We start from the raw sequence: 70,839 nt of genomic DNA on the forward strand, positions 1-70,839 counted from the left end.
ACAAACAATACACATATGCTTTCAATTGTGTAATTTAAGTGATCTAGGTAGCTGTTTTGGAAGTTCAGTTCATGCTAGAAATGTGTTTTGGAGTTTGTACGTGTTTTGTCTCTAGGGGCCACCGCATATATTTATATATAAACATATATAAATAAAACCACTTTTTTTTACATTAGTTATTCCTTTTGTGCATAATTTTATATTATTGTTAATAATTAATTAATTAAAGCAACAAAACAACCTGAAGAGCAGGTTCGGAGCTGAAAGAGCCGGCTCTTTTTAGTGAGTCGAACCGAAAGAGCCGGTTCTCTAAAAAGAGCCGGAAATCCCATCACTATTCACTAGCGCTTTGCTTGGCCCAGAAACATGGCGCCTCAACCAAAAATCCTGGCCACGCCCCCTCTTGTGACATCACTCTCCAAAAGCCCTATCCGGTTGTTAAGTGATGACGTGACGAATCCTACTTCCTAAAGTAGTCTGCGTTTAATATGGCTTTTGTGTTGTTAACATGTTTAATGTTATGTATTTTCTAGTGATGTGCGGATCGGTCCTGAAATATCGATTCCTCCGATACCAATCATTTATGTTCTAGAATCAATTCTCACATTAATATATCAATATTTTAGTTATTTAGGGTAAGTTTGTAGTTTATCATTAACAGGAACACAGTGGAAAGAAACTATAATATTCGATTGTCTACATTCAAAGGAAGTACTTCCTCTTCAGCCAGTCATTTGCGAAATAGGCTGTCTGTCTCGCAGCCCCTTGGCGTGTGCACTCACAACAATGGCTGAGCGTAATTGGAGTCATGTGCGAACCTATTTTACCTCCACAAAAACTGAGACGTGGTTTGCGATACATGTGGCAAAAATGTGAGGTGTTGTGGCCACACTAGGGAGACATTCAAAAAGGTTGTTGTGTGGGGGGGGATAAATACATTTTACAGTGTTTATTTATCGGATAAAATACGTTTAATGTCTGGAAACAGCGGGGGTGTCCAAATTCAGAAGCTGCTTCCACCTGAGGACCCAGCCTTGTCTAAAGAAAGCCGGGTATACGGCACGAGCTCCCTCGGTGGAGTGAAACTGCCGTCTGCTCCTTGCTATCTAAAATATAACCGGGCGCTGGTGCAAACTCTCGACCGTCTCACACTTCTGTTTAATCAGTTTTCTGTTTGACGTTTATTCAGCTGTGTGAAAACCCCAGAGGAACCCTCCTGAGGGTTTAATAAAGTTAAATTTAATTTAATCTAATCTAATAACTTTAATCTCAGCCAAACTGATTTACTCACGAACAAATAAAATACTGAAAAAGCCAAACAATAACATTTTAAGTTATCTAAGTGACTTATATATCATGTTTAACCCGAGTAGCGGGTAGCTATATTTAGCGAGTTTTCAGACCCCCTAGCGACTTTTTTTCCAAGAAAAGTCACTAAAAAAAAGACGTGAAAGCGCATATCGCTTTTACTCTCAACAAGCAGCGGGTGCTGTAACGCAGTCAGTTCTTCTTTTACTCTTATGCTGTGTGGTGGATCAGGTTTAAAACTACTTATAAACACACACACACAAAGTAACTCCACCAGAGTGCCTATTTCGGGTCACTTTGTTGTGGATTTTTTATTTTTTGCAGATTTTTAATTTGTTGCGCTTTGCACTTCCAAGCCACCGTAACGTACACCAGACCCTTGTGGTTTCTAAATGTGTATAGCACAGTGGAAGGAGCAGGGGAGGACATGGAGGAAGGCTGTTTTAGTGTGGGAAATTAAATTTGGGTTTAGGAAACTGGGAAGAAAAAACGACTTGAATTGAAAAGTGTCTGGACCACTGCAAAGAGGAGAGGTACACAAAAATTACACAAACAGAAAAATTCACTTAGTAGGTTAAGAAGTGATACATAAACTAGTGAACTAGTATTATTTTGGGGGAAGGATGATTGAATCATAGCAGGGGTGAACAGAATGTTGCAGGGGGTCAGATGAGTGGAGACTAATAGATTATTGAGTTTCTTGTTTCTGATGTGTGAGGGAGGTCTTATCATGGTACACATCTGGTTACATGGGAAGAAACTCATCATCTAATAGAATATTGCTGTTGTGTGAGGTGTGTGACTGGTGGATGAAGGTTTTGGGGATTTACTTGGCTGATGCATTTTCTTTTGGTACCACTTTGAACCTGCCAATTAGTTTTGTTTTGATCTGAGATTTTTTGTTTGGCAATTTTCTCTTTTTCAAGCAGGCCTGCGAGATCAGAATCGAAAGTGCTACACAACATGTTGAACGATCGCAAGTGAGCTTCTCCAAAATTAAAATGGGCTCGGGAGAAAGCCACTTATTTGGGACAATCAGAAAACAAGTTGTTGTGTTTACAAGTTTCTATAATAAAGGAAGCAAATTAGTACATGCTGTTACCCTGTCAGACCAGGGGTGCCGCTAATGAGGCTGGGTAAGAAAGAGGGGAGAAGAAGAAAGTAGAGAGAGGTAACAAGATGGAGTGCCGCTGTAAAGCCTGAAATAAAGTGTTGAACCCAGACGTCGCCTCCGCTGCCTGATTACAAACTCAACAAATTGGCCACGAAGATGAGCGCTTCAGTGCCGAGCCCACCGCCCTTTTTGCAACATGCGGGTGAGCCGCCAATACCGTTTATGACGTGGCGCAAATGAGATCTTTGAGAACTACATGCTAGTGATAAATGCTACGGGAGATGCATGGCCGGAGGCGAGACGACGAGCCGTCTTATTACATTGCTTGGGACCAGAGGGACAACGACTGTTCTACACACTGCCGAATCAAGGTACAACGTTTGCTGACGCCATGACTGCGCTTGAAAACCACTTTGTCCCTAAAGTGAATGTAGTGGCATGCAGGCACACATTCAGACAGCGAGTTCAGCGGGCTGATGAAACTGTGACCCAGTATGTTGCTGCCCTCAGAGCGTTAGCTGTGCCATGTGGTTTTGGAATAATGGAGGGTGAAATGATTCGGGATCAACTTGTTGCTAATGCTAATCTCAGTGTTGTTAAAGATAAATTGCTGCTGGAGGAAGACCTTACATTGGACAAGGCAGTTACTATTGCGTGTCAATTGGAGGCTGCGGTCAAGAATGCTACGCTCCTCTCTGCTGCGCCCACGGCCCAGACTGCTGCAGTACAAGCTGTGGAGGTGAAGGACGCACGTCTTCGGGGAAAAAGAGGAGCGCGACCAGCTCAAGCTTGGGGACCTACATCTAAAGAATGGCACAAAAAGGCAAGTGATAAAGAGCAACAGCGTCATTGTTTCAGATGTGGATCTGAGAAACACCTGGCTAATGATAAAAACTGTCCAGCAGCAAAAATAAAATGTGATAAATGCAACAAAAAAGGGCACTTCGCCAGAGTTTGTAAATCAGCTGTAGCAGTGGTCAGGGAAGTAGTTATTCCTGAGTTTACAGTTTTATGTGTTGATGATCACAAACTGATGACTGCAGCATGTGATAAGATTACATGCAAAATGAACATTGAAACACCACAGGGAAACTCTCAGGTTCTGGAGTTAATTGTGGATACAGGAGCTTCAGTATCTATCCTTCCAGAAGCCATCTACAAAGAACATTTTGCACCCTGTGCTTTGACTGAACCGAAAGTTAATCTTGTCACTTATGCAAAAGGTGACTTGCCTGTCATTGGCTGCCTGCAGGCTTCAGTGAGGGTTGCAAACAATGACAGAAAAGTGCCAGGATCATTCTTCATAGTTAAAGATGGATCACCTTTGCTGGGGTTGGACTTAATTAAAGCACTTAACATTGATATCATTGCTGGAAAAGTCATCGACAAAGGAGAGGATCCTGCAAGAGGATCACCAGCCAGTAAACAAACATGCATGGTGAATAACATTGATTCTTCTTCTTCGCATCATCTCGGAGCTGTTAAAGGGTTCATCCACAAAGTTCAAGTGAACAAGACAGTACAGCCGGTCCGCCAAAAACTGCGGCGTCTACCACTCAGCATACGTGAGGAGGTGTCAGCTGAATTGAAACGTCTACTCCAAGCAGGCATCATCGAACCAGTGGATGCAGCTGAATGGGTGAGTCCTCTAGTGGTTGGAAGAAAAAGTAAGGGAGACTTAAGACTTTGTGTGGATCTGCGTGAACCTAACAAGAGTGTGATCATGGACTGTTACCCTCTTCCTCACATGGAGGATTTGTTCGCACAGCTGGCTGGGGCTACACATTTTAGCCAGATTGATTTAAGTTCAGCTTATCACCAACTGCCTCTTCACCCTGATAGCCAAAGCCTCACAGCATTCATAACCCATGAAGGTCTCTTCCAGTTTACCCGAGTCCCATTTGGACTTGCTTCAGCCCCTTCTGCCTTCCAAAAGATGATGCAAACAGTCCTAAAAGACCAGACAGGATTACAGAACTACTTGGATGACATAATAGTGTATGGACATTCCAGAGAAGAACATGATGAACGGTTGCAGGCTGTCCTCCAACGCCTGAAGGATGTCGGTCTGCAGATCAACTTCAACAAAAGTTCATTTGGACAGACATCTATTCCGTTCTTGGGACACATCATTTCCAAGGCTGGCCTGAGTCCTAGCCCAGACCACCTGACTGCCATTGCCAAAGCCCCTGCACCAAAGGACATGGCTGCTCTTCGTTCCTTCTTAGGCTTGACTTCGTGGTTCAGCAAATTCCTAGCGAACTATGCAACTGTGGTTGAACCACTCCGTGAGCTACTTCGGACAAGTCAGACGGCTGAACTTCAATGGGCTGATACAGCAAATGAAAGCTTCAACAAACTGAAGGAAATGCTACTAAAAAGCCCAGCACTGGCAATCTTCAACCCAAATCTGCCAACGTTCATCACCACTGATGCGTCAGATTATGGTCTTGGAGCTGTTCTGACCCAGATGAACTCGAACAATGAGGAACGTGTTGTTGCTTTTGGTTCCCGCACCCTGTCCCCAGCCGAGAGGAAATATTCAACAATTGAAAAAGAAGCCCTCGCCTGCGTATGGGCCGTCGAAAGATGGAGGACGTACATATGGGGACGCAGGTTTACTCTGAGAACTGATCACCAGGCCCTCACCACCCTGTTAAGTACTAAGGGGATGAACAGAGCTGGCATGAGGATAGCACGTTGGTCAGCCAGACTGATGTGTTTCCAGTATGACTTAGAGTACCGTCCAGGAAGCCAAAATGTTATAGCTGACTGTATGTCCCGTGTTCCCCTGCATACCACAAACACAAGTGAAGACTCTGAAGAGGACTTAATCACAGAGATTGCTGAAATTTCTCCTCAATTAACAGCGCTTCCACTGGCTGACTTCAAAGCAGAATGTGAAGACTGTCCTGAATTAACAAAACTAAGACAGATCGTTCTTTCGGGCTGGCCGAAAGTAAGCAAATCCTTACCAGATGATGTCAAACCCTACTTCCTGGTCCGACATGAACTGGCAGCAGAGTCACCGCTGATATTTAGAGGAACACGGCTGATCGTTCCCAAATCTCTGCGAGGGAAAATGGTGCACCTAGCCCATGAAGGACATCAAGGCATGGTCCGAACCAAACAACGCCTGAGAGATCTATATTGGTGGCCAAACATGGATGAGCTGGTCCACGAAATATTGTCCACATGCACAACCTGCCAATCATGTGATAAGACAGCAGCTGTTTCACCTGCACCGTTACAACCCATCAAATTCCCAGAGGGTCCGTTTCAACATGTTGCTGTCGACATTGTTGGTCCGTTTGAACAAGGAACCTATGACTGTAGGTTTGCCATCACACTAGTTGACTATTTCAGTAAATGGCCTGAAGTTGCATTCACACCAAACGCCTCAACTGCGACAGTGATTGCATTCCTGATTTCTATTTTCGCCCGTGAAGGAAACCCTTATGAAATTACGACTGATAGTGGTCCGCAGTTCACCTCAGATGCCTTTGCTGAGTTTCTCGCTGAAAGGGGCATAATACACATCAGGACAAGCGTCTATCATCCTCAAGCAAATGGATGTGTGGAGCGCTTTAATAGAGTACTGAAGGACTCCATACAGACAGCACAAGCTACTCAGCGACCATGGAAAACTGTGGTTACAGAACTGCTTCAAAATTATCGAGCGACTCCCCATGCTACAACCGGTGAGTCTCCTTTCCAGCTCCTCAGAGGAAGAGCCATGCGGACTAAACTCAACATCCTGCCACCACCAAAGGATGCTGGACAATATGACCTCATCAGATCCAAAGTGACATTGGCACAGAAAAGAAGTGCACTTTATACAGACAGAAAGAGAGGTGCTAAACCTACTAAAGTGACTGTGGGTGCTTCAGTGAGAGTACGAAAGCCATTCCATGTGGGAAAAGGAGAGCCACAATACACCAAGCCGCTGGAGGTACAGCAGCAGACGGGTGAGAGTTCTTTCATCCTGAGCGATGGGAGAAGATGGAATGCAGCGCGTCTCTCACTTGTCCCAGAGAACTCAAAACACACACAAAGAGCTGATACAGAGGCGGAAAACATCAGCTCAGCACAGACAGCTACACGTCCCACCCTGCAGAGGGACAGACAACCACCAAGATGGACAAAAGACTTTGTTATGAAATAGTTCAGAGGTAAAAAGAAAGGTGAAATATGCAGATGTGAGAAATGACTGTGAATGGAAAGTGCATTTGAGTTTCATTACCTATCTTTAATTCCAGCTGTGACTTCTGATAAGCTGAGAAGAAGGCACATGGTTGTTCCTTTTGATTCAGGGTTGATCCGGGGCACGTTTACTTTGCCATTACAGTTCTTTTATCAGGATATATATAATACTGTTCTGAAGTTACTAATTGCCTCAAAAGTAACAGGCTGTTGAATGTTCATGTTGTGCTGCAAGGGAGAGAGTATTATTTGAGAAAAGGGGGCGATGTTGTGTTTACAAGTTTCTATAATAAAGGAAGCAAATTAGTACATGCTGTTACCCTGTCAGACCAGGGGTGCTGCTAATGAGGCTGGGTAAGAAAGAGGGGAGAAGAAGAAAGTAGAGAGAGGTAACAAGATGGAGTGCCGCTGTAAAGCCTGAAATAAAGTGTTGAACCCAGACGTCGCCTCCGCTGCCTGATTACAAACTCAACACAAGTCCCTGTCAAAAAGGATTCAGCGAGGTAATCCAGTCTAAATTCCTTTTAAGAGACAATGCACAACTTTATTGTGCATGTCTAATTGACATAAGCTGATATAGGGCAAAAGAGGGTTTTCCAGGGAAGCTTTCATTTTTAAATTGCTGGGACCGTGACATGAGAGATATGGAAGAAGAGACTGAGGTACAGATGCAGACCATGACCAGGAGACAGGGCTTCAAGAGGACCAGTGAGAAGCAGGGACCATCTCCAGGACAACTGACAAACGACAGTGGGCTGCACCACTGGGCTTCCAGGAGATTGTCATGAGATTGTGAACAGCAAAATCTTAAAATAAAGTGAAAGAGATTCGACGTTGAGGAAGACAACTAAGGTGTACGACGTGCTCTGCCTTAAATCGTCTGCGGCGTTGAAACAGAAACTGAGGGGTGAAGAAGAGCAGGCCAAGCCCCAAAAGAGACACCGCAAAGGGACATCAGCGTTGGAATTATGACTCTGTAAATGGCACAGACACCAGGAGCCATGACCGTGACTGGGAATGACCACCTAATGCTGTTTCACTTTGCCATGCAAAGTACTTTGACACTCTGGAGAAGGCCTTTCCTCTGTATCATTGTTGTTGTTATTTGCACGTGAGAGCTTAGATTGCGGGGAAGATTAAAGATGAACAAAGGGTGGTGAGAGAACAGTGAAGGATACACAGTGTGAAACTCCTTTAAGTGTACAATAATGTTGATGTGATATACAGAATATCAGGAAAGAAATTCTGGTATTAATGTGATTCTTTGATTTAAGAATCAAAGGGTGGGACTGTATAAGAATTTCTTTTACTTATGTATTAATCACATTATTTTATTGTATGATACCTTGGTGCCACTGGATTTTAACATGTCTCACACTCATACGGTAAGACAAATGGTGGGGGTCTAGTAGGGAAGTTGGGGGAAGTAGACAGCTCTACAGGAAGAATCTTTTGTCTCTTTGAGGACTCTGGGAAGTAGCAAGGGAGTGTGAACCTTAAGGTGTGAAACAGCTGTGTACTGCCTTTTGTTCCTGGAGAAGGTATTTAACTGAGAGCCATGCTAGGCTCAGGGAGACTCTGCTGACCGTCTGTCCCGCGGTCATGCAGGGACTTCATCAAGCTTGGTTGTCTGTTCTTTGTCTGTTTTGATTAAAGAATGTTAGCTACCGCTCGTCTGCAGGCTTTATTTAAATGGAAAACTTCCACAATAGGCAAAAAAAAGCTTTTTGCAAAAAAAAAAGATTTCGAGCAGAAGTGCATTTTAAAATAAAAACATATTGCATTTATTTACAATTAAAGACACACAGAGCAGAAAGTGTGTTACTGTTTTACATCCACAGACACACAAGAAAAGAAGCAGGCAACATGAGGTCAAGTTATGGCAATTTTATTTGTGTATTTCAGTACATGTATTGTTTTTTTTTAAAAAACAAACAAACATCCCAAGAAGAAGGATGGGGTGAAAGAAAGGTGGAGAGGGAAGGAGGAAGAAATTATTGATCTCCTCAAACGTGATGCTGCTGGGTCAGTTCTTTCTCAGCAGTCTGCTCCAGAATCCCCTCCTGTCCTCGGCTTTCTTTTCTTTTTCTTTTGCCTTCAGTTCTTTTAAGGTTTTGTTGAGCTGCTCCTCGGCATCTTTAAATTTTTCTTTCAGCTGCTGTTTGGCCAGTTTCACTTTCTGTTTGAGGAGCTCTTTAGCTTCCTTTTTGTGCTTTTGTATTTCTTTAAGTGCGTCTTTGCAGTCTTTCTTGGTCACCGCAGAGCCAGTCATTTCTTTCTTGAATACCTTCACCTCAATTTTCTCTACTGCAAGTTGCACTTTCATCAGTTCCTTCTTCATGTTTTGAGTGTAACTCTTTGTATTTTCCATTTCTTTCTTTGCTTCCTGTATTTTCATTTTCTCTTCCTCCAACACTTTTCTAGCTTCCAACAATTCTTTCTTCATATTTTCAATTTCATTTTCTGCCTCATGTTTACGTTTTTTTCTCCTCTTCAAGTTGTTGCTTTGCATGCAGTAATTCCTTCCTTAGTATTTCAGCTTCAGCCATTACATATGCAGCTTCTTGTGTTGCCAACTGCATTTTCCTTTTTTCCTCTTCAAAGGCTTCCTGCACCTCCTGTAATTCCTGTATCACATTTCCTGCCTCCTTCTTTGCAGTTTGATATTTATTTTTGGCTTCTTGTGCTGTGGTTTTCTCTTCCTCCAATGCTTTTTGAGCTTCCAACAGTTCTTTCTTCATGTTTTCATTCTCATTTTCTGCCTGTTGTTTTCCCATTTTCTCTCCTTTAAGTTTTAGACCCACATGCAGTAATTCCTGCAATACTACTTCAGTTTCAAACTTTAAATTTTTAGCTTCTCCTCTTGATTTTTCTGTCTCTTCTTTTAATTTGACATTTTCAGCCTGTATCATTTGAAATTCTTCTTGCAGGTTAATCAGCTGTACTGTATTGTATGGTGAAGCACTTGCCGATCCTCTTCTCGTTCTCCCTTGATTCATTTTGGCCTTTTAAACAAAGGAACCAGCGTATTGTAGAGGAGTGAAGTGAAGTTTTCTATGTTTTTTTCGTCAACTGTCGTTTGTCCTGCACAGAGATGCTGCTGTAGATGTGTCTCTAGCTGTGTCTGGATACAATGAAAAATGCTGTAACTAAGTGCTTGTGTTGCACAGTTCTACTAAACATTCCATTTCATGCATGCTCCGCCTACATGATCAGGAATGTCAGGTGCTGCATCACCAAATGCTGCTCCCATTGCCTAGCAATAACAGCTGTTTACTTTTTGGGGTCTGGTTCATTATTTAATAAAGAAAACATGTCCAAGTATTGGGTGCTGAGGCTCAGCACATATTCTAGCCTCCTGTGTGGGTGGGCAGCTAGAAATCACTGGTGGGCAACATGAGTGAGGAGAAAACTGGAGCAGCCAAGCAGGGACCTGCAGGTTGCTGGTTTGAGTCTCTGTTCAGATGCTGGTGTCTCCTCTCTCTGAGATGTCTGCAAACAGTCCCAGATAAAACAATACGGATAATAAACAAACATGTGACTAAAATAACAATTATGACTCTGATGTGTTTCATGTGTAGCAGGATGGCCTCTTACTTTTCTTTAAGCAGGCGTGCTGGGGTCCTCCTAAGGAAAGTTTGAAACTTCATTTCCTTCATGCTGGTGAACTTTTTACCAAATATTTTCATCAAAGCTTCTCCATCACTGACAGGGATTGTTTGGATCTTCACACTCATCTCCACGAACCCTAAAAAAAGAGTCTCACTTTGCTCATATAATGCCAGGAGTGTCTCCATATTCCACAAAATCTATGCAAACATGTAACAGTATCCCATATTCATATAAATATTATTGATATTATAACAAAAGCTGTCACCAACACAATTGTCCCAAGTGCCTTTTTCAAACAGGATTTTCAACCAGAGGATTTCCCTTTCCGGTCGTTAAGTGATGACGTGAGTGAATCCTACTTCCGGGCCTAAAGTAGTCTACGTTTAATATGGCTTTTGTGTTGTTAACATGTTTAATGTTTTGTATTTTCTTCTATTTAATCTCAAAAAGCTCCTAAAACAGTCAGTGATCACTGTTGACCTCCCTCGGCTTTTATTACTGCTAATCATTTATTTAAGCTCAGTTTTTAAAACCTTACGATGTAACTACAGCCCAGCCCATGCAGCAGTATATGAATAACTAACCTCGGATTATCTCAGTTGTTCTCCTGGCTGAAGTTTGGTCCTTTTACAGCATCCTGCCATGCGATTGCATTTGTTCCTGACCACCGAGAACACTCACGTTAACTTTTATCGAGTGGAAAAAAAGTTAGCTTGTTTATATTATGCTAACATAGCTGTGTCGCTAGCGGTCACGTAGCACATCATTATATACCAGCTAGCCAAACTTCAGTAACCCTACAAATGTCACTGCTGTTTAGTTTTCTGTCTTCATTTATGTTGGAAGTGATAACAGAGCTGTACGTTTTAATTTGTTTCCAAAACCCCGCAGTCAGGACATGCTATATTGTATTTAGATAGAAGCTAACGAGCTAACTTCCTGCTAACTTCTAACTCCGTTAAATGTCATAAATTACGTTTTCATGGATGCCTGGATGTTAAACTCAATTGTTACACCTGGTAGAGCAGCCACACTGATCATTTTATTAAAGATGAAAGACTTTAGACTGTTTTTCAACTCTCAGTAATGCCATAGTGATCGTTTGATATATGGACCTGCAGCGGAGTTTAGGCCCAGACACGGCTAGTGACGTCAGACTTAACGACTGGATAGCTTAATTTTTTAAATATTTTGTACACAATAACAGAATAATTTCAGAAAAATACAAAATGAGTGGTGTCAATATTATTTGCCCCACAAAAAAGGTTGAATATAAAAAAATATTGCAAATATTGCACAGTTGAAAAAAACAAAGCACTACAGCTCAGTTGTTCCCGCCCTCCTTTGTCCTCCTGTTTCCCCTACCTCTCCCCTCCAAAGAGGAGTTTGATGGCGTGTGAAACAAAGGAGTTTTTAAGCCTGTTGGTTCTTGTCTTTGGGAGAAGCAACCTGTCGCTTAACAGGCTCCTCTGATTATTTACCACCATGTGCGGAGGATGCCCAGCATTGTCCATAATGTCCAGCAGTTTCTTTAATGTCCTTTTCTCTGCCACTGTCACCAGCTTCATGCCAACCACAGAGCCAGCCTTCCTGATTCGTTTTTCCAGCCTGGATGAGTCCTTCTGTGCTGTGCTGCTCCTGAGGAAGTACAATCTGCTTTGGGATGAATGTTAGTTTTGAAATTGGTCTATAACTGCTAAGCAGAGAAGCGTCAAGTTTAGGGGGTTTTAACAGTGGGTGAATGACAGCATTCTTATAATAATCAGGGACCTGACCAGAAACCAATGAAACATTGATAATTGTAAGCACATAGGGACCAATAGACTGAAAGACATTTTTAAACAAAGATCCAGGTAAAATATCAAGAGGGCAGGAGGATTATTTCATCGAATCAACTATAATTTGACCAGCCCAGGTAAGGCACTGGTAAAAAAAAACTTCATAAAATAACAGGCCTAAGTGAATTTGGAGCAGACAAAGGGTACACAGAAGGAGAGATATTGTTCCTCACATTGCTAACTTTTTCAACAAAGACAGAAAAAGAGTTTTCACAATCTTCATTCGATGAAATTGGGACAGCAGATGGCGCAGGAGCAACAATATCACTAATGGTGTCAAATAGTACCTTGGGGTTACCTCTGCTCTTTGAGACTAGGTCTGAGAAATAGGCAGCCCTCACATCTCGAACTGAAGTGTTAAAAGAAACTAAAAGGTCCTTTAAATGAAAGAGATGAACATATAAACGAGTTTTCCTCCACAAATGCTCAACTTTATGACAGGAACGCTTTAAACAACAAATGCTGTCATTTATCCAGGGGGACATCTTTGAAACAGGAGCTAGTTTGGTTTTGACAGGACCAACATTGTCTAAGATAGAAAGACAATGATTATTAAAAAAAATGTTAATAGATCAACATCATTAAAGAAAGGTAAAGCAAAATTAAAAACATCAGAAAATTTAGCAGCAATAGAGGAATTTAGGATGCGAGAGCTAACCACATATCGAACAGGAGAGAGGGACAGATGTAAAGACAAGTTAAAAAGAATACAACAATGGTCCGAAATAAAAATGTCCTCAGAACTAATAAAATCAATGGTTAAACCTAAAGTAAAAGCAAGGTCCAGTGTGTGTCCTTTGGTGTGTGTGGGGCCAGACACATGCTGTGTAAAATGAAAAGAATCCATGACCTCTGTGAAAGAGGTCAGAGTTATCATCAATGTGTATATTAAAATCCCAGACTATAACCAGTATGGACAGCTTCAAGATGGAGGATAAAAAGTCACTGAACTGAACTGACCATTACTGAGCTACAGTGAAACCAGCTTTCAAACACCGCAGCGAGACCTCCTCCTCGACCGGACATCCAAGGCTGGCTGATGAAGGAGTACCCGCCTGGGCAAAGTTCAATGAGGGATGAGTAGTCACCATCGCGCTGTCCCAAAAACGTACCACTGGTGACGTCTGACGAAGATCCATACACCGGCAGCGGAAGATGGAAAATACCGTCGCAGGAGGATAAGGTATCCAGACCATCCATAGAGGATCGAATAGATTGGAGCATCAGGCGATCATAGACTAAGGGAGCCAACACATCAGTGACAAAAAAGGAGAACAGAAAGGCCGGAAAAAAAAAACAGCACTAGAGCAGAGCAAGACAAACTGCAGCCGGCAGCGGCAAAGCCAAACACAGGCACCATCATACCGGAAGCTGCTAAACTCTAACCATCTGGTACACTAGCTGCACAGTGGCTCAGAGGAAAGCACTCCAGAGGGTCATTAACACTGCCTAAAGGATCATTGGGTGCCCTCTCCCCACGCTGGAAGATCTACACAGTAACCGCTGTCTTAAAAAAGCCCAGAACATTATAAAAGATACCTCACATCCTGGCCACTCCCTATTTGAACTGTTGGCCTGGCCAGATGGTACAGAGCAATCAGTGTAAGGACAAATAGACTCAAACACAGCTTTTACCGTCTTGATGCATTCTCAATCATCCAGGAAAATAAATCTCCAAAACTTGATTCTGTTCATCTGGACGTAGCGTATTCTGGGAGAAACGTTTCGTCACTCATCCAAGTGACTTCTTCAGTCTCAGCTGACTGCAGGATTCCCTAGTCTTATAAACAGTACATTTGCATAATGACTGAAACCGGCCCACTGAAGGAACAACGGGCTGTGAGGTCAGTTCCTTAATCATAATTATGCAAATTCTCATGACCATTGATCAACAACCACTGACCAAAACCCACTGATCAAAGACCACTGATCAATGGCCATGAGTACCATTCACAGAGAGTTGGGGAATGGCTGCAATCACAGCATTGTAAGATGGCGAAAGATGTACCCTTAGGCCCCCTCCTCAATTCAGAGATGGTCTTTCCCTTTTCACGTAAATGGCCTCCTTGACTCCACACTCAAACCAGTGTTCTTCCCTGTCCAGGATGTGTCCAGGTCATGAGAATTTGCATAATTATGATTAAGGAACTGACCTCACAGCCCATTGTTCCTTCAGTGGACTGGTTTCAGTCATTATGCAAATGTACTGTTTATAAGATTGGGGAATCCTGCAGTCAGCTGAGACTGAAGAAGTCACTTGGATGAGTGACGAAACGTTTCTCCCAGAATACGCTACGTCCAGATGAACAGAATCAACTTTTGGAGACAGTTTTTACCCAACTGCAATAACATGTCTTAATGCTGCTACAAAATAATAGTCATTACGCTGCTCTTGAAATGATCTATGCACTGACTGAGGTATGTGTGTGTGAATGTATGTGAACATCTGTTTATACTGTTAGTGAAATGAATGAGGTGTATGATGTCTTTGTGCATGTGGGCTCAGGCCATTGTCTAGGTATATTATTCTTATTAGCTTATTCTTAAGAAGAATTCCAGAATAAATCAGATGAAGTGGTAGAGATTTCCCCAGGAATAGGTAGTGGTGACTGGAGTGAACATGGGTGATGAGGAGGTGCTGAGTAGGTTGAGTGTTATGGAGAGAAATGGCTGTGGTGAGTCTGTACATCAAAAAGAGGTAGGAGCACTGGGTGATGTTCAGTACTGTGCAAAAGTTTTAGGCAGGTGAGGAAAAAATGCTGTAAACAAAGAATGCTTTCAAAAATGGAAGTGTTAATCATTTATATTCATCAATCAATGATTGAAACGTTTTTTCACAAAACTTGTTTTGATGTTTCACTTCAGCTTTAGTTGTGTATAATAACCTAGGTCAGATAATTCCATTAAAAAATGTTCCAAAACGAAGTCAATGAATATATTTTGTTTTTATTGCATATTTTAAACCAAAATGATTTTTAAAAAATGAGATGAGAGATAGCCTTTATTTGTCAGTTGCAGGTCTTTTGCCCACAACCGAGATAACAGACCTTGCCGACCGTACATACATGACGTGAAGGACGTCAAACGGGCCCTGAAGGTACACATTAAAGAAGGTTACAGGGTACAGTTGCTGTATTTGTGATATTGAGTTTAAAGAATTCATTCATTGGGTCACACATCGATACATTCAGTTTGTTTTTCAGTTCAATCCTGAATGTAAACTGTCCAAAGATGACCCACACTACAACAGCAGTCCTTCAGACAGCGACAAAGTGCACATTCTGGTTTTTGTTGTTGATGCCAGCACTATACCTAACATGAAGCAAGAGGACATGGCACTAATCGAGGACATCAGAGATGAAGCAGATGAAATGGGTAAGAGCACCTTAAACAGAATCAAGATTATCAGTGTTTTTAGTGACACCAGTGGAAGTGAAGTGATCTGCAGTCACTGAGCAATTCAATTCAATTCAATTCAATTTTATTTATATAGCGCCAAATCACAACAAAAGTCACCTCAAGGCGCTTCATAGATACAGAGAAAAACCCAACAATCATATGACCCCCTATGAGCAGCACTTTGGCGACAGTGGGAAGGAAAAACTCCCTTTTAACAGGAAGAAACCTCCGGCAGAACCAGGCTCAGGGAGGGGCGGCCATCTGCTGCGACCGGTTGGGGTGAGAGAAGGAAGACAGGATAAAAGACATGCTGTGGAAGAGAGACAGAGGTTAATAACAGATATGATTCAATGCAGAGAGGTCTGTTAATACATAGTGAGCGAGAAAGGTGACTGGAAAGGAAAAACTCAATGCATCATGGGAATCCCCCGGCAGCCTACATCTATTGCAGCATAACTAAGGGAGGATTCAGGGTCACCTGGTCCAGCCCTAACTATATGCTTTAGCAAAAAGGAAAGTTTTAAGCCTAATCTTAAAAGTAGAGATAGTGTCTGTCTCCCGAATCCAAACTGGAAGCTGGTTCCACAGAAGAGGGGCCTGAAAACTGAAGGCTCTCCCTCCCATTCTACTTTTAAATACTCTAGGAACAACAAGTAGGCCTGCAGAGCGGGAGCGAAGTGCTCTAATAGGGTGATATGGTACTACAAGGTCATTAAGATAAGATGGGGCCTGATTATTTAAGACCTTGTATGTGAGGAGCAGGATTTTGAATTCAATTCTGGATTTAACAGGAAGCCAATGAAGGGAAGCCAAAACAGGAGAAATATGCTCTCTCTTTCTAGTCCCTGTCAGAGCAACCCTGTGTTTGCTCTCAGCTCACGCTCACTCTCAGAGTGAAACTTCAGGTAAAACAGTGATGAGACCTCCAGGAGAGCTCATCCCTGTTTGAATGTCATGCTGCACTAACACGGATCTAATCCTATGTTCTGCATGTCAGAGACAGAGATTAGAAGTAAATTTATAAAACATTAAATTCAATTTTATTTATACAACGCCAATTCACAACAACAGTCGCCTCAAGGCACTTTATGTTGTAAGGTAGACCTCACAATAATACATACTGAGAAAAAACCCAACAATCATATGACCTCCTATGAGCAAGGACTTTGGCAACAGTGGGAAGGAAAAAAACTCTTTTAGCAGGAAAAAACCTCCAGCAGAACAAGGCTCAGGAAGGGGCGGCCATCTGCTGTGACCGGTTAGGGTGAGAGAAGGAAGACAGGATAAAATCATGCTGTGGAAGAGAGCCAGAGATTAATAACAAGTATTCATGGGTCATGAGCTGAGTTTTCCTCTCTGGCCCTACATGAGAAATCCATTGTCACAAATTTCAGGATGAAAATGGATTCTGCTCTGACACGACGTTCGTGAAAGCACAGCCGGAATATTCTGCTTTTTTCAGTTGAGGCAGCTGTAAAAAATCCTCTTCTGTCCACCATGTGACCTCAAAACATTTATACATGCTTTTATAACGATCTTGATTACAGTAATGAGCTTTTTATCGGGTTTAGCCAGGCCTCCACTCAGTCCTCAGTCCAGTTTCAGCTTCATTTCACTGGCTTCCAGTTTGTTTCCAAATCCATTTTAAGATCCTTTTATTTATCTTTAATGGTTGTGGCCCATTTCACCTACTGCACCCGTACGTCCCGCCTCGCTCTCTCAGATCAGCAGACCAGATGCTTTTACTCTTTCACTCAGAGGTCACAGGGCTTTCACAGTCTCCACTGCACGTCAGGCAGCTCCTGTACTCGCTGTTGTAAAAACATCATCTGCATGACTTTTTAATTTTTTGGGAAAAAAATATTTCTCCCTATTTTGGGGGAGCTTTAGGGTCCCTAATAATATATCAATCATAAAATTTGACACCCTGCCCCCCCCCCAAACAGATATGGGTTTGTTGCTTCAAGGCAACACTGTGCGACAAGGGTAGTAAAATTCCAAGTTATTCTATAATAAGTTGTATTAGTACAACAAGGATGAACAAATAAATAAACAACAAATAAACAATGCAAACATTTCACAGAACAATAAAACACCAAAATACATCCAACATTTGACCGTAACCCCATGCACGCATGCACGTGCGCGCGCGCACACACACACACGCGCGCGCACACACACACACACACACACACACACACACGTTGTGTTTCCATCACTTTTGGGGACATTACATTAACTTACATTCATTTCCTGGAGACTTATCCTGACTCTACCCATCACAAGTCCCTGCCTGAACCTTACCCTAACCCTGACTCAAGCCTTCACCCTAAAATTAAATGATTTACCTTGCAATTTGTCCCCATAAAGTAGGCGAGACCTCACAATGGGAGTGTGTAAACAAATTTGTGTCCCCACAACAATAAGTAATACACTTCCACACACACACAGCAAAATTGGTATGGCACGGATCTGGCCCACACAATGTGCTTACACATGGCCCATATACCGCAAAGAATGACGGCCCTTTGGTGGCCCAGACCTGGTTTGCCAGAGGTGGCCCACACATGGGCCAGCACAAGGCCAGTTTCAGACACACTGGTGGTCCTGTGCTGGCCCATGTGTGGATTACCTCTGGCAAACCTGATCTGGGCCACCAAAGGGCCGTCATTCATTGCAGTATGTGGGCCATCTGTAGGCGATGTGCAGCCACGGGCCAGTTGTAGACACACTGCTGGCCCTGTGCTGGCCCCGAACGGTTTCAGCTCTGGCCCCAGATGTCAGCCTAATGTGTACCTTAATCAAGCCATGCAATAACAACATGTGCCAGAACATGCAAAACAGTGCAAAAGTAACATGCCGAAACTCTCTTCAGACAGTGAATGGACTGATTTTTATATAGCGCTTTTCTACTCTCCCAAATTGCTCTATACAACATGCCACATTCACCCACTTTTGCTTAACTGAGTGCTTCCTAACTACATTCATACACATTCACACTCTTGACATGCAGACTGGAGGAGCCAGGGATCGAACCACTAACCTTCCGATCAGTTTGTAACCTGCTCTACCACCTGAGATATGGTACGCCATCGCATAAACAGTGGCGTCATTGCCAGACCTGGCACACATCTGGTTGGCATACACTCTGTCAAAACACCAGTCAGTCAGAAGTGCCAGCTTGATGCCAGATCTGGGCCAGACCTGTTTTCTGTAGGCCTGGGCCACATAAACCAAGCCACAATCAAGACAGATATGGCATGCCATCACATAGACAGTGCCATCTATGCCAGGCCTGATGACATACGTCTTTATCATGCCAGAAGTCGGCCAGCAGTGCCGACTTGATACCAGATCCTGGCCAGACCTGCTTGCTATGTGGGCACTAACACACACACAGACACAGTTACTTTACCAACTGACCCCTGAGCTCCTAAGTATCCCCCAAACCTCATTCAGGGATCCACTACTCTACTTCAATGTCACTCCCTGAAAGCTCACTGTCCTCACTTTCTGAGGACAGAAAGTGCACATTCCCTTGGTTTCCTTCCATAAAAGGTTTTTACATCCATGTCCTGTAATTATGAGTAGATTGTAAAGTAAAAAACATTGACTATGATCATATAAATGCAGACAAACACATCTCTACAGTCATATGCAAATGCATTATAATGCCTGAAAAATTTTGGGCTAACTGCGCAGTGTTGCCTTGAGGCAACGAATGAAAATTAACAGTTTTACTGTATAAATAAATTTACAAAAGTAGAACAAACAATCAAATATGCTTCTTAACATATTCATGCACATACAAGTATTTTTTAATATACATTTATTTCACTATAAATATGTAAAATAGTGATCTTTATCTTGCCTCCTAATGGAGATGTCCCTCATGCAGTGCAGCTTGCAGAAAGGGGTCCTCCCCCACCAAAATGAAAGTCACACCACCTTCAATTCATCATTTTATTGGAAAGAGATGTGTCTGGTAGCATTATTTGAAAAAAAAAGTTTGGTTTTTTTTGAAGGGCCAGTGTAATGCATGAAAATGTGGTTTGTTGCCTCAGGGCAACGCTATGCTGTAGAGGGTTAAACACACGTTTTTTTCTCGACCCATATTTATGTTTTGTGTTTCCTCAGAGGTCCCACAAATAGTCCTTTTCACCAAAGTTGATGAGGCCTGTCCGAAGACCAGCAGAGATATCAGGAACGTCTACAAAAGCGTATCTCTAAAGGAAAAGGTGGATTAGTTTAAGTATTTCAGTGCAAGCTTTGGTTTGGTCCAATCTCTCACTTCTAAACTGAAGTGTTGTGATTTTCATATGTAGATTACTAAGTTCAGCGCAGACACGGGGATCAACATTGACTACATCTATCCAGTGAGGAAATCCACTCAGAATCTGACCTGAAGGATGGCGCTGATGTTCTAATTCTGCACGCCCTCAGACGCATCATCGAAAGAGGACATGACTTTCTCAGTTCAAAAATGTTCTCAGTTTACTGAGTTTATTTCTAGTTTCTTATTCTTTCTAAGCTTTTTAGCCCCACCTTTTCTCTTTGTTTGTCCATCTTTATCAACCACCTCTTCCACACTAACCTCTTTCAATAAGGTGCATGAGCACACAGGAAAGGTAGGGCAGGGGATTTAAGAGATTTGATTGGTCAATCCAGTGTCAGTAATGAAGATGCTGTTAGTGCCAGGAGCAGTCACAGTTCTGCATGAAATGATGACTCTGACAGAGCTGAGAGCCAAACTCAAATCATTTTTATTCTTTTTTTATATTAAACTTTTTGATCCCAGCTTTTATAATCAGTTATATATGACATTAGTATTCAGTGTATGTGTGGTGTCTAAAACATGTTTCCTCTGCTCTGATGAGTAAACACAACTTAATGAAATGAACACCTTAGTGTTACATTTGATAGAAAAATGTTTGTATGTTTAACCATTATTGATCCATTAATAAAGCTGCAACAAGCTGATAAACAACGACTCCTTTTCGTAAAGGTCATTTCTGAGTTCATTTCATGTCTTCATTGGAAAGTGAAAATAGAGCGAGAAACGTGTTACGACCTTAATTTGGAGGAACAGAAAGGAGGAACAGGAAGTAATATTTTTTTAAAAATGGGCGTCACAAAAACTGCAGCTCTGAGAAGTTCTGAACAGAGATGTTCTGATGAAGTTACAGACACTGATGGAGGACAGAGACTGAATGACTCGTCTGCAGTTCTCAGCTCAGTCAGACTTTAACAAAACAGGAAGTTGGAAGCAGGCAGGTTTACATTTTTCACTCATCACCGAGAGAAGCTTCACAATTTAGACATTAAAAACTCTCACAGTCACTGTTGTGTCAACGTTGCACTCCAGCACTGACCTGTGCAGCACCTCTATGTATATATGTGCCTGTGGAGGGGTCCAGTCATGTGTAAGTGAACATGTGAAACTGTCGAGCTGTTTGCTGTTGTGAACTCAAACACCACACCTGTGTTTCAGGAATGAAAGCTGCTGACATGAAGCTGTGTCTGCTGAGCTGGTTTTATCTTTGTTCTTGCTGAACTGTTACCAGCTCACAAAAATGAAACCAAGAACACAGGAAACAGGAAAGAGTACACACCCTGTGCATGCTGTGGTTACACAGCTTCAGCTTTCTCTACTTCTCTGTTCAAAGACAAACTGTCTCACGCATGTGTTAGAAAGGTTTGCCTTTAAAGCTCATCTGGGTCTGCAGCCTCACAGCAGCTGGGCTTTAAACCTAAAAGTGATTTTTTTTTTAAGCTTTTGTCTTCAGGACCCCTCAGAGAAAATCTTCAGAGTCACCTGTAACCTCCCTCAGATCACTTCTTCACTTCACACATTTATGGTCTCACTTTTATGTGAAGTCATTCTTTGTAATGCGTTTCTTTGTTGTCATTCATAATATTTTTTCCTCAGTGAATCATCTGCCTACATCTCCCCCTATACCAGCATCAACCCTCCGCACATCCTCCTTCACCGCATCCACAGATCTCCTCTGACGTCTTCCTCCTTTCCTCCTATCCACTCTCCCTCCTCTGCACATGTCCAAACCATATCAGCCTCTCTGACTCTCTCACTGTTCTCATGCATGTCCTGCACCACCCTCACATATTTGCTCATGCTGTACCACAGTTCCTGTTAGTTGGTGCTCATGTTCAGAGGCAGGGTCTGAAAAAAATGGAAAATCATGTAAAAGCTTCCAGAATAATTTTCTCTTGAACAGAATATCTCTTTATTGTCATTGTACAGGTACAACAAAACTGTGGGTGCCCCATGCCAACTGTGCCATCAACCGATGTAGGCAATGTTTCACAAGAACTTTGAATAATTAGCAGCAGGTCGTGAGTTTGATCTTAGTGTGCTGCTAAAGAGCTCCAGCAGAGGGCAGCATGCTTTTACTTTCTGCTCTTTCCTTTTGGTACTGCTGGATTTCAAGATTTCATCCTAAAAGATTCGTCCGTGATGGACCAAAACCCGCTCCAGACCCTGAGGAGCTTAATACAAGAATAACAGACAAACATAAAGTCTGAACCTTCCAAAATCTTTAGAGTAGTTCTGATTCTCAGGGGGAAAAGAATAAAGAACAGAACGCCTTCAGCCAATGTGTTTGAGCATTAAGGTCAAGCAAGAAACCTGAAGACTGACTCTTGTCTGCAGAGACTGGACTGCAAAAACAGATTTAGGTCTACATTCAAAAATTGGTCCTTTTGAATTAGATTTTTGCAAAAATAATTCAATTTACATCAACATAACTAAATATAATGTTACATTACAGGGTCAACGTTGGCATTTTTAACATGAACAGAAAGCTACGACCAATAAATTGAAATCTGGTTTAACACAGCTGTGTGTTATTAGATGTGTTTCCAGCCTGTTACAGTGATTCATCATCACAAGACAAAGTCTTTATGCGGAGCTAAGGTCAGTAACTGAAGCATGTGAGCATAACCTGTTTATGTCCACAAAACCTTTAATATTCATCAAATGTGATACATTAAACTGAATCGGCTTCGCTCACTCTCAGGTTGAGCTTGAGGTGACATCATTAAATGTCTCCTGATGTTTTTTATAAAGTGAAAGAATGAAAATCCTCACTTAAATATTTGCTAACTGTCTTTAAAAGTAACCTAATCAATCAATCGACCAGTGGAAAGGCAGATTAATAATCTCTTTACTGATGTGTGCTGTGTTCTATCTCTAACCTGTGCATGTGTTGGTTAATGTATGTCTAGCCTGTGTGTGTGTCGGTTGTTGTATCTCTAACCTGAGTGTGTTTTGGTCGTTGTATCTCTAGTCTGTGTGTGTGTCGGTTGTTGTATCTCTAACCTGAGTGTGTGATGGTTGTGTTTTCAGGTTGTTGTCAGTTTGATTCTGGGTGTCTGTTGTGTTTCCAGCAGCAGAGCAGAGCGCTGGTTTTCATCACAGCGTTCCTGAGAGCTGCTGCTGCTTTTTGACCCAGTTTCTCTGCTTTACTTGACTGGGCTGCTCCCAGTGCTGTGGTGGAAGGTCCCTGATGGACCTCCTTCATGCTCGCATTTCTGCACGCTAAGGTGGAGACGTCCTCTGAGGCAGATGTTTCATTGAGGGCAGAGCAGCAGCTGTGCATGAGAAACCTTCATGTGGATGATTTCTTCTCTTCTCTGAGGCGCACACTTGAGATAGTTTCACTAAAAGGAAGCTGCAACAGCACAAACACTGTCCAGAGCTCCAGTTCAGCTAGGTGAAGGTTAGCAGACAGTTAGTACCGGCGCCTGCGTCACCATCCAGGTTAAGGAGGCCACGCCCCCTATTAACACAAACTTTAAGCCTTAATTCAGTTTAAATGGGTGACTTATAAAAACATCCTCCCCCCGTACAGGTAAAGGTGGAAATGGTCTACAGAGACCAAAAAATCAGTAAAAATGTATCAGGATGTAAACATGTTTGTTTCTGCTGTAAGCTTTACCATGGGGACTGACTCACTGCTGCCCCTGTTGGACACCAGAGGAACTGCAGGTTTGGCCCTGAAGGTGAATGATAAAAACTTAATCTCCAAACAGAATAATCCAGAGCTGGACTCATATACACAGACTTTTTTATTGAAATAAATAAATGAATATAATACATAAATACATAAATATATTTACTCCTTTTAAATATTTAAACATGTAAACGATGCTTCTTTCTCATTGGTGCTCTTTTTACTAATATCCTCTGGTCATTAAAATAAAGAAGGTTTAACTCTGCTGCTCATCTGAAGAGTGCAGTGCAGTGAGGAAATGTGCACACAGGTCTGAGTTCAACTGGGATTTCAGGAGGGTGAAATGGTCCCTGTTTATCAGGCAGTGAAGTTTAAGAGCATGGAGAGAGCAGGACGCTGAGCATGATGTGGAGCTGTGAGAGTATTTTTAGTTTTGACAATAAAAGGGTCACCATAATTCAATTCAATTCAATTTTATTTATATAGCGCCAAATCACAACAAAAGTTGCCTCAAGGTGCTTCATAGATACAGTGAAAAGCCCAACAATCATATGACCCCCTATGAGCAAGCACTTTGGCGACAGTGGGAAGGAAAAACAGGAAGAAACCTCCGGCAGAACCAGGCTCAGGGAGGGGCGGCCATCTGCTGCGACCGGTTGGGGTGAGAGAAGGAAAACAGGATAAAGACATGCTGTGGAAGAGAGAGCATCTTCTCTCAGTCCCAGCCTTCACATTATTTTAATTATTTATTTATTTAATTATTATTTACAGCTGAAAAAACTAAAATGAGAGAAAAACCCTGCAAAAAGGATCCTAAGAAGGTTCTGAGCCATCAGTCAAACTCTTTCCTGGAGGGATGAACACCAAGCTTATCTCACTTGGTGTTTTGATGGTTTTGAGATCGGCTAAAATCTCAGACTGGGTGAGATTGGCTGACTGTGAAGGCATCTTATTCGCTTCATCCTCATCTTCATCAGCCTCAGTGAGGACTCATGAACGGAGAGGCCGGTCTGATCTGGTGACCCTCAGTGACTCGTTGCTCTAAAAGGACAAATAGACCCAAAACACGGCAGCAACTTGACCCCACAGACCCCCCACATCCCCAACCTTACAGGGCAGTGGTTCTCAAACTGTGAAGCAGGTCTCACTGATGGGACACAGAACTACAGCAGGTGGATGACGAGGGTAAAAATATGGAGAGAACTTGATAAGATCTGATATTTGTGGAGAAAATGAGTCATCTGTGTTGGCCTTCAATTCACTAAAATTAAACTATGCTTCTATACTGCAGCAGTGGGGGACGTAGATGGACTGCATTTACTAGAGTCATAGGTTTTGCCTTTCAATTGTCAAATGTTGGTGTTCTGCTGCTTGTTCGTATTTAATGTCCAGCAAGAAGAAGAACCTTAAATCTTTCGTTTCAGTATGTAAACTGAAAAATCGGACCCATTTTGTTTGTCGTTAGTCAGAAGGTGAGGTGATGTTTGAAGATCAGTGAAGTGATCAGATGCCTGGAGCTCCAGCAGCTGCAGACCTCTGGTCAGATGGATTTCTCCAGGTGCTGGGATGATAAGTATCATAAATGAAATGACATCAAACATGTTCTGATTTTAACAAACAGTTTCAGGCTTTTTCAGGATGTATGCAATAATTTTTAGGAAGTTCAGATGAACTCCTCGACTCCACAATGTAATAAAACTTTGATATCATTGAAACACACATGTGGGTAATGTGTGGAGGGTAGAGGTGTGTGTTTGAAACAGCCCCCCTGTTAATGAACTGCTGTTTGTGTTTTATTTGATTCTAAATAATAGAACGTAAACTCACATGTAAGCAGTTTCTGTGCACACGGCTTTCAGATAATTATTCTCATCTTTCTTGTTTCTTGTTGCTGATTTAACACCAAGATGATTTCCTCTCGTTGTTTCTGTCTGGTGAAGATTCGGGATGATTATGTTTTTGTTTTGTTTTTCTATTTGGGGAAATAAACTGCTTATTTCTACTGACCAACCCTCAGACTGTAAAAAAGATCATTTGTGCTCATGTTTCAAGCTTTGCACAGAGATATGTTTCTAAATAATTTTAAGCACTCTGGAACATCTCAGCTCTTTCTGTGGCTGCAAACAGGAAGGATGAGGAGCACGGTCATAAGATTAGTCACAAAACATGAAAAAGTGACTCCAACTCATCTGGTTATCAGACTTTTTTAAAGGAAATAATGTCCTGGCATCAGCCCTCTACCTCCTTCTCACAGAGAAGAAGAACCGCTGCAGCTGCTGATGGATGGCTCAGGTATTTCGGGGGTGAAAAGGTAAAAATGCCAATCAGTGTTGCAGGCTTATCTGACCGGGGTTATTAGAGAGGTCATGGGAGGTGTGAGACCTGAAGAGTGGGTTTTTGGGCTTTTTATTATTATGAGAAATTTCTGCCACTGACCGCCCTCTTTCCACCTGTGGCCTTGCAGGTGGCATCAGTGCCCTGAGATGAGGAGAAGTGGAGGACTGGGATGAGTGATGTCAGTGGAGAACCTGGAGGGGGATACGGGACCGGAGAGAGGGGGGACAAAAGGCCAGGCCGGCTGTGCCTCTGCTGTGGCGAGCAGGGAGACGGGGATGCTCAGTGGGCATCCAGTGAAAACGTTAGGTATCTGTGGTGCCACTGGTGGTGCTGGACCTCCCCAGCCTCCTCCTCCTTCATCTTCATCATCGTCATCATCATCCTCCTCATCCCACCAAACACCTCCGTCGTTCAGCCAGCTTGTCCAGCAGCTCCACTTCCAACTGCAAACACACCACAACACAAACAACAACAACACCATCAGCACCATCAGCAGCAGCGTCCAGCAGCATGGATGCACAGCAAACATCCTGCAGGAGGGGAGCAGCCGAGAACAGGAGCTGAATCAAAGCGAGGAGGAGGAGGAGCGGATGGATGCCAGGCTGGGATCAGCCACCAGCAGCACCGACAACAACCCTCCTCCGACTGGGACCAGCTCCGAGTTTAATCATTATTATGGGAATGGAAGAGGAGGGCCTAGCTTCGATCAACATGGCGGACAACAAAGCCCAGGGACTGGGGTAAGAGCGGCGCGCTCCGTACTCAGCACCATGGATCAGGTCCACAACTCCCACGAAGGCTACAGCAACAACAGCCCTTACAATCACTACCCGAACTACCGGCCCGGGTACGGGAGCAGTGGATACGGCGGCATGATGAGCCCGTCACGCCAGGGGAACAACCTGCTGGGCCCCGGCAGTGGCGGCGCAGGCTCGACCGCTGCTAATCACAGCAAGGCGGCGATGACTGCTAGCAGCTCCCCGGCTGGAGGCGGAGGCGGCGGCGGCGGGTTTCAGCGGTTTCCCGGACAGGCTCAGCAGCAGCAGCCACAACAGCAGCACCCGTCAGGGGCTACACCAACTTTGAACCAGTTATTAACTTCTCCTAGTCCGATGATGCGGGGTTATGGAGGTGGATATCCAGATTATAATAATCCCGCACAGCAACAGCCGAGCATGGGGCTGGCTAAAGATATGGGCTCCCAGTACGGCTCCGGGGCTCACGGCTGGGGAGGACAGCAGAGAAATCACCCGACCATGAGCCCAGGGAATCCCGGGCAGGGTGTCGGCAGGGCTCAGGTGAATAACAGCTTATTAACACCGCTTATAACCTGACTAATGACAGGTGGACATCGCACCACCGGTAACCTGCTAGCTGCTAACAGCCGCGATGCTAACCCAAATAGCTAACGGCAGCTAGCTGCTAAGCTAGGTGTGTGTGTGTGTTTTCTTTTCTTTTTTTAATTTTCACTGCAGACAGATTCATTAATTAAGCACCGCACCCACATGAGTCGTTTAGGGCTCTGAAGCAAACAAATTGTATTGTGTAATTACTTGCTTTTATAAATGACAAGCATTAGCGACTGTTCGTGATGACAGGAGCTGGGGAAGTTTTCGATTGTGTCCAAGGTGACTTCGCTTTTAGCCCGCTAGGCTAAGCTATCATTAGCATATAGCTGTCGTCAACGGCAAAGGCCTTCGTGTGTGAAAGTAGGCAGCTTGCTGATTTTATAAGAGGTCGAATTTGTTATAAATATATATAAAAATGTAAACTGGGTGGCTGTAATCAGTTTTATTGTTACACCTGAAAAGATCGCGGTTTAAATGGTGACAGGGTTGACGGTTGACAGCTCCGCTCAAATCTGACAGTTCGCGTATGCTAATGATGTGTTTTGAGGGGTCACCGGTAAATAAAGCTCTTTCCTCGGATTTTATCGGTTTCTCTGCCCCGCCGGGAGAAGACAGTGTGGCGGGGACTCGGGTCTAATCAAGTGACGCTTCCTCCTGCAACAGCGGCCGCTTCAGCTTCTGATTCCGGCCACAACTTTCTTGGCAGGAAGCCTATTAATAGCCCCATCTCCGCTCGGGAGCCCTGACCTTCACTCATGCAGATTAGCCATGTGCCCATCACCACCGACACAACACTGGGGCTAACACACTGGCTGACCCCGCAGCAGCAACCGCTCCAGCCCGGCTTGCAGGAGGCCTCAACCCCGGTCATCCCTACTCCATGTCAGTGTCACTTTACCTGGACCGGCGGTGCACTGTAGAAGCTCGTCAGAGTCACGGTTTAACTGCAGTTAATAGACTCACAAGATCTTTTTTTAAAAAGTGATTTATTTATGGAATAATCGGCAGGTTATTTCGAATTATTAGCAGGTCTTTAAAATAGCAGAAAACAATGGAAATGCCGGTCTGCAGGTGATTAAGTCACCATTGAATAATGGAATTATGATCCCTTAATTTATTTTCAGGATCATTTGACTGAATGCAAACAAGGAATTTTTCAGCTACTCAATAAATCAACTTCTGTTTTAATAAAATGTGTTTTTAGTGAATAATTATTATTCACTAACCATCCGTTACCTCCTCTGAATGGGGACAAGAACACAGTTATTTGTTAGAAACGCTGAACCATGCACGAGTTTTTTTTTTTCACAGGTAGAAATCTTTGTCAGCAAACTGTCTGCTCCCGTGTCTGAGATCAGGTTCAATTAGCTAAACTTGTGTGTTGGCTTATTGGAAAATATGATGCAATACGTGCTTACATGAAGAAACTCTAACTTGCAGGCAGGTGGGAGAGCACAGCTCGGTGTACAGGATGACACGATGCAACAAGACTGATTCCTCTTTAAATTTGTTTCAGTTTCCTTTTAATTCCACGTGTTGATGCCCTGAACAGAAATGAGGATTTGTGTAATCGCACTGTGTTACACAAAAAAGAAAGAATGAATTAGTTTCACACACAAAGACTGAACAAAGAGGGCCAGGTTATTTAGTGAACCGGAATAAAATCAATCTGGGTTTTTTGCTTCTCAGTTGGTGTACTGGACTTTCATATGGCAGTCAGCACCATCCTCTCCTCTCATTTGTTGTTTCAAAAGGGCCGAGGTTCATATATCGTATTATAACTAAACTTAAAACTAGTACTAGGTGGCAGTCAGCATTTTAATTAGCAGAATAAAAATTTAAAAAGTTGTGAAATTACTATTACAGCAGCTCAATAAACCCAACTAAAAGGAGGTGAAATATGAAATGAATGCAGATGTTGTGTGTTTGTCCTCGTCTACAGGACTCTGAGTCAGCTGAGGACAAACTCTAAATATTTTCACTCTGTAAACCTCCCGAAACTTATATAAAAACTGAAATCAGAATAAATACTAAGAAAAATAGTAACTGTAATATCTCTGCTGTGGATCGGCCAGCTCTTCTTTGTCGTTTGTATCCGCCTCCTCACTGCCGGCCTCGGCCTGCGTGGACGCTCCTTGTGGATCATGATTTTATGATTTTGTTTTCTAGTTGAAATAAAGACTTTTAGGGCAGCGCCTCAGAGCCTGCACGTTTCATACACGAGTTTATTCCTGTAGTCGAGCTAATGTGTTGGTTTATGGAGCTGGTTTATCGGATGACTGACATGCAGGAGTGACACACACGTTGGCTGTGTTTTCAGATATTAAAGTTTAAAATAGTTTAATTGTTGGGTCTTCTGTTAGTAACCGAGAACACCAAATAAAACCAATAAAATTGGTTTGGTAATACCGGTAATAACAACAGCCCCCTTGTATGCTGTACCAAAAAATGTGCTTTGGTGTGAATCTGATGGACGAAAGCCAAACCATTTCCACATCACTGAAGTTGCACCATTTTTACAAACCATTTCTGGTTCATCTGTTTCATTCAACGATCCGCTTTCGCCCTTCTCATTCTCCGTTGCCGCCATGCTTTTTCCGCCATGTGCGTATGAAAACAAAAGCACTGCGCATGCGCGTTTTACCCATATTCTATCGCGATTTTTCATTTTCTTATCATTACCTAACATTATACTGGTATTACCATGAATGGTATGATATGGCCCGGGCCCAGTAAGAAGGATGGAACGTTGATGGTGTTGTAGGTTATAAGCTTGTGAGTGAGAAGGCTGCAGTTTGTGCCTTATTATGTTTGCTTTGTTCTCGGCATCGTAGACTCCAAAAACTGTTTGGTTAGCTTTAGGAAACGTGGTTTGGGTTAAAACGCGCCTCTGCAGTATTAACCCTGCGTGTTAATGATGCTGATCTATAGTGTTTAAATGTGACGTCAGTGGGTACATGATGAAGTGGAAGTGAGGGACTCGACATTTATCGACATAAACCCGATAAATCATACTGACTGTGTGTTTCTGTGAGATGCTGATGGCTCCGATGAAACGGCAGAATTTGATGTTCTGGGAGTAAAATTGGGCTGTTTGACTGGAAAAAGGTGCAGGCTCAATGTGATGCAGTTTTGTATGTTTAATAGAAAAAAAACAGTACAAAATTGCGATTCCTGGCAAACCTCCTGAGATTAAAGCAGTTCTGTACCACACCACATGGTGGCACTACTGTGGCCTATCTGTGGGTCATATTATTCATTATATTAAACATGCCTGTGGTCTGCAGGGTATTTGAGTTAATGTGATTTGTACTGAGCAATGTTATCTTACTTGAGCGCCACCTTGTGGTAAAACACGCTGACTATCAGCCGTTTTATTTTCGCAGTCTCTGTTTGACTTGATTTGGCCACACCCACCCGTTTGTTAGCCAGTCCCAATCTACGATATATGAAATGAAACTTGTGTTCAGTGATTTTATTTGCTGGTTTTTGATGATGAAAATTTATAATGGCTAACCGCCACCATATTGGACCAAATGCAACAGAGGAGGATGAAGCACCCCACTAAGTTTTAATCTTTTTCCTGCTTTTTCCAACAATTCCCATCAGCCTCCATTACAAGAAATCAGCCAGTAAAACACTAAATATTAGAAATGTTGCGTTGACCAAAGGTTTGTCCAAATAAAACACACGTTCTGCAGTTTGGGCCAGGGTCGTGATGATAGCAGTACTCAGGAAAATGGACCGGCTGCTTCTGACGTGGCCTCGTCGCAGCAGCTTCCTGTCCTCCTGTTTTCATCCGGTCTGTGGATCCTCTGCCTGACTTGAAGCAGCTGTGTGGGCTTGGCAGCACTCCAGCCTGAGGTTTCTCTTTATTTACTCTGCTCAGCTGACTGCTGTGTAGTGAGAGGAGATTAAAGGACAGGATTAAAAGTCTGCATCAGTTTTTTAAGCGTAAAATCCGTCAGCGGTTTCTATTTTTAGCTGCTGGAGCGGCGGTGAAACATCTGTTCTCTCTGAGTCACTCCTCTCACCTACTATTATTATGTCAGTGTGTCAAATACAGAGTGAGTGTGAATATTAAAGTGTACCCAGGCGTAACTGTTGACTCCAGCTTAAAGCGGCCTCGCAGGCCTTCAGCGTGCCGCGGATGAGGGTTCACTCTCAGAGACACACCTGACACCCTCACACCTGAGCACATGCCATGAACCTCAGTGAAAACAGACAAACCATATCAGTGGGTAAGTTACTAGGATAATATGCGGTGTGCTATCTGCAGCAGGTGGCAGTAGGCCAAGCCCCCAAGCAGACACACAGAGTGGAGCTTATATATAAAGATATTTAACTTTCCATCGGTCCATCATGTGAGCGTGCTCAGTCAGACTTGGTGTTGATGGATATAGAAGACTGACCTAATGGTGGCAGAAAACTGATGAACGGACAGTTTGGATTTCTCATAGTGGAAACAAACAGAAAGATGCAGTACCTCCTCAGTCTTACTAATATGAATGTTGATGATGTCATTGCTCTGTAGTTATCAGAGGTTTTGTCACACTGATGAATCAGAGTCACGTGTTGTGTCTTTAAACATGGTGTTAAGTTCATGGCGTCACTAAATATCCACCGTGTTCCCCTCCTCAGGTGCCGCCCATGGACCCGATGGCGATGAAGCGTTCTCAACTATACGGGATGAGCAACAACCTGTACTCCCAGCAACAGGGGGTGCCGTACCCTGGACAGCCCTACGGCTCCCCTACCCCCCACAGATACCCGATGGGGATGTCCAGCAGGGGGCAGGTGGGAATGGGAGGGATGCAGTACCCTCAGCAGCAGGTGGGAGGCGCTCAGATGTGTCTTTAAGGCTCCATTTGAATTAATGCAAAATAATTCTTTAGTTTCATTTAACTTGTAGTTCTGGGTGGGATCTCAAACTCTGCAGTTACAGGATCTGACGTCAATAAAACTGAACATCCATAAATCTGATCATAAATCCAACACCTGAAAGTCTTCAGCTTTACTTTTTTTATTGTCACAGTAAAGAAGTGATGCTTATCAGTAATTTACAGGCTTTCATTTCTTTCTGTGGCTGCACTGGCCAGTTAGAAGCAGTTTAAATGGTAAATGGTAAATGGCCTGTATTTATATAGCGCTTTACTAGTCCCTAAGGACCCCAAAGTGCTTTACATATCCAGTCATCCACCCATTCACACACACATTCACACACTGGTGATGGCAAGCTACATTGTAGCCACAGCCACCCTGGGGCGCACTGACAGAGGCGAGGCTGCCGGACACTGGCGCCACCGGGCCCTCTGACCACCACCAGTAGGCAACAGGTGAAGTGTCTTGCCCAAGGACACAACAACCGAGACTGTCCAAGCCGGGGCTCGAACCGGCAACCTTCCGATTACAAGGCGAACTCCCAACTCTTGAGCCACGATCGCCCCACAAGTTGTATAACAGCATTAAGACCATCTTCAGATAATGAAAAACAGATGAAAAATAGAAATCTACAATTTCCTTGAAATTACTGGACAGGTGATAAAAATACATTTAAGATGGGATTTAAAATTTAAATGATTTGATGAGTTTATGCAGAGTTTAACTGGTCCCTTAAATCCACCCAGGATGCTTGGTTGACCTACGGCGCTGAAAGGATCCTGAGCTGCACACTGTGGGAGAATTTGTATAGACAAAAGTTCCCAATTAAAAACCTTCATGTTGGGGTGAAACTTGCCAGGTTATCTGACTCCACCCTCCTTCCTGATCTCCCACCTGCCTGAAGTTAAGCGGGTAATGCAGACGTCTGTCTCTGCAGCATCTCGACATGGAGGAGCAGGAGCTCTCCCCTGAGCCTGCCTCTGTGGAGGAGCTCGTGTTTGTGACCTCACTCTTTCAGTCACTATAACTCTCATGACTTTATGTGATGTTGGAAAACTGTTAAATCTGAGTGCAAGGCAGCCCAGTGTGGTGTTGTTTGTCTGGGGTTGGTTACTGTAGGTGATAAAAGAGACCTGATCAGTGCCCAAATCAGTGCTTTCATTGTGGCTGCAGAGCAGTGAGACATGTTTGCAGAGCAGCATCAGGCTGATATGAAAAAGTCTGATTTCTGTAGAGATCAGATTGCTTTACTACAGGCCAGAGGACCCGAGAGCTTCCTGTAACTCTCCACATTAGGATACACGTGTGAAGCATTAACCAGATACTCATTGGCATGCAGACTGTTGGCTCGTTAATGTCCTCCCAGGATGACTAATGAAAACATCTCCTGTGAGTTTGCCGTCCCTGCTCCTGTTCTGCTGGTCTTCAGCAGCCTCTGAGCTGGTTTATGGAAACTAAGGCCTTCGTTCCCTTGGTGCTGATTCATCTGCAGCGTCACCGTTTTGTCACTGTGGACAAGGCCTCTGTTGATGCAGTCAGACCGCACGGCTTCTGCCGGGCCGGTCCGGGTCAGGCTATTTCTGGTACACCCTGGGCTCAGGCTATTTTTAGACTCCAGTTTGGGTCTGACGCTGCAGCTCAGAGCAGACTGGATCCTTTGGTGGGTAAACACCGCCGAATGCCACAGAGAGCAACAGACGGCGAAGCTTCTTCTCAGCGAATGAATCAGGAGGTAGAATAAATCTGTCTGTCCCAGTGATGATGGGTTAATAATAATCAGCCATCGCTGAATTCATCCACACATACTGTGGATTTTAAAGCTTTCAGAGAAGAATAAAGAACTAAAACACTCAGCAAGTGTTTATCTGTACATGTCAGAGCCTAACACAGGCAGTGAGTCCATGTGAGCTCTGTAGTTTTCTGGTATTTGATAAGGAGATAAAAAGTCCCAGACAACAGAAGAGTTTTTAGAAAGTAGCTTTGTTAGACTGACAGTGATTCAGTCTTCACCCAGAAGACGAGGAACTTTTAATTTGAAAAGTTACAACGGGAAGTACAGTTTCAGTCTTCGATGAAGATTGGAGCTGCTGTGTAGTCATGTGTGAACGTTATTTTTTCTGACATTAAAGTTGAAAATTTGAAACTGTGGCTATGAGCAGGACAAGGAGGAGTGTAGCCTGGCTGAACCTGCTGCTGTGAGCCACAGCACTTTTCTTCAGGTTTCATCACTGTTGGGCCTGAATCTAATTCTGAGGACAGTAAGAGTCTGAAATTGTCCTCCGTGGTTCAGCTGTTGGAAGTCTGCACCTGTTTGTGCTGGTTTGAGTCTTCCAGCAGACGGAGAAAGTGGAAACATCTTGTGGTTCTGCCTCTGCGCTGTTGTCAGGCCGTTGAGCTCCGATCTGAACCTGTGTGTTAGGCGATATGGCCTAAAATTCATATCATGGTATAATTTGTGCGATAACGATATATATCACAATATGTTCTTTTCTTCTGTATAACGTATTTTCCACACTATAAGGCACACTTAAAATCATTTAATTTTCTCAAAAATCGAGAGTGTGCCTTAATGTATGAATTCTGGTTGTGCTTACTGACCTCCAACCGATTTTGGCGTGCAGAAATCTGTTAAAAAATGTTTTAGTACAACTTTGGTAAGCCGCACTGCTTGATGGATTGTCAGAGCATTACGGCTGCTGTGGTGAGGAGCTTCGCGGAGTAATCTGGGTCCAAAACTCCGTCTGTTTCAGGTCCCAAAGTCAAACGAACACTAGTTAAAAACAGTCTAAATTCTTTCATCTTTAATTAAATCATCAGCGTTGCTGCTTTATCGGGTGTAACAATTAAGTTTAACATCCATGCATCCATGCAAACAGAATTTATTAAATTTAACGGAGTTAGAAGTTAACAGGAAGTTAGCTCGCTAGTTTACACCTAAACAAGTTCTGACTGAGAGATTTTTGAAACTAATTAAAACGTACAGCTCTGCTACCACTTTCAACATAAATGAAGACAGAAAACTAAACAGCAGTGGCGTTTGCAGGGTTACTGAAGTTGTACTACCTGGTATATAATGTTGTGCTACGTGATTGCTAGCGACACAGCTATGTTAGCATAACAATAGTACAATGAAGCTGGAGGATGAACGCCAACTTTTTTTTCACTCGATAAAAGTTAACGTGAGGGATTCTGGTGGTCAGGGACAAATGCAATCGCATAGCAGGATGCTATACACGGGCCAAACTTCAGTCGGGAGAACAACTGAGATTATTCATCCACAATACGAGGTTAGTTAATATACTGCAACAACATGGGAATAGAACAGATGCGAGAGAATTCAACATTAATGAATCAATGTTACGGAAGTGGAGGAAGCGCAGTTTTTGGCTTTCCCCATATTTCAAAAGTGCTTCATCTCTTTGCTATGACTGTCGCCCGGCATAATTTGCAGATAATGGTTTCAGCCGCTGCGATGCTTTCGACCAAAACAGGCGCAGCTTGATGACATCATCAACATGCGCTATCGCGATATAGTCAAAATCTCTATCGTTGGCCAAATTTATATCGTTTCTATCGTATATCATTTATATCGCCCACCCCTACTGTGTGTTCTCGAGTTGGGTTTCTCTTCCTTATAAGATATATGTTCAGCTTCAGTCAGTGAATTTTCTGTTCAAGCTTCGTCTCACCTTTCTGTTAGAAGCTCTAAGAACCTGATTGGTTTCAGAGCTGTGAGGAAGGCACCTGCAGGTGTTTCTCCCTCCGACTCTCGGGCTGGATGGTGTGTCATTATTGTTGCAGATGGTTTAAGCCTGAGAGAGTTTGTGTCGCCGCTGTTGTGTCTGATTATGCAGAGAGAGAGTAATGAGTTTCATGGGAGCGCAAGGCCCAAGTGGCCCTGGGACTATTCTTTATTAACTCTCTGATTCCACACGAAATTCGACCCTTGGCTCTCCTGTCTGAGCGCCGCAAAATAAACCTGGTTTCAGGAGGTTACCGAGTTACTGTTAGAGCATGAACTCCGACTGTAATCTCTGTTTCAGTGAAGCTGCAGCATTGACGGATATGCTGGTGAGGAAATGCTCTCGATCAAACAATGCGCTGGAGGTGAGGGCGCTTAAAGGCCCGTCCAGGCTTTCAGAGTCCACGTGCAGCCTGAAGTCTGTCTGAGTCTTCCTGATATTTATGCAGACATTGCCGGCTTTCTGTCCCACTTTAGTGCTCTCAAGCAGAGCGGTTAATCCCGCAGCTGCAGCTCTCTCGGGTTGCACCAAGGTTGCATTGTATTGCATTTTGCAGCATCTGCGTTGAGCCAGATAACTATCTGAGAGAGAAGCTGTGTGGATGAGTTTCAACACATCTGATTTTAAAGCAGGTTTTTAAGGTGGTATGAATGTTAATGAGGAGGAGTACCATGGTTGGTTTGGCATTAAGATTAGAGCAGGGCGATATGACCAAAAATATTTATCACGATATACATTTGAAAATCTGCAATAACGATATAACTGACGATATAATTAACACTAGACAAAACACTTTACAACTCCTCAACTTTATTAGTGCAAAAAAACCCATCAATGTATTTTCACTTAAACAAGCTGCTGTTTTTTTTTATGTGCATTAAAGTTATATAAAATTTTAACAGTGCAAATACAAATTCCTTGCTGACAGTTTAACCAAAAGGCATTTCCAGTGGAAATTGGCCGACATATCCTCAGCATAACCACGTATAATATCCACAAAACTTAAAAAGAGGTTATACACACACAATACGGTAATATTATGTTGAAGCACAGTACGTATCACTCCGCGAGGCTCCTGCCTACGATAGCCTTAATGCTCCGACAATCCATCAAGCTGTGGTAAATGGTAAATGGACTGGTTCTTATATAGCGCTTTTCTACTCTTTCTGAGCACTCAAAGCGCTTTACACAACTTGTACATTCACCCATTCACACCCATTCGCACAAGCACATTTCTCTAAGTGCTTTCTAAGTAACATTCACACGCACATTCATACTCCGATGGATGCATCGGAGAGCAATTTGGGGTTAGTATCTTGCCCAAGGATATTTGGCATGCAGACTGGGGAAGCCAGGGATCGAACCACCAACCTTCCGATCAGTAGATGACCTGCTCTACCACCTGAGCTACAGCCACCCTGAGCTACAGTCACCCAAAGCCGCACCCTGTGCGGCTTTGTAGCTTAGCAAAGTCGTACTGAAACATTTGACAGACTTTCAAGCACCATGTATGACATAAAATTGTTCAGTAAACATAACCAGAATTCATACACAAGGGACACGGGATTATAAGGGGCACTGATTTTCAGAAAAATCAAAGGATTGATTTTAAGTGTGCCATATTTTCCAAAAAACATGGTAATAACGACGGCCCGCTAGCATGCGCTACCAAAAATAGTGCTTTGTTGTGTATCTGACGGATGAAAGCCAAACCAGTTCCACACCACTGAAGTTGCAGCATTTTTACAAACCAATTCTGGTTCATCCCTTTCATTTAACGATCCACTTTTGCTCTTCTCATTCTGCGTCGCCGCCATGTGCATATGTAAACAAAGGCACTGCGCATGCGCGTTTTACCCATATTCTATCGCGATATTTCATTTTCCTATCGTTGCCCAACATTACACCGGTATTACCGTGAACGGTATGATATAGCCCAGCCCTAATTAAGATGATCAGTTTGAATCAGTGAATTGATGTCTTTTCATCTGCCTCCTCCTCTTCTTCACTGCGTATCTGGAATCAGACAGATCGGGTCTAAGAGGAGGAATGTGTTAAAGATCGGAAATGTGGCTCATACTGACGGTCATCATGTGGTTCTCCTGTGACGCTGCAAAACACGAGGTCAGGGGTCAGAAGTCTATGACCAGAGGAAGCTTCCTCCAGTATGAGAACAGATCTGTTCCACAGAGGAAGTCTGAGATATTCAGGAAATTAAATTTAGAGGTCACTTTCCAGGAAAAGGGCGGTGTGTGATTCCTGAGCGGCTTCACTGTAGAGCAGGACAGATTATTATTATCATTAGAGGAACAGAGATGCTTTTGTTTGGCTTTTAATTGACTCTTTAGCTAAAGCAGTGAAGGCTGGGGGCGTCTTGAGGAGGTTGCACAAGAGTTAAACTGAGAGCGTCTGTGAGGAAGAGCCGCTGAAGGAAGTGTTCAGACTCTGTGCTTAAGTCTGAGTCTCAGTACTGATTATGCAGAAACATATTTAATATTATTATTATAATTATGATTAATTAATATGTATATGCGTTTCATAACTTCTGTACAGCTGAGCAGCTGCATCTATAGTAACACAGCATCATGTGTTTTCAATTTTATATTTTAACTTTATATGAAGTAACTAAGACTGTTCAGCAACCTCTTGGTAACCTTCGGTTGCTAGGGAAAAATCTGTCCTCCCCAGGTGGTTGCTGGCTGTTGCCGGGTTAAGCTGCTCACACAGACGGTGCTGTGCTATAAACGTCCTGATGATTGCTGTAAGAAGACACTGACTTGTCTGCAAACACTCACTAAACATGACGAAACACTGAAACACAAACTAGAAACACAACAAATCGGCCTTTTCTATATAAACTGTAGGTAACTGCAGCAGTCTGTACTCACAAGTGCAGTGCTGCATACCTGTTGAGAGCTACTGTCACCTAGCAACAGTTCTCCAATATTTAGCAATCAGTCACCAACCGGTTGCAGAATTTTTATTTTTCCCGAGTTAGTAAAATCACTGTGTGATCGAAGCAGTCACCACGGTGATTCTACTTTAGAAACATGACCAGGTAGAAACGCAGCCTGACTGCTCATCGGCGTGTTACCCGATGAGTTTGGGCTCTGGCTGCTGGACTGGGTTCTGCATACACTGCGTAGCATAATGCTGATGTTTCTGTCCTGGATGCAGTTCCCACTTTACTATCCGCTCTGGTCCTTTTGTTCAATAAAATAGAAGTAAAATGTCGACATCCATGCTGCATACTGCATGGATGCATGGATTTAATGCAGGTGATGATTTTTCACAAAATAAAGAGTCATTCAACTTTAAAGCAGTGCTGATGCTTACTGTAACAGTACAAAGGAAAGGCGTGATTTGTTGCTAAAGAATACAAATTGTAAATTTGAGTTTGTTTTATTTCTTTGCACTCGTCATGTTTCTGACCTGGAGTCTTTCTGTCTGTTTAGTCTGTGAAAATCTATCGGCCGTTTCAAAGCTTTAACCTCGTGTTTGTGGTGTTAACAAGGTAATATCGATTGGCCTTGTGTCTCTGATGTCTGTGGTCTCTTCTCAGATGGGCTCTCAGTACAGCCAGCAGCAGCAACAGCAGAACATGAGCGGTTACTGCCAGCCGGGCCAGCCGCCGTACTTCAGCCCGCCACAGCAGCAACCCGCCGCCCCCAGTCAGCCACCGTACATGCAGCCCCGCCCACTGCCACAGCAGGTAGGACTGGGATTACAAACCTAAACTTTATTTTGTCTTTCTGATTTCACTGTTAATTCACTCAAATTCCTGCACATCTTTTCACAATAAGAGCCTTTTATAGGAGTAAAGGGAAGGGAATGAACCTCTTGACGATTCTTATTGTGAAAAATAAGAAAGAAGAGGCTTCAACATATAACCAGAAATCAGAAGATAAGAAAACGAAAAGTTGTATGATAATGCTGTCAAATATAAAAGAAGTTGTGATGCTGCTGTGGATGTGTGGCTGTCTTCTGTGTGGATGTTTCTGAGGGGAAATGGCTCGAGGCCTCCAGAGAGCTTTAAGCTGCCAGACTCTCCAAGCCTCACAAGTTCAAAACATCTCAGAATGGCTCCTGAAACGCCTTCAGCTAGCAAGCTCCACTTACCTTTGTCTCTGTAGCACTTAAAAAAGACATGAAGTGTTCTACAGAAGTCAAAAAACAGTATCCAAACTGGAATTAAACAGGAAAAAAACAAAAAGAGCACAGACATTAGAAGTAATAGATAAATTTAATAGAAAGAAATTCCATCCATCCATTTCCTACCACTCTCCAGGCCACGGGATAGCACGTTAGTGAGACTTTAGCACGCCATTCTAGAGACTTCTAGAATGGCGTGTCCACTGGGGTCTGCCCATAGCTGGGTGGGATTAAACAGCGACAAGGTAAATCCTCATCAGATTCTATTGTGAAATTTTCCCATGAAGGAAATCGAGCTGAGCTTCAGTTCTCTGAAAAGACCAGATTAACTTTAGTATTTAGTTTGTATTTGCTGATAATGACAATCCTTTCTGTCCTGTTTCTGTCCTAAAGTGTTACTTCATTTGGTCTTTCTTCACAAACATGGCTGTCTTTGTCTTCAGAGGATCGTGTTACACAAGTTTTTGTGAAGACATGAAACAGAGAGAGAGTGAGAGAGAGCATCTCCTCGAGTCTGTTTTTTATCTGATCACTTCAACAATGTGAGACGTTCATGGTGTTTAAAAGGAGTTGGCTGCAGGCAATGGGGAAACCCCAACCTCCAGCTGCTGTTTTATCATCTTCATCTTCCTCAAGACGGCAGCTGAGACTCTGACCTGCAGCAGGCAGCAGGAGCCGCGCTTTGAGACTCCCAGCAGCTACCACAGCTCCACCTGCAGCCGAGAGATGTCCAGGACTTCTCTGAGGTCTGCTACAAGTGCATTGTGGGATGTCTTTCATTTTTTCTGAATGGATTGTTGCGTCTGGCTCATTCAGGACACGTCAGAGAAGGGAGACCCGCTCAGCTCGGGTTTTCACCAAGTCCATTTATTAATTATAAGTTAAAAAATGAGAACAGAAGAAAACTGGGTGCTAACCTATATCCAGACTTCATGTAGAGACGACTACAGCTCAATCAAACCAAATGAGCAATTGTAAACTGACACAAATTGGTGCGATTGGGTCTTTTAGGAAACCAACATATTACTGTGGCCAGTGTCCATGTTTACCACTTAACTAGGCCTATGCAACACATCTATAATGAAAAATCCAACTAAACAAAATCAGCAAATGTGAAGAACAACCACTTTTATGCACCGAGGAAGACGTAATGTCCCGGCCAATGCGATGCTTCAACCGCACGATCAACACAAAAATGCTACTGATGGGGGTTCAGACAGGATTTAGATAGAAAACAGTATTCCATGTACTTCATCTGCCTCACGCCTGAGGCCATATCTAAAGTCACCATTAACCCAACAGAGCACACAGAGGAAACCTGCAGGCTCCACACAGAAAGACCTGAGCTATACAAAGAAGACAAAACTAAAATTCAGCTGCCAGAAACACGGCTAACTTTCAACGCCTTTGGTTTGTTTTGTTTTTTTTTTTTTTTTTTTTTTTTTGGGGGGGGGGGGGGGGGGGGGTTGCCGTTTGTTCCTGTAAGATTTAAATGCTTTGTCTGTCTGTCACCCTGCAGGAGGTGCCGCAGGAGGCTTACGGGGGCCGGGGCCAGTCTGCCGCTATGACTCCTGGGAAACCAAACCACGAGGAGATGAGTCTGAGTCAACAGGAGAGGCCATTGAGTCTGCCAGTGAGTCCGAACACACAGCTGCTCTCTGCTGGTCAGGCACAAAGACCCCCAACCCTACACACACACAGACACGCACATAGTTCATCACACAAACCAACAACAAGCCAGAGTTTCCATTAGCAATGGATGATATAACCTCAGAATATTATCACAATATTCCACAGAAGGTTGTGATAATATTTCAGATAATATTGGAAAAAAGCAGAATCTTGGTGAGTGCAGCTCACAGGGAGGAGGATTTATTATTGCGAATGAAACAAGGACATTTTCCATCCTTCTGTCCCAGTGAGCAGCTGTCTCTGGGTCAAAGAGTGGATCAGTAACTGTAATAGTCCAGCGCTCCAGCGGTGTTCGGTGGGTCACTCATTACTAGTTGCTAGCATCTCCTACTCCTTGTTGCAATAGGCAACATAACAATATGATGTCACTATGTCATTAATATCATAATATGATACTTTAATAATAGCAGTAAAAATTAATACCAGTATCATTACGGATGCTCTGAATAGTTCCCATCACTGTTTGGTCAAACTATGCCAGAGTTCAAAGAGTAGAGTGATGGTTGTGGTCACCCTGGGTCATAAATCAGACTCATCCAGATCTATGTGAGCTGTTTATGACTCACTCACAGCACCGCTGAATACTGAGTGGGCAAGATTTGGTCCAGGAGTAATGAGGTGGGCCTGATGTGGATTACAGCCATTTTTTTTATGGCCCACACACCTGAAATTTATCCTGTGGGGCTGACACACTGATCCTCAGTCATTACCACATCTACACCACAGAGTTCTTGTCCTGGTCTTTGACTGATGGCGGATCTGAAGGACAGCAGGATTCAGCCTAAAAAGCCGTTTAGTTTTTATGTTAAAGCTTCCTCAAACTCCTGCTGCAGAATAAACCAAACCCAACCTGAGGAGCTTTCTATCAAACAGGCACGTTCCTGTATGGACGGGCAGTTTCTTAATCTGCCTGCACCACTTCTTAAAAAACTGATGAACCATCTGTGCCTCACAACACACAGACAGACTCCGTGTTCAGTTAACTAATAATTAACTAATGTTAATGATTTTGGCTATAATAATCGAGTAGTGATGATCGGATATGGTGACAGACCTGCATCAGACTAAACAACCCCGATTCCAAAATGTTGTGTGTAGAGTAAAATACAGCGTGTCAGATTTTTCAGATTTGGTTTTTATATATAAAATATTATTATTGTAATAAAATAAATATTTATGATAATAATAAATTTTTAGTTTGAATGCAGTTCTAAGGCTGTGTTCTGTTGATCTGTGTTCATGAGGTTTGGAGGGCGAGGTCAGACAGTTTTCCTCCTGGTGGGTCGGCTTTCTTCAGTCCCGACTTCCTGTCCTGTTCTGATTCCGCAGGCTCGGTTTTAGCAGAATAAGAGCTGTTTGTTGTCAGGCTCATAGCTCGTGATTCAGCCTGCGTGACATATTGAACGCGTTTCATGCCCCCCCACTGTCCGCAGGCCGGCCTTGTTGTCGATAATGACACCGTCCTCTTTTCTCTGAGTTGAAGCTCGCAGGTTTCACGCTCTGAGCGCCTGAGGCCCCCTGCCGCCTCGGCCTGTGTCGCTGCACCACTTAGAGACACACGACTGAAATAATGATGGCGACCTGCGACGGCTCTCGCAGGGAATCGCCATTTACATTTAAAATAGGTTTAACCCCCAAAAGACTCAGCCCATTAGCAAGCCAGCACGTCTGCTGCTGGATGAGCACGAGTCAGTTCAGACTGATTTTATTCACCACATTTCACTTCAGGCTGAATCCTGAGTTACTACAGAGGTTAGCTGCAAAACCAGTGGACGCAGAAGCAAGAAAATTGTAATCAAGAATACACACCATAGAAAATCAGAAAGATGATGATTAAAAAAACAGCAGAGACCATAAAAGAATAAAAGTGTATGAAGCAGAAACACATATCTGAGTGTTTGAAGAGGATGACGTGGCAGCCAGTAGAGCAGGGCGATATGACCAAAAATATTTATCACGATATACATTTGAAAATTTGCAATAACGATATAACTGACGATATAATTGACACTAGACAAAATACTTTACAACTCCACAACTTTATTAGTGCAAAAAAAAAAAAACTTATGTATTTTCACTTAAACAAGCAGCTGTTTTATGTGCACTAAAGTTATATAAAAATGTAACAGTGCAAATGCAAATTCCTTGCTAACAGTTTAACCAAAAAGCATTTCCAGTGGAAATTGGCCGACATATCCTCAGCATAACCATGTATAATATCCACAAAACTTAAAAAGAGGTTATACACACACAATACCGTAATATTATGTTGAAGCACAGTACGTATCCGCGAGGCTCCTGCCTACAATAGCTGTAATGCTCCGACAATCCATCAAGCGGTGCGGGTTCGTAGCTTAGCAAAGTCGTACTAAAACATTTGACAGATTTTCGAGCGCCGTGTACCACATAAAATCGTTTCGAGGTCAGTAAACACAACCATAATTCATACACAAGGCCCATTGGATTATAAGGGGCTCTGTCGATTTTCAGAAAAATCAAAGGATTGATTTTAAGGGTGCCGTATTTTCCAAAAAACACGGTAATAATGACAGCCCGGTAGCATGCGCTACCAAAAATAGTGTTTTGTTGTGTGTCTGACGGACGAAAGCTAAACCAGTTCCACACCACTGAAGTTGCAGCATTTTTACAAACCAATTCTGGTTCATCCGTTTCATTCAACGATCTGCTTTCGCCGCCATGCTTTTTCCGACGTGTGCATATGAAAACAAAGGCACTGCACATGCGCGTTTTACCCATATTCTATTGCGATATTTCATTTTTCTATCGTTGCCCAAAATTATACCGGTATTACCGTGAATGGTATGATATGGCCCAGCCCTAACAGCCAGGGCTAATTTTCATTTATATTTCTAAACTTTTTGGTCCCTGTAGTTGTTCGCTCTGCGTGTTTCTCCTGTTTGTACAGAGATGTGTGATCTCGCCATTGGACAAACTTTACCCAAATGAAAGAAACAATTTCACCTGTTTGTGAGGGTTTAGGGTTGTCACCTTCTCACAGTGCCCAGGTGTATTAAAGGTTTTCGATTTAACCATCATCAGCACCTTTGTCTGCAGTATAAACAGAGAGATCTCAGTGGTCATGGGAACTTAAAACCCAGATTATAAATCCATCTAATCATATTATAATAATAAAAAGTTTCTCTCACACAGACGTCACCATGAGAGAATCTAGAACAATGGCACGGCTCATCATCTTTAATTAAACTCATTATGAAACATCAGTGAGGACAGAATGGAGCCTTGAGGAACACCAATGTGTGACTTTCAGTTCACGTCACATCTTCATCCCACTCTATGATTTCAGTCTGTTAATTTCCCCACCTTCAGCTGCAGCTCTGCTTCAACCTCTCCACCCATCTCCATCACTGCCTTCGCCTCTTTCCTTCACGCTCGCTTGTCCTCCTTCCCTTCTTTTTCTCTCTTTTTCCTCTCTGTCTCTGTTGCTGTGCCTCATCACCCCTCTCTCGCTGTTTTCCTCTTTATCTTCTGGAGCCTCCTTTTGAAGTCGTGCTGCTGATGCAGTTGCCATGGCGACTACTGGTGGAAAGATGAGGGCTCTGTTGCAGGAGGAGAAAATCAGCAGAAATCAGCTGCACCCGAAGGCCTCGCAGACTCTTTAATAAGTTGACTTCAGTTCAGAGTCGGCGATGTTCAGTCCCAATGTTTCATTGACAGAAATCCAAAATGTGTTCGTTTTTTGCTGACGGTTGCTCATTTTTCTGTGTCTGCGCAGTCTGAAATGAAGAAAAGAACGCTTGACGCCTGTAAATGGGTTTGACCTAGCAGCGAACAAGGACACGCCGCCCTAATTCTCGGAAAGACATACGTGACAGAAACACTGACAGAGAAAAAGAGGCGGGTCCACGTCTGCAGATTTGTTTCTGCCAGATAGCTTCACAGTTTTTAATCTTTTTTGCCGTTCAGACTCATTAACTGGTCCCTTTCTGTTTTAAAATGTTTAAACTTTTGAGCAGGACTGGGTGATTAATCCAATTTATTATCAACAATAAAAACACAACTTGTAATCATCAATAAGTACTTAGATTTAAAAATTAAACCTGAGCTGCTCTAAAATTGATCACCGTAGATCAATCAGATGATTGGAGCGCACCTCTGCACGTTTCCATGTTTGACTCTTTCTGTTCTGGTGTGTGATCACATGACGCCGGCGGTGTTCATTGCTGTTTAATGGAGAACCTGTTTCAGGGAGGTGCTGTCTGTTAGAGGAGGAGGAGGAAGAGGGCTCGCTCCTGTTGGAGAAACAAAGAGAAGCGTGTTGTTCTCTCTGCAGGAAAACTCTGAATGAGCAATGAGGTCGGAAAATTCTCTTCATCCAATCAGAGCCTGCGAGGCTTTAATGAAACAGGGTAATTACGGCCATAAATCACCGACCTGCAGCACGTCACTCCGCGGCGGCTCCTTCACCTCCGCCTGCTCCTCCCTGTTCTTTCTCTCAGCCGCTCGGTGCTCTGCTTTTATTTCTGTTACTGATGTGTTTCTGCTTTAAAGTCCAGTCCTCTGTTTACTCTACGGACTCAGCCTCTTCTGATAAATTACATTTTCCACAAAGAACTCACATTTTTCCTCCAAGAACAAACAAAAACAGCCGGGCTGAATTTGAAACTGTGGAGATGTGGAGCAGTTGGTGTAGCCTTCACGTTTTAAGAAAAACTTAATGAAAGTCTGAAAACAGCAGAGCTGTGAGGCCAGATTGCATTTAAGACAACACAGTTTACCTGCTTTTAGCTGGCATGATTCGTGCTGATGGCAGCAAAGGTTTGTAATAAGAGACTGGGACTGATAATAAATCCTTATAAGAAGAAAAACCTTAAAATAGCTGTGCTACAACTATCCAGAGAGCCCAGCTGGCTTTGGGACACATCCAAAGGTGCTTTCTCAGGTGAGGGTGTCCAGTGTTAATGACCCAAACACACACACATCCACTACTCCAAATGAATCTCACTGTTGTGTTATTTGTGTGAATCTTAAAGCTCTCTGTTTCCTTCTGGCCTGCCGGCGAATACCTTAAAGAGAAATGGTTACTGGATGCGCTTCACCTCAGCACTGAAATCTGTATAAAAAGACTAAACTGTGGCCTGACGGCAGTATCCCAGTGGTCCCAACCCGTAAATTTGAGTGTGACATCTCAACCTCCAACATTTAAGTTTAACCACGCTCACCACTCTGCGCCTGTCCGCTGAGCCCCAAGTGACTCTTTCGGTGGACTGAAATGAGGAGACTCGGCAGGTTTCAACTGGGGTGTAACGTTCCTTCGTTGGTGTGCACATGAACCTTCGTTTTTACAGATGACAGCTGTTACATCGCTCTGAACCAATCAGACTCACAGATGCAGCCATTTGAATCTTTCCTCAGGGCTGTGTTGGCTGTAGGTTCATGTTCAGCCTTTTTGATTTTTCCTCTTTTTAGTCAGCCAAAAAAGAACTGGCGAGTAGTTCCTCCTTGTAGTTTTTGCAATTTTGTACACTAACGAGTGAATATTCAGGTTTTTTCCACCTCTGTACATGACTTACAGTCAGCTCTTGTTAATCAAAAACAGATGAAGCGCAGCTAGAAATCCATTTTCTCTGCACCAAGGTCCATGGTGACCTCTCTGTTCAAGGTTTGCCGTGACGTTCGCTCCTTCAGAAGCTGCTGACTCAGTGCAGTTTCCACTCAGCTGTGCTGCTTTGAGGTTAATGTGCTACAGCTGAGACGTTTCCACCTCCTTGCCTTATTATGGCGTCTGCTGAAGGAGGCGTTTACGAGCCGGCGCCAACGAGCAGCCACGGCTGTAACGATTCACCAGAACACGAGTAAGAAATAAAACAGAAAGCTAAAGTCCAACGTGCATCAGAACAGCTGCTAGTCGTGGTTGGTTCACTCAGTGCAGGAACATATGAGTTTCTGTCAGTTTACTGTGTGGCAGGTTTTGTCGGAAAAGACTAAACTATGATCATAAATCACAGAAGTCAGCTGAGGTTGTGTCTTCAGTTTAAAGCACTCGGCCGTTTTCTGTCCTTAGAAGTCACTCGCGTTGATGCAAACAGGTGAACAAGTGTGAAAAACGTCCAACAGGTGTTTTATCATCTGCTGCTCTGTGCTGTCTTTCAGGACCTCTCCGGCTCCATCGATGATTTGCCCACTGGCACAGAGGCGGTGGTGAATTTGGGGGGATCGGGCTCCGGCAGTGCTCAGGGCGACCAGGGGACTCCAGCCCGTTCTCCATTCTCCCCGCACGTCTCCCCTCGCCTCCCTCCGCCACCTCGCACCGGACCCTCTCCCTCCCCCTCCCCATCCCCCGCTGCCACTGGCAGCCAATCGCGATCCGGACCTCTTTCCCCCACCACCAGCGGACCAGGTGGGAGCACAGTTATGAGTGTTATCACAAGGTCCTGTGATGCGTTTGATGTTCCTGTGGAGTCACAACTCTGTGTTCTCCCAACTGTTTGTTTCAGGCTCTCAGATGCCCCCTCAGGTCTCAGGTCCTGGTCCAGATGTTGGTCCCCATTCCTCCCAGTCTGCCATGACTCAGGACAGAGGTACAAGTCACCAGTATAACTGAGTTATTGTAGACTAGCCAATCATTTTAAATCTTTGTATGTGAGCGTCTGAGGTTAAACAAGGTTTAAGGTTCATGGTTTCTGAGTTTTTACAGTCTGTCATGTTAGCTAAGCTACTGCTAGGCTAACCTTGTCATTTCCCCCACCACCTTTATCTTCATCTCCAGGTTTCCCACCCACCATGCAGCGCAGCACCTCTGGGTCTCAGTTTGGGCCCCAGCAGTCCTCTTCGTCCATGACCCCTCACCCAGGGCCGGGGGGGCCAATGCACCACAGCTCCTACCAGCAGGCCGGCCACTCCTATGGGCAGTACGTACCTCCAGGTAGGTTAAATCACAAAAACACTTTATTTTCTAACCTCTCACTGCATCTCTGATAACTTGTCTGGTCCTACTCAGGTAACTACCCGCGGCCCCCGCATTATGGCGGGCCAGGCCTGGGCGCGGGCTCCAGTCTGGCCAACAGCCTGGCCTTGAATGCCAACAGTCCCATGCACGGCCAGGGCCCGTCCACCCCAGCGGGCCGTGGTCCTGGCCCCGGGCCCAGTGTGGGTGGGCGGCCTTACCCTGCAGGAGGAGGCACATTGGCCCCCACCTCACCTAGCATGCCTCAGGCCACCGGGCAGGGCATGGGGCCCCCGGGACCCAACACCAGCTGTAAGCCACCTGAGGTTGTCCCCACCACCGGACCCGGTGCCAACTCATCATCAGCACCGTCTACAGCAGCCAATCAGAGCAGGTGAGTCGACTAAAGTGAGGTGGCCTGGTCCTCACAATCATCAGCAGCTTTTAAATATAAATCTGTGAAATGATGCTGTTGGTTCTTAATTCATCCTAACTTTTCTTATTGAGGGGTTAAAAATTAGAGTCAGTTTAAATCTGCTCAAACCTCCCAGTGTGTCCGTGGAAAACTCCCAGAGGACGAAGCCGGCGCTCCTGTGGAGCCGACTGAATTGTGATGAAGCTTGTTTTTGATTTTTGGGCTCAGACTGATGAACGTTTGTTCCTTCTCTCCCTCCATCCTCCTTCCATTTTTCCAGACCTCCCTTCGCTCGTTCACCCATCTACCACAGCCCATCCTGGCACACCGGTCGACCTGCCCTCTCTCCCACCCTCCACCCCTCCCACCCTCTTACCCACCCTCTTACCCACCCTCTTACCCACCCTCATCAGCACCACTCCCAGCAGCTCAGTGCCAGTGCTCAGCCCCAGCATCCTGCTGTGCAGGCCCCCTCTGAGCATTATGGGTAGGTTTGTTAGCAGACAGCTGTGAGGGTCTGCTATAGGTCACAGAGGGTTAATGACACGTTTTACTAACTACTTCTTCTGTGGTTCTGCTGGCTGCTGCTGCTGCTGCTGCTGCTGCTGTTTTATACCCACAGCTGAAGCTAACAGTCACAACGTGTTTCAACTTTGATTCAAGCTCTCTTAAAAACATCATCGTGTTCTTCTTCTACAATGCTTAAATGGTACCAGCGCCACCTGCTATTTATCCCACCAAGCAAATTTCTAATATAAAAACAGCAGTTTTAAACTGGACACTGGATTAATATTTGTGCTGGATGGAAACCTGCTTGGGTCAGTGCTCTGACCTGCTAAGCCCTCAGCTCTGCTTCTTTGGCTCCTTTAACAACACAGTTCCAGCCTGTTCCACGCATTTGTAATGGTCATTTATCCTTTTTCCTCTCCAGGCAGGGCAGCTACCCGGGCATGACACCGCTGGGTGCAATGGGCCCTGGAGGTCCAGGAGGCCACGCAGGTCCTGGAGGTCCTTACAGTCAACAGCCAGGGAGTAACTCTGGGAGGATGACGCCACAGGGACCCCCCTACAGTGCCCCACCATCAGGTAGGAACGCAGACCTGAGCACCTGTCAGAGACTGGTTGGACGTTGCGGAGGTTATGAATTCTGATGTCTTGGTCTTTCAGGCCCCGTGATGATGCCAGCTGAAGGGATGGGTCCACACGCAGATGCCAAGCAAAGGGTGGAGCTGAGCAAAGAGGGTGTTGGTCCTGCAGGAGAGCCCAAACCCAAGGTTTCTCTCTTTGGCTTTTTACTAACCAATTACAGCAGCTGCTTGGTCATGGTTCTGGGCTTTCTTCTCTGAGCACGCTCAGACAGATGCACGAGCGCCCAGTCTAACGTGAGAGCAGCTTAGCCTCTTCGTAACTGAAGTTCTTCTGATTTTACCACAGTTTAAGTCGGAAGTTTATTTGATGATGTCATTAAATTGCACCTGTCGCAGGTCCGATGCTAGCAAGTTAACTGCTGTTTTTTACACTGATGTGATGAAAACGGAAATAATCCGCAGAGAATTTGTAAAAAGTGATAAGCCCGTCTGAGCGTGTCGGGGACGGCAGGTCTGTGGGCGGTTCCTGTAGGAAGTGATCCAATGAACTGCTGAACCATCAGTGCCTTAAGCCCCGCCCAGTGCTGATGGTTGGCTCCTTGTGGACTCTAACATACTTACCAACCTGTCACGTGACAGTCAGCAGTATCCTTTAAAGAGTTTACCTTGAGAATGGTTATTTCACTGCATCTCTGAGCCTCTCCGTCGGTCTGTATGTGTGGACGGCCTTTAAGGCTTACTGCCGTGAAGGTGAAGGCTGTGTGGCAGCAGATGCTGAGCTGACGCTAACGTGCAAACGGGATCTATTTGTGTTTGTGAGAATGAAGCTGGGGGTAGGAGAGCGATTCCCCCAAGTTTCACCCTTCCTCTTGGGCAGTTCTTTTCATCATGGCTGACAGCACTGATCAGTTTACTCCTAGCAGCATGCCACTCATTACACCTGAAGCCATCTTTGCTTCATCAGCTGGTTTGGAAGAGTAACAGAAACCCAAAATAACCAACACGAGGCGGAGAGCGGCGCTCTCTCTTCTCTTGTCTGTTTCTTCTTGTTTTCTTCACTCGGCTGCAGCGTTTCTCCTCCTCCTCACTGCTCTCTCTGACTCTCTTCACCTCGTTATCTAACAGCGAAGTGTCGGCCTTGATCACATCTGCCGCCGAGCTGTTTGTGGCAGTCGGGGTTACGTGAGGCAGTTCAGGTGATGAGCGGAGGCTGCTTTGTTTGCAGGAGAGTCTCAGCTTGGCTTCCTCATTAGACGCCGCCGCTGCTAATTTTTCCCAGTTTGTGTTTCATGCGGAAGCGGTTTGACACTCCACAAGTTAGGTGATGGTTTTTATGTCAACTGTCAGAGACACTTCAAAATAGATGTGAGAAAACAAGGAAAGTGAAGCGAGTCGTCTGTTCTTGTTTCCTCGATAACGAGAGGAAACCCGATCGGCGTAAACTGTCACACCTACAGGAGACGGCTTCATCAGCGCGAGCATTTATTGAATCTGTGTTGAGTGACATTTTATACAGGACGGGTTTTATGCTTGATGAGCACTGACAGGTGGAGAGAGCTGCTAAAAGTCACGTTTCACTGAAATGAGAACATACAGGATGATGACAAGAGACGCCGGAACAACTCTGCTTACAAACGTGCTGCTTTTTTTGTGCGTTTCCCTGATTTGTCCTCGAGGGCCACCATACCAGGCTATGTGGTTAGTTTAGCAAAGGCTTCACATCCAGAGCAGCACACACCAAAAACCAAGGAGAACCAACCACACGAGTGGGTGTCTTCACTCCTTTTCTGTCGTCTCTAACAAAGACACACACACACACTTCAGTGTTCGCTGTAATTAACCAGAGAGCAGCGGCTGGTTCTCTGCAGTTAACTAGTTGTTGGCAGACATGTTGTTTCTGCTGTCAGCTAACTGCAGGTGCTCCAACCTAGACTGCTGCCGGCTGTGAGAATGAAAACCTGAAGAAGAAACAACTCCTTCTGATATGTGTGTGTGTGTTTGTGTTGTATCGCAGGACTACAGCTCACAGTGTGTGTCCCAGCCCCCCACCCCCTGCCCTATGTCCCCCAGCTCGGCCAGCCTGTCGTCCTGTCACGGCGAGGACAGCGATGGCATCAGCAGCCCCGCCTGGCTCAGAACGCCGAGCAGCCCGGTAAGCAGCATAACGCACAAACACAACAACAGTTTGCACTAATTACATCGACACTTCCTGCTGCTCGTGGATGAAAAACCTCTGACTCCGGATCCCGTCACTTGCAGACGGTTTTTTTCAGACACAAACTGCGTGACATGAATCCACGTGGTTCAGATGTTATTTTGTGTCCATTTCTTTATCATTCATTGAGTTCATTTGCTTAATTTCATGAAATGTAGCATGTGAGCAACAAAAGAAACAGGCCTGAGGGGTGGGGCAGTTGGTAGTTATATTAAAAGTCACAGAAGATCGTTCTGTGGTTAACGTTCACGTCTGAACAGGCTGCAGGTGATGTCACAGTCATGCAGGCGTCCACCTCATCTGGACTTCCTGTTTTTTGACCTGTTTCTGGAGATCAGAGATTTTCGTAGGATGTAGCAGCAACAAGCTGAGGGTTGAGGTGCTTCTCCCTCCACGCCAGCAACTGCTGCCACGTTGACCTCTTGGACTCTGATTCAGAGTTTCTGCTGGATGTTTATTAGTAACGTGGACAGATCTGTCTGAGTGGTTTTAAAGTGCCGCTCGTGACTGATGTGCTGGAAACTGTCACCTGTAGACAGGTGTGGGTGTGTCGGTCTTATTTAGAGGTTCCTTTGCAGCTCTGACATGTTGGCTCCGCCTCTGATATGTAAAGCTGAAGGTGCTGTCTGTGTCTCTGCAGAAGCCCAGCGTGGCCACCATGACCAACGAGAAGATCACCCGGCTGTACGAGATGGGCTCTGAGCCAGAGAGGAAGCTGTGGGTGGACCGATACCTGTCTTTCATGGACGAGAGGGGCACGCCCGTCCCAAACCTGCCCGCTGTCGGGAAGAAGCCACTGGACCTCTGCAGGCTGTACCTGGCTGTCCGCAACATTGGAGGACTGGCCATGGTGAGGCAGCACTGATCCTCTCTCTGTCTCTGTTTCCTCTTCTTCCTCCTTCAGGGTTCAGCTAATGCCTCATTCATTAGGTCGTGGAGATCGATCGGTAGATAAATTTGGTGGTGTGTTCCTGCCATCTGCTTGTCTCTGAATCCGTGTTCCCGTTGTGGCTCTCAGGTGAATAAGAATAAGAAGTGGCGGGAGCTGTCATCCCTGCTAAACGTGGGGACGTCCAGCAGCTCAGCCAGCTCGCTGAAGAAGCAGTACATCCAGTACCTGTTCGCCTATGAGTGCAAGATGGAGCGTGGCGAGGAGCCACCGCCCGAGGCCGCAGGGCCCGCCGGAGACACCAAAAAACCTCCGTCACTCCAGGCCAAGATCCAGCCGCCCTCCCCGGGTAAGACAGATCTTCTGACACCGGAGAGGTTCACACTCAGCTTTGTGTCTGTTTCCAGCTGAAAGTGTAAAAATCAGAAACGAGAGTGAGACTGTGAGAAAGGAGGTGTTACTGATGCTGCTGTAGGGATCACACACACACACAGAGTCGATTATGTAACACACACTGCGAGCTGTCAGGCAGGCTGGAGGAGAGTGTGAATGTAAACATCAGTGACCTCATACTGACCTAATTTCCCACGATGCCGGTCTTGCTCTCTCTTCACTGCAGAGTTGTCTCTTTGTTTTTGTCCTCTCAGTTTCCTTCTTTATATTTGGTTTCACAGACACACCAACACCAAAGAAACACCGTAGACTGATGAGAGCGCTCTGAAAACATTTCGAACATCATAAATTTAACTGTCAAATCACAGAATGATAAATAAATGATATTAGAGTAAGTGAATATTTTGCAGTTAAAATGTGATTCATTTTGAATTTGATGGCAGTAAAAGTAGGACCGCTCCGTGTTCTAAGGAGAACAGCTGCTGGACTTTCACAGAGGAATGTCAGCAGTCCTGGCTCTGCTTCGTCCTGTTGCCGGTTTCATGATGCTCCAGATGTTCTCCATTAGTCTGACCTGAGATCCTTTTCCCCTTTGCCTCGGTCCATTTTAACGAGCTGTGGTGCAGAGGAGACGGCACTGTTTCTCCATCGTGGCCACACGTGGCTTCTTCTCTGCATGATGGAGCTGTAACATGACGTGTGGACAGCACGCCGAGCTGCTAGCAGACGCTGTTTCTGGGTGTGTTTCCGAGCCCGTGCACTGATTTATCACAGAGTGGTGAAGGTCACAGCTATCGGCCACATCACTGTGCACAGAGATTCCTCCAGACTCTCTGAGTATGATGATGATGTCATGTTCTTTAGATGAAGTGATTTCCACAGTGAAGAACAATATTCAGTCTGTGGATGCACTTTTTGCATGTTGGTGAAGTTCTGCCTCTCTAAGATGCTCTTTTTTATGCCCGGTCATGTGACGGACCTGATGCCAAATAACCTGATCAGCTGCTGAATGTTGTTCCAGCTATTTTTTTTCCAAGATATATCTTTTATGGTTTAATGTGAATAAAATTTGAGTTCATGCTGGACAAAAGTTCAGAAATGTCACAGGAAATAAAATGTCTAAATCTTCAGTTTCCAACCAGAAAAAAAAAATTAGCTTTGAAGCGTCTGATGTACCATCTGATATGGTTGGAATATGAAGCTGCAGTTATCAAATCGATCAAATGTTTGGTTTGTAAAATGAGGTTTGAGGCGACTTTATTTATTTTGTCTTACAAGACGCCAACAAACCTACAATGTTCCCATAAACTGTTTGAAAATATAAAATTCAGTGATTTGTAGGTTGATTAGACAGCAGCTGATGAAGAAGGCGAGCTCTGGTGTGTGGTGTGATGTCACATGATGATGTAACACTGGTCTGTATCTCTGCAGCAAACTCGGGCTCTCTGCAGGGTCCAAACACCCCTCAGTCCAGCAGCAGCTCCCTGACCGAGGCCCCCGGAGACCTGAAACCCCCAACCCCCGCCTCCACCCCGCACAGCCACATGGCCCCCCAGCCTGGAAACAGGTAAGGGCAGAGCTTCAGTGTTAAACACACCTGAGCAAACTGCACATGAAGAACATGAAGAAGCCACAACAGAGTGGAACTTAAAGGTTTTCGTTTGCATCACGATTGCACAGCTGAAACTGTGATGCCTCAGAATTACACATCAGGCTCAGTCTATTAGTGCAGTAACCTCACAGGAGCCATGTTATTGGTCACATGATGTCACTAAAAAGGCTCCAGAAGGACCAGCTCAGGTGAAGCTAGCAGACAGCTAGCAGTTACAGCTGCCTCTGTTGCCATCCATCTGCAGGTTTTATGCTGCGTGTGGAGGTAATGATGTGAACCCGAACACTTTCATGTGACTCTCATGTCTGTGTTTTATGTTTAGGAGCGTGGGAGGAGTCAGTGTGCAGGACCCATTCTCTGAGGGCAGCGATCCAGCCTTCCACAGCAAACGAGGCCTGGGACCCGGCGGTGCTCCCTACCAGCAGGGAGGTGGTCCAGGAGACCCAATGAGGATGCAGTATGATGCCAACAAAGACCCTTATGGAGGAGTGAGGAAGGGTGAGGAGAGAAAAACTGAGGAGGACGTGTTTGTTTGAGAACCAGGAACACTAATAACACTGTGTTTTCAAGAAGCAGTAATCCGTGCAGTTCTACTGTATTTAGTCCACTGCTTCCCCCTGGTGGTTGAAGCTTGAACTTTCAGTCTGACTTCAGTCTGACTGCAGGAGCTGCTGCAGATTATATCACATTATCATACATCACCACCGAGCCAGTTTCACATCAGGGTTCATAGTTTAACACATAGCTCAGGATCAGTGTGTCTTTCTGGGGTTCACAGCAGGTTTTTGGTTCTGCCGTCAGGTCTGGGTCCCGGCGAGGCCTTCAGTCCCGGTCAGATGCCCAGCGGTGGAGCCATGCAGGACATGTACCCCCGTGGGCCACCCTCTGGACCGCTGGCAGGGATGGGCCCCAGACCCCAGTACCCCTACAGCCCCGGCTATGAGCGCAGGTGAGATTCTGCTCAAGATTTAAAGAAGCGTTAGCCCCACACAGATGTGAGTCTGTCTGAACTCAGCCACTGTATTCCCACCAGTTAGACTAAAGAAATGTCTTTCGTGTTTCATAGGAGTCCTGTTTTTCTGAATGTGTTTAAAATCTATGAATGAAAAAGTGCACATAACTGTGAGTGATTCGGTTTTGCCCTGCAGCACGTCTGCTGTTTGTACACACACAGTTTGGTTTCTTTTTGTTTGTATTAAAAAGTTTAGCCGTGTAACTGTTTATCATCATGGCACAGTCAACTCTATGAACCAATTATTAAAAATGTTTTAGAAGAAGAAAGAATCTCAAAGTGCAAACAAGGCTTTAAAAAGTCTATGGGGACAACTTTAAACACGGGAAACCAGCTGAAGTGTCTCTACTGCAGGAGTTCACCTGTTTGTTTCCCGTAGGCCGGAACATGTGATGGGTCCTGAGGGAGGCATGGCGCCCCCCGGAGGCCAGAACAGCATGGGTCCGTCTGCAAACGAAGCCAGCATGTTTCCCACCAACAGATTCCCCCACCAGAGGTGAGAGCTCAATTATAGAGCTTTCATGTGATGTCATCAGAGAGGAGGGGCTTGCAATTGTTTGTGTGACACTGTCTGTTCACGGGAGATTTGATCCAAATATCAGATCATAGTCTTAACCCGGCCAAGTTTAAACAGTTTAACATGATTATGTGATCATTTAAGTTTCCTGTGTTGGCTCTTCAGGCACGGCCATGACGGTTATGGGCAGCAGTATCCTCACGGCATGGCCTACAGTTCCCATCAGTCCCTGTACCCTCAGCAGCAGGTGAGCGCCTCCTAAACGAGTCCCGATTGGTGTGATAAATCACGTCACACGGTCTGGGGGTACTTCAGGTCTGGATTCATTTCTGGTGTTTGTCTGCAGGGATACAAGCGTCCAATGGAGGGGTTGTACCCGCCAGCGAAGCGTCACGAGGGCGAGGCGTTCGGCATGCAGCAGTATGGCTCTCAGCAGCCCGACATGTTCCCCGTCTATGGGGGAGGAGGTGGGGGCTACATGGGCCCCGAGCGCCGGCCCATCCAGGGCCAGTACCCATATCCTTATAGCCGAGACCGCCAGGGTCCCCCGCGGCACAGCATAATGAGCTCAGGGCCGGCAGCGGTGTCTGGGGGGTCCGGGGAAGTGCCGCAGGCCAACATGTGGCACCCCAGGACAGATATGGGCTATACGTACAGCCGGCAGGGTCAGGGGCCCGCCTATCGAGGGGATGACCAGGAGAGCAGGGCTCCACAGGACGACCAGTGGGCCCCCGGTCACCCGAGCCAGCGCCAGACTCCATACCCCCCCCACTCTTCAGCCGCTACCGCCACCTCCATTCCTCCCCTGCCCTCCCGACAGCCTCCTGCCTCTTTCCAGGCCACACCCACCATCCCCAACCACGTGACCCGCTCTCATAGCCCCTCCACATTTCCCCGGCCCATGGGGAGCTCGCTGTCACCCAACAGCGCACCCTACCTTCCCTCCATGAAGAAACCACCAGTGCTGGGAGCGCCGCAGGGACCGCCGACCTCTCAAACCGTCCCACTCATCAACAGGGAGGTCAGTTTCCCCCATGGCTCCGTGGAGGCCACGCCCCCCAAACTGAAACCACGGCGACGGCTGACCGCTAAGGACACAGGTGCGGCACACACACAGAGACACGCACATCAGAGGGAGTTGTTTCTTCTTCAGGCTTTCATTCAGCCGGCAGGCAGCCGGGGTCAGCTGACACTCACTCTGTGCTGTTATTGGTCAGGAACCCCAGAGGCGTGGCGGGTGATGATGTCACTGAAGTCTGGCTTGTTAGCAGAGAGCACATGGGCATTGGACACCATCAACATCCTGCTGTACGATGACAGCACCGTCGGCTCCTTCAGCCTCCCGCAGGTCAGACCCTCATCTTCCTCACTGCTCATCGTCCGTGTGTCTGATGTCTGTCAGTCTGACCTTTCTCCTCTCCCTCCTGCAGCTGCCGGGCTTCCTGGAGCTCATTGTGGAGTTTTACCGCCGCTGCCTGATCCAGATCTTCGGCATCCTCAAGGAATATGAAGTGGGAACTGAGAGGCGGAGTTCCCTGCTGGGGCCCCTCCCTGAGGAGGAGGAGGTGACAGAGGAGCTGCCAGCCGCTGTGTCAGAATCCGACGGCCCGACAGCGTTGGAGCAGAAGATTCAGAGGTGGTCAGCTGAGCAGGCGGAGGACATGCCACCACCGCTGCTCATGCCTTCTGAGGAGGAGGTGAAAGAACCTGTGGTCAAAGAAGAAGCACAGGTGAAGGAGGAGGAGCACATAGCGGAAGCAGAGGCCCGCCTCCAGCAGGCCAGCAAGTACGACAAGCTGCCAATCAGGGTTGAGACCGGCGATGGGTGGGAGGAGGTGGAGGAGCGCTGGGCCAAGTTGAACCGACCCAATGGCTTCATTAGCGGCCTCCTCCACTGGAAGGCCGGAGGAGGAGACTCCACCACTCACATCCTGACACACTTCGAGTCCCACACAGGAGACTTTGTCCCTCTGCACCCACCCGAGTGGGAAGAGAAGGCAGAGGGACAAGAGGATGAAACAGGCAAGGAAGAGCTGGGCGGAGGAGAAGAGCAAAACCAGCCAGACGGAGGAGAAGGTAAGACCTGAAGGGAGGAGATATGGATATTTATCAATATTATCACCAGTAAAATGATTCAAGTGATTATTGATTGTCAGACTTTAAAGGAAACTTTTTATCACCTTAATCCTGAAACTATGCATCCTCTAACTTTATTACATTTTGCAATTTTACATCTACAATAAATAAAAAATACATAAAATTATATAATTTAGTGACGGAGGAATAAAGTTACATTAAATACAAATTTTACATTTTCAAAAAGTTTTATGTCACAGTATTTTAAAAAAAATTAATTTTTCTTTAATTGCAAAATTTTAGTACTTAACATCATGAAGTTATGACTTCTTTCTCAATTTTAATTTCATGGAACATTATGTTTTGACATTTATAAATTTACATTTTTTGCAATTAAAAAAAAAATTAAATCAATTTTTAAAAATTTACAATTTGTTCCACCACCTCTGTTGCCCCTTTAATCTCACTCTGCTCTCTTTGTCCGCTCAGAGGTCAGAGGTGAGGATTCACAAGCTCAGAGTCCCATCAACCAGCTGGAGGATGAGCCTCGCTGCTGGGATGAGGCCCCGCTGTCCACCGCTGAGCCGTGGCAGGACACGCTGGCCAAACGCTGCGTCTGCATCTCCAACATCGTGCGCGGCCTCTCCTTTGTGCCCGGGAACGACGCCATGCTATCACGGCATCCTGGGCTGCTGCTGATCCTGGGCCGGCTTGTGCTGCTGCACCACCGCCACCCCCGCAGGAAACGGACTCCGCCCACCTACCAGCGGGAGGAGGAGCAAGGTCTGGCGTGCAGCCGGGACGAGTGGTGGTGGGACTGCCTGGCGGCGCTCAGGGAGAACACACTGGTGACGCTGGCCAACATCTCGGGCCAGCTGGATCTGTCACTGTACCCAGAGAGCATCTGCCTGCCTATCCTGGACGGGCTACTGCACTGGATCGTGTGCCCATCTGCCGAGGCGCAGGACCCGTTCTCCACAATGGGCGGCTTCTCGTCGCTCACGCCACAGAGACTCGTGTTGGAGTGTTTGTGCAAGCTGAGCATCAAGGACTGCAACGTGGACCTGCTGCTCGCCACGCCGCCCTTTAGTCGCCAGCAGAAGCTCTTCTCCACACTGGTGCGCTTGGTGGGCGAAAGGAAGAGTCAGGTGTGCCGAGAGATGGCAGTGGCTGTGCTTTCCAACCTCGCGCAGGGCGACCCCACGGCGGCAAGGGCGGTTGCCCAACAAAAAGGCAGTGTGGGCACACTCATTGGCTTCCTGGAGGACTGTGTGGCCATGGCCCAGTACCAGCAGAACCCGCACAGCCTGCTGCACACTGCTGTGCCGCCAGAGCCGCCCAGCATCAACATGATGTGCCGCGCCGCCAAAGCATTGCTGGCCATGGCACGGGTGGAGGAGAACCAGACGGAGTTTGTTCTATATGAGAGCCGGCTGCTCGACATCTCACTGTCGTCCGCACTCAACTCCTCTGTGGCGGCCATCATGTGTGAAGTACTGTTTAAAATCGGCCACTCGTGACACAAACACCACCACGGAGCGTGCTCAGTAGCACTGTAAGCAGCTCCGCCCGTGTGACAAACTGGCTCCTATTATATTTTTATTTAAGAACAGAAAAGAAATGTTTTTACGTACAAATGAATATATATAGAATCTATAAAGCTCCGACTCCATCTGCAAATGTTTGTTTGGAATTTTTAAGTAATTTTAATACAAAATATTTAATACTTGTATTTTTAATTTTCTAATTGTTTTGTCGGTTTGTTGTTTCGTTTGAACCAAAGTGTGACTGTGGCTCGGGTTCCGGCTCTCTTCAATGTTTTTTTTAAACATTCGTGGTTGTTCCTTTCTGTTTGCAAGTCTGTTTTTTTTTTTTGTTTTGTTTTGGGTTTTTTTGGGGGTGGGGGGGGGTGGGGGGGGGAAGAGTTAGATTTGGGGGCGGGGTTATTTAAATAGTGTTGTAGATAGGTGTTTTTGTTTTTTATCACGTGGTATGACAGAGGAAACACCGATGTTCAGTCACGTACTTTGTTCTGGTGCAATATGTTTGCTTGGGCGTTTTTTTTTAATGTGAATTATTTGACCATCTGCCGTTTGACCATCAGTATTTTTGCCGAACCACAGCAGTATCAGCCAATGGGTTTTTAAGAACTTTATGTCTTGTCCACCAATCAAATCCCTCCACCGTCATCCTCCTCCTGTAAATAGTTGATGTGCATCAAGCTCCAGAAGATGGCGTCCCGACTCTCTATGAATTTATAATCACAACTCTGAACATTCGAGTTTCTGTATTTAAGGACAAAAAAACTCATCTTCATGATGTTTCATTTGAGAGACTGTATGTACAGGAGGTACGGGGGTCAGTTGGGGCAGGGCAGGCAGAACTGTACTTATATCATGTTGCTGACATCAAAACAGTTATAAGAAATGTAAAGAGAGAGGAAAAAAAGAAAATCTCTACATCCAGAACGTCTCCTGTTTGATTTGACAGATGCTGTTTCTTCAGTATGAGATCTTTATATGTTCCACGACATGTTAAAGAATAAATGTACATGAACTCTGGTTGAGCACTGTGAGCGCAGCTCTGAGCTTGTTTACTTTGGCCTTAATTTGGTGCTGACTTTCATGTAGGACCTAAAAGAACCACACTACACCAGTACTTCTGATAGATTTTAGTTTGTTGAACAAGGAGCCACAAAAGTTAGCTGTGGAGTTCCTCTTGGCTCTGTGCTGGGACCTCTACTTTTATTAGAAACACAGATATCCATGGCTACACAGACGTTATAAATTCATACAGCAGCTGAGAATGCAGCATGCACAAACTGTATACTGGAGTACCAGCATGACGAAGAAACAGATAACTTGGATGTGATGAAGCTGCTGCTGTCAGATACATGCTGTGTATGCTAACTAACCTTAAGCGTGCTGATTGACGCTGTCAACATCCTGAGTACTTTGAATAGAAATTAGTAGAGGCATCAGAGCGATACATAAAGAAAAAGGTGCAAAGAGCACATTTCATTAGTGATTTCTGTTGTAAAAGAATAACTGACTGCAGCTGCTCAATATTAACTGCATTTACCTTTTTCCTTAAATATTTCAACTCCACTGAACATTTTCTCAACCTCTTATTCCTGATTTTGATCCTTTCACACAGTATTTTCAGAAATGTTCTACCTTCTTTACATTCATCTCACAGCTTTGAACACTGCCAGCAGCAGAAAACACAAAGAAAGCAGCAACTCAGAATGAAATTATAGAATCACATTCAGAGAAAAATATCATTTCCATGGTCTTTACTGTAACTGCTTCCATCGCCTTCTATGGGGAAAACTAATCAGAACTCAGTCTGTTCGTCTTACAGCTGATCCATTTTCGACAAGCTGGAACCAAATTAGAACCAAACTGGGATCAAAGTGGTTCGTAGGTTCATTCGGCTCCTCGACTGCTTCCAGAAAAAACAAAAAGCTGCCAAGTGTCTGAGAAACGCCGGCGTACACGTTCGATTTCAACCAACTGATGATTTGAGTCACTTCGACTTGAAGACTGCATCCCAGTCCAGAGGTTCAGATCCAGCTATGTCGCTCTTTGGGATGGACGGGAAGAAGGACTGCATCTTCTGTCTGAACTCTGGGAGCTGAAAAATTAGACCAACAAAAAAGAAAAAATAGATAAAGACAAGAATGAGAACTTTTCACATTCTTTCAGTAAATTGAATATTTAATAACATAAAAATGTGTAATTATTTTATTTTTCTAAATAATTTAATTTTACAACTTGATTTTTCTTTATTAAGAAAGTTTTAATTAGTTTCGTTTTACGAAGTCTAACTTTCTCATCTATATCAACTACTCTCTTTCCTTATACACTTTCTTCCTGGAATGAAATGACTTAAGACTTTTTTTTTAACTTTAACAACTAAAATTCATTCTCAGAATTTTAGTTCAACACTTTCTTCTGAAAATGTTTCAAACATTATGTCCAAATTGTAATTTTATTGGTAGGATTGTAAAAATTATTCATAAATAAATTGCCTTTATTTCACAAAATTTATTTTTCTTCCTCTCGGAGACTATAATCCTTAAAGAAAGGTTCAGGTAAAGAGGTGATAAAATCCTGACTGAATAAAGGTCATTATTTATGAAATAAACATAAACATCAGCACTGAGCCCGCTCAGTTTGCAGGTACATACGCTGTGAACGCCGAGGACTTTCCACACGCTGAAGCCGAGCAGGCCTACTCCACACCAGGCGAACAGCGAGCCCCACCCCAGAGCTCTGAGGGCCAGAGATGCGCCGCTCTCCGGGACTGCCGCCGTCGCTGTGACGCCCTGCACAGGAAACAAGCAGGGAAAAAATCTGACATCAGGTTTTACAGCTGCATTTGGTCTTACGGGAATTCTCCAAAAGTTGATTCTGTTCATCTGGACGTAGCGTTTTCAGTGGGAGAAACGTTTCCCCGTTTCTTACGGGAATTATTTCTCCCAGAAGCTGTGAAATTACTTTTACAGCCAAAAACGTGAGGGAATTCAACAAATAGCTGAAACGGACATTAAAGTGTCAGCTGCACGTCCGGTTGGTGGAGCAGAGTGAGGTTATCCTCTCTGTCACGCGATGGAGGAATCTGAACTGTGCTGAATCAAACTGGAACAATTCCAACAAACATGCCTTCCAGCAGCTCACAGATAAATATCACAGAATCACAGAAATGTTTTTGCAGCATGTCCTGGACTACGTCAGCTCTTGGTTTGTGCCGTCCCTCCACATCACTTCCTGCTGCATCCTGAAGCCCGGTTCGATCACATGTGGTCCGAGCGTGGCAATCTCTCTCGTTTTAACCCATCAGCTCCCGGTGCTCCCTCTCGCCGAGCTAATCCGCTTCACACCTCATGATGATTGCTTGGACGGCTCCAGCTCTAAAAGAAAAACATCTCTGTAGCTCCTCGAGGCTAACTGGCCTAGCAGTAGGGGTGGCAGCACGATCTCCTCGTTAAGCTTCTCTGGGGCCAAGAATGCAATGTAAAGCAAAAAAAAACTATAGTAGATCTGTAAAACCTGTCTTTATAGAAAAATAAGTAACTTTCACCCTCAGAGTGAGCACAAAAAAATCCAAGAGCTGCTGCTGAAGGTCGCCACTCAGACAAACCTGAACCCCTGAAAGGGTTCTCGAAAACTAACTTCAGCTCTTCACTCGGGTGTTTTGGTGACTCATGGCTAACAGGTGCTTGAAGTTCTGAGTGACATCAGGTTAACTCCTTCAGTGTGAAAATGACCCATACAATCGCCATGAACTGCAATAGTGTTACGCCATTATCTCGTTTTAATGGATGCTCCAGTGCTCGGGTTCTCCAATTCTTCAACAGTTTGGTGCTGGTGGCCATTATTTCCTCAGAAGGAAATCTGAGGAAAAAATAAAAGCTCATCTGTGCAAGATGTTCTCTACACACCTCCATCACCTCCCTGAATGATTTACAACCTCCAAGTTTGAGGACAGGAAGCACAGCTGACGTCTTTCCTTTTCAGCTGAAACAGAGTAAAAGCTGCACTTTAATGACCTCAACCCTCTAATCAGATTTTACATTTCCTAACTGAAGCTCAGCCTAAGGCTTCGATTCAGAGACGACCACAAAGACGAGTCTGTGACTGAAATAGATCCGTCTGTGCTTTCACGTCAAGTTTATCTCACATGTGCGTCAGCATTAATCGGATCCCGCCAGTCGCCAATAACTCAAACAGCTGTGGCCGCCACGCGCCAGGACTTCACGGAAAGTCTATTTTCAGGTCGAGACGTCATCGCAGATGTGCGGACAGCCATCGATTGTCTTCAGGAGGCTGAGGCCGTAAACAAGCTGCTGTTAGCATAGTTAGCTTCTCATGAAAGCACCGCTGAAACCTCTGAATGGGTGGAAAAAGGACCGGAAGTAGTGTGTGCCATCCATCAGATCCTCAGTCCAGCTACATTTTCAAGTTAAAATATCCACAATTTTTAAGTTTCCAAAGACTGATGATAAGCCTCAGCTCAATAAAAGTATAAATACTGCCGGCGCTGCCTCCAAGTAGACACACCTACGGCATCAATTTCAAAATCCTGCGTCATCGTATTGCATTCACAACATTTTAGGAAAACCTGACGTCTGACCTTGAGGTCGAGGTCACTGAGATTTGAAATTTAGTAGGTAACAATTTGAAGCATCTACGTCGCCTCGTTTTTCACAAACTTTGGTGTCCACGCCGCCCACCCGCCGGGTGACAACGTTACTCCGTCTACCTTTTAACAAGTGAAAAATATGGAGATTCTCTGTGAGGTTGTGCAGTTAGAACGTTTTCCTGCTGTTTCAGAGGATTTATAGATGTTTATTAGTGATGACAATCTACAAATGTGTGCTTCATGAATGAGTTTCTGACTGAGTTATGATTCTGAGAGAGAAACAAACACCTGCACTGTGAGCTCAGGTTAAGTTTACCTTGTTGAACCACTCCGGGCTTTTCTTCTTGGCGAGCGCCAATGTGGAGCCGAATCCTGCGATCATCCCTGCGGACGCCACCGTAGTCAGAAATGCTGCACCTGCACACAGGAAGTGATCTCACTCAGGTGAGAAATTGCCACAAGTTCACAACCACTCCATTAAAGCAGACACAGGCGATGCTTCTACATCTAGCTTCTCAAATGTAAACAGCAAAAAACCTTTAGGAGAAAGAGTTAGAGTGGCTAACAGGTGCCACTCTGAAGTTTCACCTTATAGTCTGAATCTTTTTGCACAGCTGCTGATGTACAGATTATTACATCGTAATAAAATGGGAATGGTTGGTGATATTAAAGTCCTGTTTGTGGCACATTAGTATATGTGAGGGGGCAAACTCCTCAAGATGGGTGGTGACCATTTAGAAGTCGGCCATCTTGGATACAATTTTTGTTTTTTCAATAGGAAGAGGGCCATGTGACACATCAAACTTATTGGTAATGTCACAAGAAAAACAATGATGTTATTACGGTGTATCCATATAAATGGCCCACCCTGTATTTCTGAAATCACAAGAACCTTAAATCGAACAGAGTTTGAATGGAGTCTGGTGGAAACACAGAGGCTTAATGTGTAGACCTGAGATGTGAGATCCTGAGATCTGAGATGACCGAGGTTCCATTTCAGTGTCAGTGTTCTGAACTGTAAAAAGGAGCTTTGGCAGGTTTACTTAAATAAATGATATTTAGGGGCGATCGTGGCTCAAGAGTTGGGAGTTCGCCTTGTAATCGAAAGGTTGCCAGTTCGAGCCCCGGCTCGGACAGTGTCGGTCGTTGTGTCCTTGGGCAAGACACTTCACCTACCGCCTACTGGTGTTGGCCAGAAGGGCCGATAGCGCAATATGGCAGCCTCGCTTCTGTCAGTCTGCCCCAGGGCAGCTGTGGCTACAACTGTAGCTTGCCTCCACCAGTGTGTGAATGTGAGAGTGAATGGGTGGATGACTGGACGTGTAAAGCGCTTTGGGGTCCCTAGGCGGGACTAGTAAAAGCGCTATACAAATACAGGCCATTTACCATTTAAAATAACTGTTTGTTCCAAAGAAAATTAATTAAACAGCCTGAGTAAAATAACATTATAACATTTCTCAAATGCTCCTTTATAAAGACAACCCTTAAAATGCAATAGTTCTGAACTGAGTCTGGCGTCGTCTAGAAAAAGATATTATTTGCAGGAACACACGAGTCTCTCTCCTCGATACTGACGTTCCTGAAAACTGATGTTTTTTGAATGGGGTCTGGTGGCTTGCTGTGAATTCAAAACAACAACAACAAAAATCCCTATCACATTTGTTCTGTGCAGAACTCTCAAAGCAAGTTCTTTATTTCTATAATTTTTAATTACAAGTACTAAAACACAAAAACTCGTGATACCCGAAGTTACTTTTCGATTAGACATTAAAATAATTTGACTTGAATTTGAGAACAAGTGTCTGACCTGCTGAAAGGGACTGAAGACGAAAATAATTTAGTAACTAAATCAGAAATAACCAGTCAACTCGACTTTTTTGTTTAGCGGAACTGAGCAGAAAACATCTAAGCTTCAGGAAAAAATGCTTTATCTTGTGTTTTTATGCGGCGGAATCCTGTCTGGCGCAGCAGCTCGACATTGTCGTGACCTCGAACAGAAAAACAAACAACAGAAACCTACGAACAGCTCCTGCCAGCGTGGACAGCAGTCCGGTCAGGTGACCCCCTCAGGTACCTTTTAACACCTGCAGTTTGGCCTCTTCATCTCGTTCTGCTCCCGCGGTCACAACCAGGTCTTCCTCAACTGTCATGTTGCTTCGGTCCGTTTCCGTAAAACGTCCGAGCAGAAACAAAGCAGCTAGGAACACAAGTGTGTTTATGTTAAAGGAGAACACAGAATAAACTTAAATGTACAAATAGTACAACAGCTTTATTTTATGATTTTTTAGTTTGTTTGGTTTTTTTCACAGAGCAAAGAGCCACAGAGACGGAATCCCGAACCAAAGATCGTCTATTTTTAAAAAAAGATTCTATGTCGGGCTCATACAGGAAGTCTCACTCCCAAACATTTTAAAGGACACAAAAAGGAATCTGTAGTCCGGATATGATTCTGATCCAGCGACCACAAATTAAGCGACCACTTTCAGTTACTTTCAGAAATCGCGAACCCGGAAATACGAATGATACTCATAGAAACTCACCAGTCAGCGTTTAAGTAACATGAAAGACAAAGCCCAGAGAGTACAGTAGAACAATGATTAATTATTATTAATTATTGAGGGCTTGCTAAATCCTCTCAGAGTGGATCACCACCTCAGTGGAGGATCTGTGCAGCTCTGCGGAGGATCGGGATGCTCTCCATGTCCTCCTCCTGCTGCTGCTGCTCCTCTTCCTCCTCCTCCTCGCAGACTCAGACCATCCAACACCCTGGATCCTCTCCCGTCCTCAGACCCGGACCCACGTCCTTAACCCGGGATTTAATCCTGGACTGCAGCCTGTGAGGGGCACATCAGGGTGCGAGGCGGGGGAGCTGGGGGAGCTTCTTGGACGTGGATTCAGCGCGCGTGCGTCTGACCACGAGTTCGTGTTTGTTTATAAAATAACGCGAAACAAAAAGCGTGTTTCTCCTTTTAAGATGACGGATCCGTTGTCTTTTTTCCGACTCCTTATTAAAAGATTCACGCGGAGACCCTGAACGCGGCACCGGCAGCGCGCGTACACCTCCGGTTTATGTTTCAGTCTTTAGTACCTGCGCGCTCACCTGTGTGGACGCATGTCTCAGATCCAGCACGCGGCTCTGGACCAGCAGGGCCGGTACAACCAGATCTGCACCCGTGGCGGCAGCTGCCCGCCCCCCGCAGACGGTTCCGAGCCGGCCCACTGCCCCGGCCACAAGAGCCGGAGTCCCCGCAGGAAGTGGCAGGTGTTCCCAGGCAGGAACAGGTTCTACTGCGACGGCAGGATCATGATGGCCCGGCAGACTGGGGTCTTCTACTTGACCCTGGTCCTCATCCTGCTCACCTGCGGCCTCTTCTTTACCTTTGAGTGAGTAACAGCAGCTTATAGTCTAACGTGTAAAGGTTTGAAGGTGACCTTTGACCCCAGCTGATGGCCCCTGTGAGGTCACAAAAATAAAAAGGCCTTAAAATCAAACTTCAAATATCCGGTTAAGAGTTTCAGGGAGGATTATTTTTATGTTCCTGAATTACTAAAAAGAACTAAAATAAACAGATCAGAGTCATCAATCTGGATTAAATTCACATTTTCTGAGTTAATTTCACCACTTCCTAATAATTTTAATAATTTAATGTTCTGTTTTTGATAATTTCACCAAAGTAGTTTGGAAAGATTAAAGTCTAATGTATCGTTGTGGGAGGAATGTTCTTTTATTTTGAAGCCATCATTCTGGTGCTTTTATTTTGGAGTTTTTGTCCAGCTTGGTGAAGAAGAGCAGCAGTTTTGTCTCTGAGCTCAGGTGTGTTTACCTAGATCAGGCTGAAGTCATCTTCAGTTTCTTCCTCATGTTAGAACTCGTGAAAGCTAAAAGGAGACACCGAATCCTCCTGACTGTTAATCTGAAAACGCTGAAAAGGGCTTTTGAGTCTTTCACTCTTTGACTTTTTGGGGCTTTGAGTCTTTGATGCTTTGGGTCTCTGCCCTGTGTGTTTGATTTTGTTGGGTTTTGTGTAAAAACAGTGAACAGTTTCGGGTTCAGCTCTAAATCTGAATAATTTATTTTTTAGTAGAAAATGGGAGTCAAACTAAATGATGCGGTGCTGTAATAAATCCTCCTTCAGGTTAGTTCCTTGGTTCATGCAGAGGTAATTATCCCGGGTTTTACCTCTGACCAGATTTAATAACAGTGTGAATAAAAAAGAAAAGAAAGTAGCCCTCAGGGACGTCTGGAGGGTTAATTTTATTTTATTTTTCTTCCTCCCACATTCCTCTTGGTGACTTCCCTTCAACAGCATCCCCGTGCTTCCCGTTTCCACGGCAACTGTCTCCTGCAGCTCATGTCACTACGGTAACAGCAGGAGATGGAATGGGGGTGGGGGGTTGTAAACCTGAGACGTCTCTGACGCCTCCACCAAAGACTCAAAGTACCAGCGTAGAAAGAAAAAGCTTGTTTGAGGCCCTGGTGAGAGTAACATGAATTTAAAAACATATAAACCTAAAGAATTCTGCAAACCAGATTCAAGGCTGATAGGCCGTATAGATACGCATGCACTGATACGTTACTATATAAAGTACACCGAGACTAAATTTCCTAAATGATCTGAAATGTAAAAAGTAAAGAAAAAAACAAACTAAAATATGTTTAAGCTCATTTCCAGCTCAATATATTTATTTTTGGGGCTCTTCTAGACTAGATTCTCTTTATAATCCTTTATTTTAAACATGAACCCTTTAGCCCCCAATCTGCAACCCAATGAGTAAAATATATGTAATAAATCATTCATGTCACTTTTGTTCACTGTGTTTGGTTCAGTACTGAAGTACATATACTAGTGTTAAAAATACTGCAGTAAAAGTTGAAGTACTGATTCAACTTCTTTACTCGAGTAAAAGTAAAAAGTACTGGCTCTGAAATGTACTTAGAGTAAGAAAAAAAAGCAGCTCTTTGGAAGGCGTTTCTATTTTTGGAAAAAGCTAACAGAGCTTTGTGTTATTATAATGTACTAATAAAATAGTATCAGTAGATGGGAATACAAACTTTACTTTAACATGTAATGCTAATTACACTCAGCTTAAATCTGCAGAAAAGAAAAGTAAAATAGAGATATTTTTGTTTTCTAGTGCCTCCATTGTAGAGGGGGACTTTACCTCTAAACAGGAAATGTGTACATTCATGGGTTAAAGTGGATTCAGCAGGTGTGTGTGTGTGTGTGTGTGTGTGTGTGTGTGTGTGTGTGTGTGTGTGTGTGTTTGTAGTGTACAGGTTGTGATCAGCTGACCTGCTTCTCTTTGTGGATGTACACACCAGAATTCAAACAGATGTGAGCAGATGTTTCCTGAGTTGTCCTGGCTGATTTCATCCTCTACTCTGACAGTACACTGTTTGTACTGTCTTTATATTAGACACTATACAATCATCATCAACTGAAATTCATATGAATCTCTGCTACACTTGATGTAAGCTAACTGTGACCATGAAACCACAGCCACTGTGCACCAGTCACACACTGTTCTTTACTGTAAATCCTTCACAGTGCAGCAAACTAACCTGTTTATCCTGCACTAACATGCAGAGGATTTTCGTGCAGCCTTTAAATAACACAGCTAGTCTGCCTCAGTTTGTTTAGCAGCAGGTTTCACAATATGAAAAAACAATGTCACATGTACAGATTTAAAAACACGAGGACTTACATGTGTGCTGTTAATGAGCAGTCCTTCCCTTTAAATCTAAGCACTCTTCTTCATCTCCTGTCCTGTCTTTCTTATCTTTCTCCATCTCTGAGTGAAGTTAGCTCTCTTTCTTTTCTCTCCCTGTAAAATACAGCAGCTGGATCTTTACCTAGCAACACACTGTGTCCTATTACCTGACACCTAAAAAAAGTTTCTCCCTTTATGCTCACTCCTCTTCTGCAGCACTAGCTAGATGCTGAAGTA

The 70,839-nt window shown here is 44.6% G+C and overlaps 3 protein-coding genes across 4 annotated transcripts in view; 2 read left to right on the plus strand and 1 right to left on the minus strand.

Annotated features, from left to right (window-relative positions):
* The first annotated feature begins 25,960 nt into the window (after nt 1-25,960).
* arid1b (AT-rich interaction domain 1B) lies at nt 25,961-60,637 on the plus strand. Of its 2 annotated transcripts, XM_006793431.3 has the most exons (23): nt 25,961-27,082; nt 31,775-31,966; nt 39,320-39,469; nt 41,429-41,542; nt 47,734-47,980; nt 48,078-48,161; nt 48,350-48,505; nt 48,581-48,920; nt 49,222-49,428; nt 49,873-50,027; nt 50,109-50,215; nt 52,044-52,181; nt 52,885-53,094; nt 53,263-53,482; nt 54,958-55,093; nt 55,461-55,636; nt 55,940-56,087; nt 56,530-56,646; nt 56,833-56,914; nt 57,014-57,767; nt 57,885-58,015; nt 58,098-58,743; nt 59,233-60,637. In XM_006793431.3, exons 1-23 carry the CDS (start codon nt 25,961-25,963, stop codon nt 60,261-60,263), a joined length of 6,663 nt encoding a protein of 2,220 aa, XP_006793494.3. In that variant the 3' UTR covers nt 60,264-60,637. The 2 variants fall into 2 exon arrangements, with proteins under 2 accessions (XP_006793494.3, XP_006793495.3); XM_006793432.3 differs by lacking the exon at nt 49,222-49,428 and having other exon boundaries at nt 26,039-27,082.
* Nucleotides 60,638-61,399: 762 nt separating this feature from the next.
* On the minus strand, nt 61,400-67,078 carry tmem242 (transmembrane protein 242). Its single transcript, XM_006793433.3, has 4 exons — nt 66,965-67,078; nt 65,207-65,307; nt 62,936-63,073; nt 61,400-62,379 (listed from the first exon to the last, which is right to left on the minus strand). The coding sequence occupies exons 1-4, from the start codon at nt 67,038-67,040 to the stop codon at nt 62,272-62,274; spliced, it is 423 nt and encodes a 140-aa protein (XP_006793496.1). The 5' UTR covers nt 67,041-67,078; the 3' UTR covers nt 61,400-62,271.
* A 380-nt stretch (nt 67,079-67,458) lies between these two features.
* Nucleotides 67,459-70,839, plus strand: part of zdhhc14 (zDHHC palmitoyltransferase 14) — a 21,215-nt gene continuing 17,834 nt past the window's right edge. Inside the window, exon 1 of the mRNA XM_006793434.3 lies at nt 67,459-68,274. Within this exon, the coding sequence (XP_006793497.1) occupies nt 68,003-68,274 (272 nt within the window). The 5' untranslated portion in view covers nt 67,459-68,002. The remainder of the gene's footprint in view (nt 68,275-70,839) is intronic.

This window comes from Neolamprologus brichardi, chromosome 15 (assembly GCF_056152115.1).
Source record: "Neolamprologus brichardi isolate AB-2024 chromosome 15, ASM5615211v1, whole genome shotgun sequence".
NCBI classification, from domain to species: domain Eukaryota; kingdom Metazoa; phylum Chordata; class Actinopteri; order Cichliformes; family Cichlidae; genus Neolamprologus; species Neolamprologus brichardi.

Bases quoted from the DNA above. Each gene is read 5' to 3' on its own strand.
- arid1b (XM_006793431.3), top strand. From the start codon at position 25,961: ATGTCAGTGGAGAACCTGGAGGGGGATACGGGACCGGAGAGAGGGGGG. The intron at 47,981-48,077 runs GTGGGAGCACAG...TGTTTGTTTCAG, and splicing joins CCCCACCACCAGCGGACCAG to GCTCTCAGATGCCCCCTCAG. The intron at 53,483-54,957 runs GTAAGACAGATC...GTATCTCTGCAG, and splicing joins GATCCAGCCGCCCTCCCCGG to CAAACTCGGGCTCTCTGCAG.
- tmem242 (XM_006793433.3), bottom strand. From the start codon at position 67,040: ATGACAGTTGAGGAAGACCTGGTTGTGACCGCGGGAGCAGAACGAGAT. The intron at 65,308-66,964 runs GTACCTGAGGGG...TCCTGTGTGCAG, and splicing joins CAAACTGCAGGTGTTAAAAG to GTGCAGCATTTCTGACTACG. The intron at 63,074-65,206 runs GTAAACTTAACC...TTTCCTGTGCAG, and splicing joins GCCCGGAGTGGTTCAACAAG to GGCGTCACAGCGACGGCGGC.